Source organism: Puccinia triticina, chromosome 18A (assembly GCF_026914185.1).
Source record: "Puccinia triticina chromosome 18A, complete sequence".
NCBI classification, from domain to species: domain Eukaryota; kingdom Fungi; phylum Basidiomycota; class Pucciniomycetes; order Pucciniales; family Pucciniaceae; genus Puccinia; species Puccinia triticina.
In genome coordinates, this window is record NC_070575.1 from 2,885,754 (window position 1) to 2,956,714 (window position 70,961).

General features: G+C 46.5%; 10 protein-coding genes across 10 annotated transcripts; 5 read left to right on the forward strand and 5 right to left on the reverse strand.

Annotated features, from left to right (window-relative positions):
- Positions 1-3,864: 3,864 nt before the first annotated feature.
- Positions 3,865-4,690, reverse strand: PtA15_18A328 (uncharacterized protein; the record flags this gene model as incomplete). Its single annotated transcript, XM_053164857.1, has 3 exons — positions 3,865-3,902; positions 4,057-4,378; positions 4,448-4,690. The coding sequence occupies 3 exons, from the start codon at positions 4,688-4,690 to the stop codon at positions 3,865-3,867; spliced, it is 603 nt and encodes a 200-aa protein (XP_053028825.1).
- A 6,204-nt stretch (positions 4,691-10,894) lies between these two features.
- Positions 10,895-13,790, forward strand: PtA15_18A329 (uncharacterized protein; the record flags this gene model as incomplete). The annotated part of the gene is made up of 6 exons (XM_053164858.1): positions 10,895-11,051; positions 11,164-11,754; positions 11,843-12,489; positions 12,574-13,073; positions 13,157-13,235; positions 13,329-13,790. 6 exons carry the CDS (start codon positions 10,895-10,897, stop codon positions 13,788-13,790), a joined length of 2,436 nt encoding a protein of 811 aa, XP_053028826.1.
- A 675-nt stretch (positions 13,791-14,465) lies between these two features.
- Positions 14,466-17,975, reverse strand: PtA15_18A330 (uncharacterized protein; the record flags this gene model as incomplete). Its single annotated transcript, XM_053164860.1, has 5 exons — positions 14,466-15,187; positions 15,827-16,086; positions 16,570-17,443; positions 17,525-17,716; positions 17,807-17,975. 5 exons carry the CDS (start codon positions 17,973-17,975, stop codon positions 14,466-14,468), a joined length of 2,217 nt encoding a protein of 738 aa, XP_053028827.1.
- A 252-nt stretch (positions 17,976-18,227) lies between these two features.
- PtA15_18A331 (uncharacterized protein) lies at positions 18,228-18,641 on the reverse strand (the record flags this gene model as incomplete). The annotated part of the gene is made up of 1 exon (XM_053164861.1): positions 18,228-18,641. The coding sequence occupies one exon, from the start codon at positions 18,639-18,641 to the stop codon at positions 18,228-18,230; it is 414 nt and encodes a 137-aa protein (XP_053028828.1).
- Positions 18,642-18,761: 120 nt separating this feature from the next.
- On the reverse strand, positions 18,762-19,253 carry PtA15_18A332 (uncharacterized protein; the record flags this gene model as incomplete). Its single annotated transcript, XM_053164862.1, has 1 exon — positions 18,762-19,253. One exon carries the CDS (start codon positions 19,251-19,253, stop codon positions 18,762-18,764), a length of 492 nt encoding a protein of 163 aa, XP_053028829.1.
- Positions 19,254-20,508: 1,255 nt separating this feature from the next.
- PtA15_18A333 (uncharacterized protein) lies at positions 20,509-22,176 on the forward strand (the record flags this gene model as incomplete). Its single annotated transcript, XM_053164863.1, has 5 exons — positions 20,509-20,569; positions 20,642-20,785; positions 20,850-20,969; positions 21,036-22,070; positions 22,127-22,176. 5 exons carry the CDS (start codon positions 20,509-20,511, stop codon positions 22,174-22,176), a joined length of 1,410 nt encoding a protein of 469 aa, XP_053028830.1.
- A 733-nt stretch (positions 22,177-22,909) lies between these two features.
- Positions 22,910-25,924, reverse strand: PtA15_18A334 (uncharacterized protein; the record flags this gene model as incomplete). Its single annotated transcript, XM_053164864.1, has 7 exons — positions 22,910-23,045; positions 23,135-23,450; positions 23,710-23,850; positions 23,942-24,025; positions 24,990-25,100; positions 25,179-25,268; positions 25,384-25,924. The coding sequence occupies 7 exons, from the start codon at positions 25,922-25,924 to the stop codon at positions 22,910-22,912; spliced, it is 1,419 nt and encodes a 472-aa protein (XP_053028831.1).
- Positions 25,925-42,270: 16,346 nt separating this feature from the next.
- On the forward strand, positions 42,271-42,753 carry PtA15_18A335 (uncharacterized protein; the record flags this gene model as incomplete). The annotated part of the gene is made up of 1 exon (XM_053164865.1): positions 42,271-42,753. One exon carries the CDS (start codon positions 42,271-42,273, stop codon positions 42,751-42,753), a length of 483 nt encoding a protein of 160 aa, XP_053028832.1.
- Positions 42,754-44,248: 1,495 nt separating this feature from the next.
- Positions 44,249-45,493, forward strand: PtA15_18A336 (uncharacterized protein; the record flags this gene model as incomplete). The annotated part of the gene is made up of 2 exons (XM_053164866.1): positions 44,249-44,578; positions 44,666-45,493. The coding sequence occupies 2 exons, from the start codon at positions 44,249-44,251 to the stop codon at positions 45,491-45,493; spliced, it is 1,158 nt and encodes a 385-aa protein (XP_053028833.1).
- A 12,601-nt stretch (positions 45,494-58,094) lies between these two features.
- PtA15_18A337 (uncharacterized protein) lies at positions 58,095-58,905 on the forward strand (the record flags this gene model as incomplete). The annotated part of the gene is made up of 5 exons (XM_053164867.1): positions 58,095-58,106; positions 58,181-58,435; positions 58,502-58,517; positions 58,580-58,811; positions 58,875-58,905. 5 exons carry the CDS (start codon positions 58,095-58,097, stop codon positions 58,903-58,905), a joined length of 546 nt encoding a protein of 181 aa, XP_053028834.1.
- Between the last annotated feature and the right edge of the window lie 12,056 nt (positions 58,906-70,961).

A 70,961-nucleotide genomic window follows, 5' to 3' on the forward strand; every position in this document is an offset into this window, starting at 1 on the left:
CATCCAAGCCTGCGCTGGACTTGGAATCCTGGAGACCTGTCACAGACAAATCATCATCTCCCTACATACATACACATAACAAAGAAAAGAGAGGAAGAAAAAGGAAAAAGAAAATAAAGAAAGGAAAATCAACAAAGACCAACAAGTGAAGAGGACAACAATGAGACTTAGTGAGAAAAATAACCAACAACTAAAAAAAAGAACAGCAGACTAATGGAGATGAAATAAAGACTCAAGACAGAAGGTGAGAGAGGGCAAAGAGGACTGAACAAACCCACATGTAAAATTTGTTAGGACCAAGAAGCTGAAGAGGTAAGGTGAGGAGAAAATTGACATGAGAAAATCAAGAAGGGAGCCGGAGGAAAACAAAATGGGGAGGAGAACTGAGCCTTGAGGTGAATCTTGATGATCTTGATGGTCATGCTTGATCCTAATACGTGCACCGGTGTGGCCACCACAATGGAGGGCCACAACCAGTGTTCAACGGAGTGCCAGAGCCATTTTTGAGATCGGTCACCCTGTTGGTCAATTGGCTGCTGGTGTCTGACTGTGTGATTGCAGCTGATTTTGCATCTTTTGCATCCGTCACATCAGTTTTTGACAGATTGAGAACAATGGTTGCACCTGATTTGGGATCTGTCATGCTGGTGGTTGAGGGAACAAGAAAATTTGGCTGGGTTTGTTTTTTTGGCTGGCATGTTGTTGGTTTTTTGGGTTTTCTTGATGATTGTTGTGGGTCTTAAATATGAACCTAATGCTTTGTGGTTGGTGTGGTTTGAGGACAGGAACACATGAACATGGGAGAAAATCAAGGGGGCACTGTTTGGAGTTTGAGTGTGGGTACTCCAGTTCTCCCTTGGGTGGCCAAGTCCTGTGGGGAATATATCTAAGATGGAGTCCTGGGTGCATGCACTCCATACTTATGTGAGTGCAGCTTGGATGGACTCATGAAATTTACCAGCCGCTGGAGTGCGCGGTGTGGAACTCCGTCTGTGCCAGGCGGCTGCAGTTGTTGGAGGGGAAAGGTGTAGGGGAATGCCCTCCAGGCATTGGTTGCAGGAAGTTTGAGGGATCTTAGAACAATGAGATGAGGGGGGTTTTGATTTATAATGGCGTTGAGCGGGCGTTGGCGGTGTGGGTGTTGTGAAGAGAAAGAACCAAGAAGGAATGCCAATACAAGGCGCTGGCAAGAGATTAAGGAGCAGGGGGAAAGCTGGAGAATTTTTAGAGGATGGGAAAGTTTGGGGAGGCAAGGACTGTTGGAGTGCGCCAGAAGGCGGGATCAGAAGGATCAAGGGTACGCCACGTGCGTGATAACAGAGAGGGCAGACGGGTTGTTGGGATCAATAAGAAAGCTCAGGAAGGGGGGGGGACTCCGAAAACAAGCCCCTGGGCAACAGGCACCAAGTGCACCCCCCACCGCCAGATGAAACAATGGAGGCCGCCTCAGATGCAACCACTGACCCTGATGACAAGCCCCTTATTAACTGCTGCCAAGATCATCCCCCACCGCCTGAAGAAATAAAGCAGGCCCCCTCAGTTGCAATGACTGACTCAGACAACAAGCCCCTGATTAACCGCTGGACAGTGCATCCCCCACCAACAAAACATGCAAGTGAGGCCACCCCGGCTGACTCCGATGACGAGCCCTTGATTAACCGCTGGCCAGTGCATCCAGTGCATCCCTCACCAGCAAAAAGTGCAATGGAGGCCACCCGGGCTGACTCCAACAACAAGCCCCTCATCAATGGGCACCCGGTAGCTCCCAAACATTGTGATTCTCAACATTATTTGGCTTTTGGGAACATTCCTGCTAGGAAAAAACACATGAGGAAAAAAACTGCATATGTATTCACATCCAATGCTGAAATCACAAAAGGTCTAACTTGGAACTTTTGATATTTTTTATTTCCTGCTGCTTTCTTATGATCTTTCCCTGACTGCTCTTATTGGTTCCTTTAATTCATGATCCACACTCTTGGTCTATACTACACATGTGATTGAATTACTGTAATACACCATGGCAAATCAACTGGTGGAAATATAGTACCATGAATGTGTACCAGAATAGAAGGTCCCAACAGGGGCGGCCAGGCAGACGTACCAAAAGAAAGCAGCTTGGTATAAACAGCACGCTCACTACGAACATCTTACATGGAAACTTTTGTAAAACGACTATAACTCCAGTGCCTTGCAACCTTTTCCCCGCAATCACTGCTGAATATTGTCCAATGAAACAAGACAGGCAAATTGCCAAGGATCTATAGGAGCGCCAAAAAGGACCGGAACCATCAAAGAAAACAATTTTCAAAAGAAAACCAACTGTGTCAAAACTTGATTACGCCTACGAGTATGTGAACAACCCATCCTTCAAACCATACAATTACGGCCACATCCAAGGATTTGAAGGCACTAGAAATGACCAGCTTATAGTGGATATCCACTTCACCTACCTCGTGACTTTATCCCAATCTAGAAGGGATGAATTGGATTTTTTATGTTTGTTTCTTCATGAAGCAAAACAATTTGTCAACTCAGTGAAATCACCTGGCCGGTCTTGTGGTGGTGTAGTGAGGGCTATTGGTTAGAGGAAGTCAATGGCGGCACTGGAGATATTGGGGATCTATTGCAATCAGAAGGCCATCAATAAATATCCTGAAGAATATGCTAAGCATATCAACAATTCAAAAAAAGCTGGCCAGATTCTTTGGTCACTTTTCCATCTGATTGCCAACATTGCTTGTCAACATAATCAAGATTTCCTGATTGAGCACAACATCCCAGCATTTTTTGATTCTGCATTCCCCGGTCGAAATTAAGCAAAACCTGAATAAACATCTTCATCAACACCTAAATCAACACCTGAATCAACACCTGAATCTTTTTTCTCTTCCAACTTGAAATTTACTGCCAATGGCTTCTACAACCACTCACATGTTGATGATAAGGATGAGCCATTGCTTCTGTTTGCCTTCCTCCTCTCTCTTCCAACCTGCAGAAAAACTGGGAAACTCACATTCAAGTCTGGGTACGATGTCACCAACGGTCCATTTATTTTTCCAGAATGCAAGTTTAGGATCAAGTTTTAGCCTGATGTTATGTGCCAAGCGACTTTCCAACAACAAGAAAATCTCCACAGGACTCTCCTGCCAAAAGACACTGGAAATAGCAACTTCACTAGAACTAGCATGTCAATGCAAGTTGCAGCCAAGGTAACCACAGTATCTGATAGAGTAACCCATGGTGACTTCAAGGAGAAGACAGATATGCATTTTGGGGACGTTGAATTCCTGACAAGTAACACTTAGAATGCACTTTGCCACTTCTTTCATTCTCTTCAAATGTTCACATGTTTTCCTCCTGATACATCTGTCAAGTAGTAATAAATAGCTTGGTTTGTTTTGATTGGTTTCTCAGTCAAACCAAACCATTTTTCATCTTCTTGGTGGCATTTTTTTATGGTTCAGAGGCGTGTTGATTCCACACATAAAAATACTTATATCATATCCCCCTTGGTGAAACTGCCATTTATCTGCACAAGATCAAAGATTTGTTTATTTCTTTGTTTTTGCATGCGGAGGGCCAAGAAGACAAATGATGGTTATTATAATTGAAACCATAAATGTAGAAAACAATCAGGGCAGGGGGGAACTAAAACAAATGGGCCTGAAGAGCCAGCTGGCCCTGTCTTACAACACTAACAAGCTCAAGCTGATGCAAAGTCATCTGGGGCCTTGCAGACTTTTGGTTGATATTGTTGAGGTTGTATTCTTGATGGAGTTGTAATGACTTGGCTTCCGGAGCCCATTCAATCTTGGCCAAGGGGGTAATTCCCAACACACAACACAACTTGGAAATGTGCCATCATTCTCTTGGTATCTTGGCATTGGTGCCAGTAGGATCTGTGTAAAAGGTTTGGAAACAATCAGAAATTTGATCAACAATTTCTATTTGCTGGATATAGGTATATTTTGGCTGACTTGGGGTTCATATTGATCACCTTTGGCTTTGTGATCAAGGGTGGGTTTCCTTTGAAATTAGTGATTGTCAACTGACCGGCAGTAGTTGCATATACCCAGTGTTGGAAGGAATGCAAGATCTGTTTGATGGGGCTTGAGGTATCCAAGATTCCATAGCTTTCTGTACTTGGCAGCAGGAGTGCCCAGTAGCCTTTGATCTTTTCCTGGGAGAAGAACACGCGCCGGGGCTCTTCATTGGTATACTGATCAAAGATATCAGTCTCATTGTTGGTTGCATTTACCGGAATTCCTTCCTGTTGATCTGGCACATCAATCAAATCATTATCATCTTTAAACTTAAAATAATCGTAAATTTCTCCACGCTCATTGTTGTCATGCACCGGGAAGCCATCAATGATCTTTAGGAATCAGGTCATGATCAGTATCTGTTGCAGGTGTAGGAGGAGACAGTATGATGGACAGCTCACCCGTAATGTTGAGGCCAACTTTTTCTCTTCTGGGGAAGCAGTGGAGGATGCAATGACTTGACAGTACATTTCCATGAATTGCCTCAAAACTGCATAAGTTCTCATGGCGTAATTGGGTTCAGTGAAATAGGTATTGTAGCTGAGCCGTTTTTGAATCAGAGTGTATTCGGCTATCATTGGGTAGATTAATCTGGAGTCCAATATCTCCGCCTCAATAATCTTGCTGGTTGTCTTGGTGCTCATGAGTTTGTTTTAGTAGACACGGTAGGAGCAGATTCCTAGTTTTGCGTATAAGCCATCTGGATCAAGTTTGGTTTGGAGGCCATCTTCCCAGCCTATATCTTCATGGCCATGAAAGGTGCTTGAATGCTCTGGAGTCCCAAAACGGTCCCAAGAAAGACCCTTGGGATCCAGAATGCGCGGTGAAATCCCTGTTGAAAACAAAATATTTCTGTGAGTTCAAAGTTGACTGTATTATTTGAACTATGGTGTCATACACACATGGAGGTGACTGCTGAATGGTAATTAACGTCTTGTGAACATGCTTGCTTGATTTTGTTTGCAATTCCAGGAAACTCCTTCCAGGTCCAGCTGCCAAAGTTTTATTGGACAAATCTTCTCTGGTATGCAAGTCTAAAGCTGGTGGTGCTGGTTTGTTCACAGTCTGCAAGGAAGGCTTTTGAAAGAATACTAGGGGTTTGAACAATTGGGTTTTCCAGTTGTTTCATAGCAATCAAAGGTGTGGCAGCCCGGCTGTTGATGGTTGTGGTTGATCCAGACCTTGAGCTATATTGCTTGGCCTCTAATTCAGTTGCAAGTTGTTCTTCTGTATCCAGCTTGTGGTCCTCAAACTTATTGTAGTCCAAGAGGAGATCAATTGCTTTTTTTTCCTTGAGAAATTGGATAAATCCCTCTTGGTCAACAACCAATCAAACCTTTCCAGGTACCAAGTTGGCAATACTTGAAGTGTTTCTCGGAGAAGAATACGCGACCATCACCATTGTAGTTTTTGAGGTGAAGTTCCATCACTCCTTTGTGCCTCTTGCAAAGTTCAAGAAGGAGGTTCTGATGCAAATTGGGATCACCAGGGAAAACCCAAGCAGAAACACACATTGGTGCCTGGCCAGGCAGCCACTTATTTCTTTGTCTGACTTCAAAACCACATTGGACTGAGACTCTGTACGGAGGATTCTCAAAAGGGATGGCTCCTTTGCAGGAAGCGGATGTCTTTGGTCGGCCAGTTGTGCATGGTTTTTATGCTGCAGTCCTTTGCGCTTGGGCAGAGGCGTATGCAAAATCTGAAATTTGTGGTACAGCTGGGTGGGATGGGGGTACAAGGGTATCTGAGCAAGCCTCTGGTTTATCAAGAATCACGACATTGAAGTCAAACATACCGGCAATGATATTGACTGGTTGGGGTGGTGGGTCCATCAAGCCAGCAGCACTACAAACATTATGTACTTTACATGCATGTATAGCGGTTCAATGTCATGGTATAGCGGTTCGACATATAGCGGTTGCGTTTTTTTTTCAAGAGCTCCAAATGAAAATTAGTGAATTGAAAAATCATTTGACTTGGTATAGTTGTAAATTTACAGATCCTCAATGTCAAAATGCATCTTTGAAAAATTGCCATTAGCAGGATTTTGCCTCATTATCTTCAATCTAAGTAGCTTACAATGGCCCAACCCACATTTTCATACATGCAAAATGAAGCTATTTTAATAAAGAATTCTATTTCTTGTTCATGATTCCTCTTGAAACAGTGAAAATATGATTAATTTTGATAAAACTGCTAAAAAATGCCATTTTGGCTCAATTTTGGCATGTTAACCACAATTGCACAGTTGTCAGTGGCCCAAATGAAATTCCTATGTATTCCGGATGAAGAGAATCAAATGCAGAATCATACTTGTCATTCATAATTCCACTTGCAACAATGAGATTATGAGTAATTTTGGGAAAACTGCTTCAAAAGGCCATTTTTGCAAATTTTTGGCTCGTCAACTGCAATTGCAGCATCATTATTGGCCCAAATGAAAATTCAAAGCATTGAAATTGAAGATATTTGAATGCAGAATCACATTTTACATTTATAATTCCTCTTGCAGTAGTGTGATTTGAGGAATTTTGGGAAAACTGCTTCAAAAGGCCATTTTGGCAATTTTTTTGGCTTGTTAACTGCAATTGCAGCATCATTATTGGCCCCAATGAAAATACCAAGCATTCAAATTGAAGCTATTTTAATAAAGAATTCTATTTCTCGTTCATAATTCCTCTTGAAACAGTGAAAATATGATTAATTTTGATAAAACTGCTAAAAAATGCCATTTTGGCTCAATTTTGGCTTGTTAACCACAATTGCACAGTTGTCAGTGGCCCAAATGAAATTTCCATGTATTCCAAATGAAGAGGATCAAATGCTAGAATCATATTCATCATTCATAATTCCACTTGCAACAATGAAATTACTGCTTTAAAAGCCCATTTTTGCTTAATTTTGGCTTGTTAACCACAATTGTACAGTTGAGAGTGGCCAAAATAAAAATCCTATGCATTCAAAATGATTATAATTAAACAAAGAATCATAATTAACATCCATCATTCCTCTTGAAACAGTGAAATGATGAATAATTTTGAGAAAACCACTTAAAAATGCCATCATGGCTCAATTTTGGCTTGCTCACCACAATGACACAGCCGTAATTGGCTCAACTGAAAAATCAGTACATCCAAAATCAATATAATTGAATGCAGAAACATCTTGAACATTTATAATTCCTCTTGCAATAGTGAAATTATGAGTAATTTTGGCAACACCACTTAAAAGGGGCATTCTGGCCCCATTTCAGCTTTTGAACCACAGTTATATGGTTAATTTGAAGTGGCCCAACTGAAATTACATGCAAAGTGGAAAACATGATGAGATCATTGACCCAAAGATTAAAACACAATTGCATGAATAACACTTTATGGTCACACATCCACATCACTCTCATTTACAAACTTTCTTTGGATTTCATATCAACTTGTGGCTAAACTTGGCTCATTATTATTCATATCATCATCAAAAAAAAAAACATGAGAAAACAAGAAGGAAACCACCAGGGAAAAGAAGTAGTCACTTGATGGCAAGTGACATGACACAGCTTTGTTTTCAGCTCCAACACTGCTCCAATGCTGCTCCTCTCCACCAGCACATCCGGGGCTCACATGATAGGTGTCAGGATCAAAGCACTCAATGTGAAAAAACCAGATGATGCTCAGCTTTGGCCCTGGCCCAGCTGATGCTCAGCTTTGGCCCTGGCCCAGCTGATGCTCAGTTTTTCCCCTGGCCCAGCTGATGCTCAGCTTTGGAACTGGCCACCTGATGAGCATCTTTGACCCTGGCACAGTTGATGCTCAGCCTTGACTGTGGCTCAGCTGATGCTCATCTTTGGCCCTAGCCTAGCTGATTTTCAGCTCTTATCCTGTCCAAGCTGATTCCTATCTTTTTCCCTGGCCTGGCTCAGCTGATACTCAGCAAGCTGAGCATCAGCTGGGACAGGACTAGGAGAAGGCTGAGCAAGGACTGGTACAAAGCTGAGCATCAGCTGTGCCAGAAATAGTAAAAAGCTGAGCATCACCTGGGAAAGGACTGATCAAAAGGCTTTATCCCAATTCTGAGAGTGAGCTGCGTGAAAAAGCTGAGTATGAGCTGGGCAGAAAAGCTGAGTATGAGCTGGGTACCAAAGCTGAGTATCAGCTGGACAGAACTGAGGATCAGTTGGGCTCATCAAAAACTGAACAGGACCTCCTTGGTAAATTCTGGAAGTTGAGGAGATGGTTGGAGATTGGGGTAGATAGTGGATAGATATTGGATAGATGGTGGTTAGCTGGCTTGAGCTGGTGTAATGTCACTTGTCATCAACTGACTATTATATTTTCCTGGTGAACAGTGACAGAAAAAGCACATATGATATTCAATCCCTGTAGGGAAGGAAATCAAACCAAGTGAAGAATTACAAGACAGAAATCTTGTTGTACCAGACAACTTTCAACATGTAGACTATGATTGTATGGGTGTTGAGAAGCAGTGACCAACTAAATTTATGCAGAATAGTTTTAATCAACAATTGACTCAGTCAAAGCATTTGCCAGCTCTTGTTGATTCAAGTTGGAGTTGTCAGTGGCCTTAGCTTTACCTTTACAAGAGGCGGACTGATTCATTTTGATTTTTTCTTTCTTCTTCTTGATGTTTTCGAGCCTCAAACGCCTGGCTTCACCTTTTTTGGCGCTCTTTGGTTGGTCTGAAATGGCAGAAAATTTTTTTGGTTGATACTCTTCGCAGGAAGGCTTGAGTCAAAATCATCCTACCTGTTGCAGCGGAATCAAGCTGTTCTGGGGATTGTTGGCTGGTCAACTCGAGCTTTTCTTCCCCTGGTGTAAAGCTTTGGTCAATCTTACTTGAAGGAAGATTAAGAAGATAATCATCTTACCGGTTTGACTGGAATGGATCAATCCTTTGCTAATTGTTGGCCTTGCTTTTATATCAAGGGGAGGGCTATTGGAGGCAATTTTTTTCATTTTTGTCAGCAACTAGACCTTCCTGGCTGAGTAAGTTACTGGTGGGAGAGGCAGGAGCGGGGTATGGGGTGAGATTGATATTTGTGTTGCTTTCTCCGCCAAGTCGTGTGGGAGATTCAGCAGTTGTCTTGGATTTTGATTCGGACAAGGAGTTCGTGGATTTCGATTCGGACAAGGAGTTAACAAGTGTTTTGCTTTTGCAGCCAGATAAAGATGGCGGATTCTTTCCATTCACCAAAGCTGATCCTTAATAATGGGCATCAGTTTTACTTGTTTGCATCGCCGCAATGCAGTTACCCATACAGATGTCACATATCAGAACTGGTTGTCTGAAAAGGCATCAATGCACTTGCTGAAGTTGAAACCAGTCAAGTCTAAGCTTAATGCTGACAAGCTGGGTTGTGCATCTGAAAAGCTCAAGTTAGAGGGGATTAGTTGGTTCCCTTTTTCCATCCTACCAACTGTGTTGATGAGTCTTACCGTTGGGAGTGAGAGTTGCAGGTCCAGTTGGTTGCGCTGATGAGGGTCTGGCATGCCTTGTTACCCCATACGGATGGCCCCAAGGATGGATGACTGGCCTCTTGTCTGACGGAACCAATGACAGGAACTTTGGAGCAGGATCAGGGCTTGCTTGCATGGGTGAGCTGTCAGACTGAAATGCAGCCTTCGAGGTGAAGAGGCCAGCTGGTCCTGCAGAGTTTTTGAATGACGAGATCAAAGGAGCTCTTGGGACAAATGAGGATATATTAAAGGACAGCGATGTGGGTGCAGATTGCGGGGTAGGTGATGTGATTGTAATCAAAGGTGTTGCGGTAGAGAGCTTCCCACTCGCAAGAGAGCTGCTAGGTTTGGCAAAGAAATTGGGGGAGAAAACAGGTGAGGGCTTTGCTGATCCTGATAAAAAGCTAAGAGTGTCTCGATGCATTGAGATCATTGCGTCAAGAAGGGATTTCATGCTTTGCTCAGTTTGTGGTGGCTTGTCTACGTTGGCGTTGCCGTCAAGAGCGTTCTTAGCTGCTGTTTTGGGGGTCAATGGAACAAATTAAGTACAACAAAGACGCAATCAGCAAAACAAAAGGGCAGAAAAAACTAACCGCTATCTGGGGACTGATTGGGTTCCTTGGGTTGAGGCAAAGGTTTGGTCAAGGAAAGCCATGATCATTGACGTGGTGATTCATAAACTTCAGGCCTGATTTCAGCGTCAGTCACAGGAAGCCAGCAATTCTGGGCAGCGCTGGGTATCAAAGAGTGGATAACTTGCGCTTTTTCATGTTCCATGCAAGCATAAGCTTGCAAAAAAGGAGTTTCACCGTCTGATTTTAACAAGGAAGATGATTGGCCAACTCCCCTTTGGTCGGTAGAGTGATGATAACTGGGGTTGCTGCAGTTAATTTTTTGTCTGCCACGACCTCTACAATGGCAACTCTTGGCTGTGCAAAACCCAGCGCTCACATTCCTTTGCAAGCTCTATGTATGCATCAGTTAGCTTTTCCATTGTTCTGGTGGTGCGTTTTTTTTGCTCCCCTTTGCGTAGCCTTTTTGCCGTTTGATGCTGAAATCCTACCTCCTCAATCATGTGAAATTATCGGCAGCATCTCATCTTCTGGCAACTTCCTGTATGTATTCAAAGGCATCAACTTCCTTAGAGCCTGGAATTCTTGCTCCCGATCGCTAAATATTTGATTTTTCTCCCATGACCCAGTGACCGACCTTCTATGAGTGAGCCATAAGACACCCACTCTCAGGTAATGCATCATGAACGAAGTCTGCCGATCATCGTTTTTTCCGTAATAGTATTGCTATCTATATTTGTTTGCCGCCCAAAGCTTGCCTAATCTACAGCCAACATTAACATCAGCTCTACATAGCCGCAATCTGACTATGACCAAGAGGCCTACCCAAAAGCGCGCAGGTGGAATACCCCCTTCTTCTACTGAGCGCGACCCTCCTCCGATTCTAACTGTGGAGGAGCTGGATTCGAATGTCTCTGAAGTTCGGAAAACTCGTTCGGGCAAAGTTTTGAATGCCCCCGCTAAAGGTATGGATGTTTCTTAATACTTCTTCCGCGAGATTGGAGAACACATCATCAATCATTTCTCACTAATCCTCTGGGCCTTTAATTCTATTTCTTGACACAATGCCCAAATTAGGAGCCGCACGAATATCTCGACAAAAATCTCCACGCGGCAACCTGCCAAGCCCACCCACCTCGCGCGTCAGACCAACCAAGCGTAAAAATACAGCTCTTAGCAGTCCTAGCAGTAGTAGCTATCGGACTCCATCAGAATCAGAAACTCAGACAGAAAGCACTGTTGACGATCCGTCCGACTCCGACTCCGAGCCATCCGAGAGACCGAAGTCCAAGAAAAAACGGGGAGGGCCCCAGAAGAAACGAGGACCGCCACAGAAGAAACGGGGAGGGCCCCAGAAAACCCGGGGAGGGGGAGCAACCAAGAGACCTCGTCGCGGACAAGCACCCGATGTCCTCCAAAATCAGCCTCCGCCCTCTCATCAAACCGAGTTTACATTTCGATGTCCTCCGTTTCCAACAGGGCCTTCGGCAAACTTCCCTTGGAGCTTCAGTTTACCTGCTCCGGGGCAGCCCAATGCTGACCTGACGTCTCATTTCTCCCAAGTGTCTGATTTGCAGCTCGCAGACGTTCTTTTCCGCGTAGGATGTAGTACAGTAGGCAAATCCAGGATTGAAATGATCCAGCTGTGCATCGTGTATGCTGCCTTAAGTAAGATTTCAATTTTCGTCTTTTTTGTCTTATTTAGACATATCTGAATGCATTCATTAACCAGGCCTCCACATATAATATATATTAGTTAAACAACTGTCACGGGTCCCACACGATCCCACCGCCACCTCGGCACCCCCTGGCAACACTCCAACACCCAAATCCCATCATTCGCAAGCTCAACCAAACTCAGACCATGACATTACTCCCACGAATAATGAAAGACGTCCTAGACCTGGAACTTCCCCAGACACTCAACATATCAGCTCAGCCCAGCCACCTCTCGGCCACCCATCTAGCCCCAATGACCTGATTGATCTCCATACACCTTGCAACAACAACCCGACAAATCTGCCCCCTTCCCCTTCCCGCGCTGCAAACCGTTCCAACTTGAACAATCAAAACCCCGCGAGTGTCTTGCGTGCCGACAACAATGAGACACCAACAGCTGGTCATTCGGCCACAAACCGGGAAGAACAATTGCCGGCATTCCAACAAACTCAAATTATTCGGATACTAGCCGCGCATTCCAAAGACTTGAATGCTGTGCGCGAAGGCTTGAATGCTGTATGCGAAGACTTGGCTTCAATTCTTACTCATCAACGAGATCTAAATGAACGGTTCGAGATCCTTTCTGATCAACTCAGCCTCGGCCAATCTGCCAAGCAAGGTGGGAGGCCTTGCCAAAAAAAGTCTGATAAACAGTCTGCGGTGCCTCGAGGAGGAACACTGAAGGTAAGCACATCGCCATCCTGATCACCGTATCAATTTCCTCCCATTCCGCGTAGTGAATTTTATTCCTGTCTTTTATGGACCTAGGATCTCATCATCCATCACTTCCAGGCCCTCTTTGGCATTTGCCCCACCGGTCCCAACAAAGGCCCACCCAGAGTACCACCGTCTCCACCCACTGCCGCAGAGAGTAGACGCTGGCTCGAAAATGTGAATGACACCCAATCGGAGCCTGAAGCCGCTGGAAATGAATCCCAAGATACCGACTTGGCATCTTCTAGCTCTCCCACTGAGCCTCTAGACCCCCAATATCCGTATTGTCACGGCCCGGGTCATCCAGACGCCTCGCAGGAAGAGCTGAAGATTATGCACGACATGATGAAGGCCAAAGGAATGCAACGCTTCCGTCTCGACTTCACGGCCCCGTTAAGCTCCCCTTTGAATACATTTTGCTTGGAATTGGCCCAAGACATATTTGTAGCTCTTGTTGAATGTAAGGAGTACCAAGGACTCCAGCCGCACGAGTGTCAGCCGGACTTCATCTTAAAGGGCCTTCGGGGTTATGCCCAAGACCGCTTGGCGCAAAAGTGAGCGCATCTTTCTACCAGTTCAAAATCCGTACTTGGCAGGTTTTAATTTTCGATTTTCACGGATTGTTTCCTCTTCTTAGTTACCGCGAGTCCAAATGGGACTCAGAGAAACAGACGGTGCAAGCTGCAAAGCAAGCCAGGAATGCCCGAAGGGTTCATGTGAGTTGCGCTCAACCTCACTGTGACAAAAGCGGCATTTTTTCTGATGAGTCGCCTGACCTGGTTTGCATTGAGGGTGTTATGATACCTCAGCTAAAGAATTTGCGTGTTGAAGCAGCTTTAGAAGCCAACCTACATGCACTAATACCAGCCCTTCATGGGTGCTGCAGTGAAGACGAGACGGATGACGAGGTTACTGCCCCAGTAGAAAGTTCGACCGCCAAAAATGTCCAGAAATATTGTAAAGTCCAACGCCTTCCTTGGCGTAGTAAGGATCTCACCACCATCTTCCAGTGGCTTGATGATCAACGAGCAAAACTGCAACATGGAAATCCTAAGAGCCGCCAGGGCAACCTCCCACGGATCCGGCGGCGACTCATCTCACCCATAGACAGCGCTATTGCTCCCCCCCCAGGTCTGTCGAAAGTGCTTTATGATGCTCAGTGGCTCGATTCTCAACAACGGGTTGTCATCGAGGGTCTCAAAATTTGTACAGAACCTAGCTCAATGATGAAGAATGTTTTAGAGCGCATTACTCCCAGGCCTGCCCAGTGAACTCTTCCTCTTGAACCAGGAGTCCGCAATTTCCTTATTGGCTAAATCCATCATTCAATTTCTTTCTGACATAATAAACTTATTCTACTTATGTAAATGTGACTACTTGGCGTACATGTGTTGTATTTTTCACCCTGTTTTCTCATGTTTGGATGTAGAATAGATGAATGTTATAATCTAAGATCTCAAACCAATGATAATTATGAAGACCTAATATATTTTCATCACATTAGTGAAAACATCAGGAACAATATATAAGATCAGATTTTTTTTTAAGTTTAGTTGAGTGCTGAGGGCCCCTGGAAAAATTGCATTTTTTGATGCTCAAAATTGACAAAAAAACCAGGTTTTCACCCATTAAGTGGAACATGTTTGACCCTGGGTGAAATTGGTAATATTTGTAGTGTGCACTACAAATATTACCAATTTCACCCAGGGTCAAACATGTTCCACTTAATGGGTGAAAACCTGGTTTTTTTGTCAATTTTGAGCATCAAAAAATGCACTTTTTTCAGGGGCCCTCAGCACGCAACTAAGCTTAGAAAACACATTGCACTTTTACATCAAATAGTCCGCAGAGCACATTACATATTACTTTTTTTGGTGGTTTGGTGAAGATGAGACAAAGTTTAGGAGCTCAGTAAATCAAACTTTAGATTTTTGGGTTTCAGAAATTTATTCACGATCCATAGATATTAAAGCTAGAGTAGAATACTGCAATTTACTATTAAGTTCACCAGATTTGTATTCGAGCCAGGCACAATGAGACACAACATCCTTAATATTTATAAAGTATTCATCTTCATTTGCTGGAAGGCGAAGGTCTACTTTGAGACCCTGTTCTTTAAGTTGAATGAAGGAAGTGGGAAGGGGATCTGTCAGTGGCGGCAATGGATTAACTTTTAGCCAGGTATCCACAAATCGGTCTTGATTGTTAGCTATTCTCACATGAGTAAATATGTCCTTGATTTGTGCAAAATGAATGAAGCTCGAGAAAGAGCAGTCAACTGATATAATACTGTTTTTGCAGTTGGCAGTCCAGGTAGAAAAGGTTACCCCCCGATGTTCAAAGTGCGAGTGGCTCTCCTTCCGAGAATCTAAAGCCGATTTTTTCTTTTTCTCTGCATTGCTCATACGAGTCCAATCACTCGTCAGCGCCCAGCTAGGTCCAGCGGATTGAGTGTTGAGGTAGTCAATTAGGCCTTGGGCATCTGATGAGCTGAGAGTCTCCGACTTATTGGAAAGATACTTCGAGGTGAAGGGAACCGGTTTGTAAAGGTCCTTAAGCTCAGCAATAGATGGCTTCAGGGTGTCAGGAAAAAAATCGGGCTTGTCAAGCAACCCCCGTAGATTGCCTGCACAACAGAATTCATGCATGAACGTGATCTCAAGCTGGCCTGTTAAGCAAATAAGAGCTGTCAGTTATAAGCATTGGTCATCCTTCCGCTACGGAAAAGCCTGAGAAATAGGCTTACCTATGTGATTATTGTGACATGAATGCAGGACCTGCCCCATAAGCCGTTCCATGGGGAATGACCACCAAGCACGCACAGGCCCAAACCGCTCGAGACAGTCAGCAAGATGTAGTGAAAGATGATGGTTTGGGGCCAAATTTACGTCGGGGAAAAGGATCTCGCAGCTAGACAGATACACATTGATATTGTATCAATATGATTCTATGCGCTCGGTATTCATGTTCCGTCTCAAGGCCAAGTCGACCGCAGAGACTAGATGTCCAAAGTTTTGCAACAAGGATGCCTGGACACGATCAACGTCACCCCATAACTTGACCAGGATGAGTGGCAATTGCATCAAGAATAGATTTCGCCACTCGTCTGCTTTTAGCTTGCCATAAGAGGCTTTCCCAAGGGTGGGAACGGCACGCTTGATCCATGAGGGGTACCGAATTCGGGGCAGTAAACCATTGATTTGCTTCAGCATTCCAGAATCAAAAATACATGTTTCCTCCCCAGCTATCCAGATGCCATCCCATCCATTGCTTGGAGCTGCCCAGTCGTAATCATCGGGTGAGGTACCACTACGTAATTCGAAAGGAGCTTCTTCGGCAGTGAGTTCTTCTTCTGGGAGCTTGAGTGATGCATCCGCATGCTCAATAGGTGTATCCGAAACAGCGGCAGCAGAGACTTGTAACATTTCAGCTACTGGGATGATAGCAAGTGGATGATCTTCCTCGTTATCAAGCTTGTTTGATATGGCCCAAAATCGTATACAATGCCACTTGAGTAAACCTAGCAGCAGATTGTGCATGGAATCTAGAGCTTGATATTCGATGGGCCTCCAGTAAGACAGTTCAGTTAAAACAGAATATTGAACTCCATGTTCCGCGAAGATAGCTGCTCTATCCTTTGCAGTGTGAGCATCTCGAGAAGCATGAGCCCACTTGATGTGGTTTTTGGATGTTCGTGGGCTCCATTCGGCAAGATTTCGAATGTTCTCTTTCAAAATGTTGCAGAAGGAGCACATAAATTCAGCTGATGCATGTCCAGCAAAACCGATGGCACGGCGCAATGCGGGAAGATCAGCAAAAACCGGTAACAGAGCAGCAAATATTTGCCGGCCTTTCGGGTGGAGAGGCGTGCTAGATAAGAAGAGGCCATTGGTCCAAAGAGATTTGAGTTGTTGGACTAGTGGATTGAGGATCCAGTTGGTTTGGGTCAAGCTTGGTTCTTTGGGGCCGGGGGCAATTCCCACAAGGAAGACGTTTTCCGGTAGAAATCGCAGTGAGTAAGGGAGCGTAAGGCAAACGAGCACTACAAACGTGATGGATACATGCTTTCCACCTTGCTTGGAGCCGTAAGGGTTGATGCCATCGATAAAAAGGCCAAAGACTAGATTGCCACTCGTCGCAGTGAAGGGTGAGCCATCAGGCCCCTTGAATTCGTGCCAAATCGCAGAGTCGTGAATGTCGGTGATCATCTCGTGTGATGGGTCGGCCGGAGAGGTAGATAAAGATTGATCAAGAGCATTCTCAATACCGGGTCGTGAAAACAGGCGTCCGAGCCAATCATTTAGGCGTTGAAATGCAAACTTCCGTATCAGGACATTGGTGCCGGGTTGCAAAAGGGGCTCGCCACAAAATTTCGACGAGATTGGTGTCTCAATAGGGACATTGGTTCCGGGTTGCAAAAGGGGCTCACCTCCAAATTTGGATGAGATTGGTGTTTCTTTGGGTGCTTGAGATTGTTGGGGGATTCGTTTGGCAGTTTCTCGTTCTTCAGGAATCTCTGGGATATCTGGGATAGATAAGGGGTCGCCGTCAACTTCTTTATCAATAATGTCTTCTTGGTGAAAACAATTTCTGGGGGTTCGATCGGGTGGATATGTGGCAAAACATCGTGAGCAGCAATTGAGGCACACAATGATTGGGTCAAGCTTGAGCCATTTGATCACCGTGTGTATGTCGACTGGTAGTTTGTTCAGGGCGGCATTTTCCGTAGCAGTAAGAGGGCGAGGCGCTGAGCTGGAATTCAATCCCAGACGTAGAGTCAGTTCAATGAGTTGGCGTTGCTTTCGTAAAAGCCAAGAACTGGACAGATTTGACGCTGAAAGTAGGATTGTGAACATGGATGCCGCAAGGATGGCATAAGTGAAAACGGGACGTGTGTTCAAAAACGGCGATGTCATCCAGCGGGCTAGTCATGGAATAATAATCATGTTATCTGGGTAAGTGCCAATTTGGAGGAAAGGCAAGCAGGGAGGCAGCTGTTACTCACACGTATCATACACCAATCGAAAGAATCCTGGGCCAGCACTGATTCTAGTCAGAGCTAATGAGTCTGTGATTGTAGCGAGGGCAGTATTGTCACGAGCAGCCAAATTGGGAGCTGGATTTTCCGTGGAACCCAAATGTGTTTGTAATTCGGCTGGTGACTCCAGGTCTAAAGTATTGTCATCTGGCGGAAGCACTATATAAAAAGGTTTAGCAAAAAAAAGTTAGACAAAATCCATGTTCAGAAGCTGTGCCGTAATCAGAGAGATGATAACTGATGACTTACCAGTACTTGCAGCCTGATCTGACAACTGGTGACGAAAGACGGTCTGACTGACCAACAGACATCCCGGTTTCCAGACATTCTCATGAGACACCCAGTGAGTCTTCTCCCTACATTTATGACCGAAACACGTGCAAACCAGTTTGTTCTTTTGAGGCTTTCGGGGCGGCATCGGAATTGAAGAGGACAAGGTTCGTTGGTGCTATTGAGCACAAGAGCTTCAAGGGGCCTGACCCGGGACTGCTTGGAGCGGGAGTTAATGTTGTATGTATGTACATACACTAATGGGGAAGATATGTACATTGGAATCATGTTTGGATTACGTATATAAATAAGCCGCGTGTATTTATGTTTAAGTTCCAAAATATCTACATGCACAACTATTCACAAAATCAACTGTAGATAAATACATAAAATATATAATTTAAACTTGACGATAGAAGTAATGCACGCCTTCAAAGATCGACTTGTCAGCAATGTTGTCCAAAACGAACTGCACATAGAGGGCCAGAAGGATTGGCTTGAGGAGATCCGACGGGACAAACATCACAGGGCAATGGCATTGGAGAGCAAAACGAATCTCATCCCGAGTGAGGAGGCGGTGGTATGGTTGAGGTACGGGAGAAGGAGTCGCGGTAAAGGGCATAGGATACCCTCCAGGTGGTGGTCGGCAAACGTATTGATGAAAAAACCCAATTGCTGCGGTCTTGGTCATTGTGAGCGGAAGTTTGATACTTGGGCGTCTCTCGGCTATGATGTCGAGGATGGCATCGGTGGTGATGGAGGCGCTATTTGGATTTAACCCTGAAAGATCAAGTGGTCCGGGATCTTGTGTCATCGCCTTTGCCTCAGCGGCTTCAAGAAGCTCTTGTTGTTCGACCTTCCACTGGAGATAAGGAGCGATTTGTGGGAGCACGCGTTGTTTGTACTCTCTAATTAAAAAGCCTTTTTTGGGTTGTCAAACCGGTGATGTATAGCCAGGGTGGAAGTGTTTGATTACGCCGAGTATCAGGTCTTTGCGGCAGGATCGCTTTTCATAATCGACATTCGGCTCAAGCAAAAAGGCGAGTTTATCGGGGATACTTTCGATTAGGCCAAGAACGTTGGCCGGGAGGACTGCTTGCGTTGGCGCACTTGCTTCATTTGATTCGTCGGCAGCAGGAAGTTGGCCTTGCGCAGAGATGGGCTCGTACATCTTTGAATCGGTTGATGCTGACTCATGGGGGTGATTTGTAACAGCCAAGCGCATTTGTCCTAAGGCTGGATTATCAAGCTGAGGGGCTTCATCGACTAGTATATTCATTGAATTTGTGTCTGACTGGGAGCTCACGTCGCGCATAGATTTTTGAGCGGCCGAAGTGATTTGAAGTTGCTTGGATCCAAGGCGAGGTTTGTTAGTAGGATGAGAAATAAGCGTGGGCAAAGCCGGATGGGGAGCGCGGGAAGTCATCGGGCAGGTAGGTGGCGTGGCTAATTTATCAGCGGTCAATCGATCTTGTGAGGGATCACAACAAGAGCGACCGCTGGAAATGGGCGAGGAGCGGAAGACAGTTAACACTCATGTGGGAGAAAAAGGGGGGATGCAAAGGCGGAAGAGAGCCAACATACGCAAAATGGATGAAGTGCAAGTTCCTAAATGCAAGGCCTAATGTAGGGGATTATCGGTTATGGTGTCAGAAAGCAAAAAGAACTGCCGATGGAAGAAAAATAAAGCTTACCTGAGACCAAGGTGTGGATTCAGCAGGGCGCGCCTGAAATGTAAATAACACAAATTTTCGGACCGCAGAGGAGAATTACTGCAGTCAAAAATGGTGCTGGTAAGTGGATTGAGGCGATGCTGAATGGAACACAGGAGTAGGTGAACATACCCCGAACAAGGCAGACGCCAGTAGTAGAAGTTAATCCGAGTGTTTTGACCGCAACGGCAAATGAAAGTTGTAACGCTAGCTAGCCAAAACAACAAAAGTGTTGGAGGGCTTGGTGTTGGCGAGGCTTGATGGAACACGGTTCAAATGGCTAAGTCGGGTCAAAGGGCTAAATAAAAACAAGGCACACAACACAGGTAGAGCAATGGAAAAGGTGTTGGTCGACAACATGCAAGGATGAGATCAAATGTCCCGGACAAATGTGTGGGGTTTTATACATCCGGAGCAAGGGGAAACCCGTGCCCATACTCAATTCGGCGTGTTCTGGAAGCACAGAGCTTGCAAAAATGAGGTACAAAAATATGCAATCCATGGAGGTCATAGTTCAATATGCATACAAATTTACTATGACCTCACTACATGCTGAAAGGAAGACGGTTTGGGTTGGTGCTATCGAACATTGAGAGCAATGGATATATATATATAAAGATGTTATATATAAGCCACACCACAGAGGTTTGCCTGGATTCAACCTACTTACTTAGGAAGTGGGACTATCTTTGCAAGCCCCTGGCAGGGCCGGTGAAACAAAAATGATGCTAGTATAGCTTTTGCACTAAAGGTAGGGAAAAGCTGGGGGATGTTCTCCAAGCTTGTGTTGGCACTCCGACTAATGAGCTTTGCCGCTGTACTAAATTAAGCTAGGGTTACTTGTGGTGGCACTCCGACTTATGGACTTCGCAGCGTGAGGAACAGCTTTGAGAACCGGATACGGTTCCCGTTCAAAAAGTCCCTAACCCCAAGTCTCATTGCACTGCAACAAATTGCAGCACGCAAACAATGCAATCAGCCAAACTTCAAGAAAGCAGTGATTTGAGTGAATTAGATGATCGTGACCTTGGTCAGTACATACATATGTTCAACGTTACAGCTGATGGTCCAATAATGAACTACAACAAGTTTCACTTTTTAGGCAATGGCGCGAGTGGCGCTCCCCCCCTGAAGAAAACCCGCAAGAAAGAGGTGAGGACGAATTCGCGCTTGGAAGGCCGGTCTTCAAAGGCGTCCAAGACCAAGAAGAAGAGAGCGGGTCACAATTGGGTCGCACAGGGTGAGAGTTGAGATTTTTACCTCTGCATCTCCTGGCCAATCGTGAACTAAGGCAGGTTTTATTTTTTTAGGCAGTGACGCCAGTGGCGCTCCGGCCCTGGAGAAAACGAATGAAGCGACGAATTCGCCCTTGGAAGGCCACCCTTCAATGGCATCCACAAAGAGAGCGGGAGACAATTTGGCCGCACAAGGTAAGCGGATGTTTACCTCTGCATCTCCTGGCCAATCGCGAACTCAGAAAGGTTTCCTTTTTTTAGGCAGTGACGCCAGCGGGGCTCCGAACCTGGAGAAACCAAATAAAGTGACGAGTTCGCACTTGGAAGGCCGTCCTTCAAAGGCATCTACGAAGAAAAGGGTGGGAGACGATCTGGCCGCGGAGCCAACCAAGCGGTCCAACCGGAGCCAAAAAACGCACATGGATTCATCTGACGGCTCTCTAGGTCTTAATCTCCGCGCCGGGAAAACTGCGAGGGTTAGCAGTAAATCCAAAAATGCAGCTGCAAAAACCTGTTCCAGTTCAACTTCTATCCATAACAGCAATCCCAAGGGAATCACGGAAGCTTTGACATTCAATCTGCTTGAGCAATCATTTTTGGTGCAACCGGAGCCGGCTCTGTTGATATCACCCACCGGCATTGATAACTTTGAAAACTTGATGGAGGAGGAGAATTTGATACGCTTCAAGGCCGAAAACTTACTAGACGACGCCATGCAACCCACACAGATGGCTCCAAATTGGCGATCTCTGAGCCCAAAATCCCCGGTTCGGCGTGCGCGAGTGGAGCCAGCCATGATTCCTTCGAATTCTTGGATTTCGCTTCAGTCGTCGGCAAAAGAGGGGTTGGCGATTGGTGCGATAGAACAGATGTCAAACATGCAAACAATGCAGTTGATACAAGACGGGCTTTATCGTTTGCCAGTAGACCGTCCCGAAGACAGTTCGCTCCCCTCGAGTCCGGCGGGATTCGATTCGACCAATAGGACGTTGCCGACGCAAACTCAAGTTTTAGAGCGACTGGTATCGGATGGCCTCTTATCCAAAAGGGTATTGCGTTCACTGGCCCCCTCAAAACAATCCAGTTTGGCTCTTGTCCCTGACCCCCCACGCACGGGGGCGGATTTCATACAAGCCTGCAAATCAATCTCTGCAAACCACTGTCTAGATCCCCCTAGACAATCGGCAGTGGAATCAGGCGGGCGCATAAACAATGAATACATTTGCTTCAGCCCACCTGCCATGGCTCCGACCAACGAAGTTTTGGAGCGAATGGGGACTGAGCCGAGTGGAGCAGGTGAGCCATACATATCTGAGGGTGTATATATATGGGGCGTGATAGTCACTGACCAGGATGGCAGCGGGGTCATGTACAGAATTATTTCAAGACCTCATCGAAATGATTCTCCGTAAGGACGATTGTTGTGGAGATGTCGTCATGCAGCACCCAACTCAGGAGCAGGGATGCACACAGGCCGAAACACAGAGTGAACCAGGTGCCGAGACGAAAGGGGTCATGATACCAATCAAGCCAGAAGCTGCCCACCAACAATCACCGGGGGGAAAAGTTCCTCTTGCTTCAATCTCCTCCAGCTGTAAATATATGTCCGGCGTTGATCCATGGCCTGCTTGGCGTTTTTTTTGTCATGGCCTTTTCTAGAAATGGTTTGGGCCTTCTTTGTCTGTATATATATATATTCAATAAAAGTTTTATTTGGTGCCCACAACATTACAGGCTCACCAAGTCTTTCCGGCCTGGTCGAGTTGGTCGAGTTCACCATTAACAATTGGCATCAATGTACTTATTACTTGACTCCCATGGAAGACACTACACAGCACAAGGTTTTTTAAATAACACAAGACATGGAGACTGGAAATCGTGACAAGGTTCCTCTACATAGGTAAAAACAAGGAAGATTCCAGCCCATGGAAAATCCGCACGTATCTGATCAGTACACGCGGCAAAGTCAAACAAGCTTCCCAAACCATGTAAAAAGAAAGAAACAGCAAGAAACCAGTGAGACACTGAAAATATCTGAGCATAACATAATATTTGTGTAGGTGTATTCTACTCGACTCCTCGAGGTCGCTGAGGAAGTTCTAGTCCTCACGCTATGTAGAATGGGAGCGGCAGGTTTATGAATCGGAGCAATTGGGAGAAGTATCTGGACCAGCAGCTCCTGATTCATCAGAATGATTCGCACGGCTGTCAAGTCGGTACGCGGGACCTGCGTTGTTTGCGCTGAGAGTTGGAAGCGGAATCATGCGCTCCCTGGAAGACCAAGCGGAATGGCAAATTGCAAATCATAAACCATCTTCAATGATTGACCTTGCAAATCGTCCAAGAAAAAAATGCCTTACGCCTGTAAATCGCGGATCTCATGGACTGAGACTGCAAAAGGGGCCCGCGCCAGGGCTCTACAATTTTGGGCATCTATCCCGCGCAAACTCATGATAGCTGACACAACGTTCATATCGTGCTCGTCCCAACCCTGCGTCCCGATAGGCCTGTCCGAACGTTGGGCGTCTCGCGCCGCCCCCAAGCCACGGCCAACCGTGCGGGCCACCGAGGTACGGTTTTGGAAATGCACCCGTCTGCTTCCGACGATGGGCCCAACCCCTGCCCGCGAGTTGTTTTCGAGGGTTCTAATCCTTTCACTCATGGTATTTATTCGAGCTGAAAAGATTAGGTTAATATGCTCAGTTATTTTGTTCACTTTTTCGCAGGTCATCAGAGAACACTTTGTACTTGTATACATTGTATTGGATTCCACCAAGTCCGCACGAGATCGAGCATCCATTCTTCTCATCTCTTTGAGTAATTATGGGCGGATTTCAGAAGGACAATTTTACATGACAAAAGTTCAGACTCATGTAAGTAATTCACAAAAACTTTATACATAACAAGGCAAGATTGGGATTGGAATTGAACTGACTAAAATCCCGTTGACAGCGCTGTAAGCTATTAATTCGACTGGATATGGAAGCTAGGGTTTCAAACGTATTAGCCTGGCCTACAATTGCTCCTAGGCGGTTCTCTATGGCGCCCAACCGTTGCTCGAAATTGACCATCTGATCTGAGTGACCCCAATACACCCAATGCGTAAACAAGAGAAAAGAAGGACGTCAATACACGAAGAAGGAAGATGATGAACCAATGCGGCTGACCAAAGGCCCTCTGATGGCGTGGGATTACCGCTCCTAATCGATTCTCTAAGGTGTCCATACGCTCCTTGCGGGCGGCTCTCACATCTGGGTCACCCAAACGAAATAATAAGTAAAAAAAGCGGATAAATATAGATTATGTATGCATGTATCTTCCATGGCAAGGCAGGTCAGGCTCACTCGGGTTTCCTGAATTCCTATACATTTTTTTTGAAATTGGTAGATCTAGTAGAAAACAGGGATGGATGGATGGGACTAGGAAACCGACAATTCTGAAGTGAGTGATCGTTAAGCACCAGACTGTTGCAAAAATCTGTCTGCTTAAATCATTTGCGCTCATATATATGCATGTTGAAGGGAGTGGGTCACAAATTGGACTACGTATACTCGTCCAAGGGCCTCGGCCAGTTCGCACTACACCGTGGGGATCCAAGCAAGGTACGTTACTGTGTATAATGGATCACTAGCACTAGATCCCGCAACAGTTCCGGTGGGCTGCGGGGCTTTGGCGGATTGCTTCTTTCAAAGACAAGACGAATTGACAGCTCATGGCTTCTTCTCCCGCCAATATTAACACTGTGATTGACTTGTAAGATCCATCCAGCCCACATCAGGTCGTCAAAATTTGCAAGAAAAAAGCCAACTAAATTGGGTCCCTCAGTGAGCCTTTTTGTGCTCACTAAGGGTCCGGGGTTTTGAGGAAGCGGCTATTTCCGATAACCAATTTCGTTGATAAGGCGCTTGAAGGACTGTGTAGACCAAAAAAGGAACAACTATATACACGTCTTGGTTGAGGGAGGAAAACTATATACAATGGTTGGTTGACGCAGGGTAATCTCAAAAACTGATGAAATGGGAAAGTAGTAATCACCCTTTGGGGGAGGAAAACTATATACAATGGTTGGTCGACGGAGGGTAATCTCAAAAACCGATGAAATGGGAGGAAAGTAAAAGTAACCACCAATTGGGACGGTGAACAATCATATGCCATCCTTTTTGGCGCGTTTTGAGGATCCGCTGGCCACAGGTTGATTTTTGGATGTGCGCTTACTTCGGCCTGGGCTGTCTTCCTGGCCCCTGGTACCGGTACGGCGGCCTATGCTTTGCATGATGGAACTGAGGCTTGGCAACGAGGAACCCGGACTAGGATCACTGCGATTTTCTAAGGTGGATAGTATTGTGTGGAGCACAATGTAAGCCTTTTTTGCGCAGTCACTTCCGAAATCTTCAGCTTACATACCATCCTGGCCTGGTTCTTGATCATTTCGCGCCACGTTGACCTCCGCCGGAGTGTCTGCCCGCATGCTCACATTGGGCCCCTGCTCACTCTCTGGGGTGCATTGTTTGAAACAGCAATGAATGTGTTAGCATCCGCCTGACTTGTCAAATACCTAGTATTTTTCATTTCATTTTCCTCAAAAGCAAAACAAAAAATTCACGCTCACCCAAGTCCCCACCTTCTCGAGCCCCATTCACCGCAATAGGCAATCCTTCCTCGGTGATGATTCCGGAATCCTTCATTATCCTCACCAAGGCGTACACACGAGCCAGTTCCAATCGGATGACTTGATAATCTGGGCGCTCACTGAGAACCTGAGAGACTTGCGCCTGAAACTGATCCTCATTGACAAGCATTCTGGCTCCTAAGTCCTCAAACGTCTGGCTGCAGAACAAGATCTCCTTCTTTCGAATTTCCGCAATTTTCTTCAAGCAAGCTGTTGCCATATTGATCCGCTCTTCGCTAGACAAAGTGCCTAGCCTATCCAATACCATCCGAGCGCCATTAGGTCTATGTAGCACTTCGAGAAAGAGATCCAAATCGGATTGTCCTGCTCCGGGATTGGCCTGAGCACCCTTGTTACGACCCATATGGCCCCTGACAAATGCTTCAAACTCCATGAAGCGTTCTGTCACTGTGTTTAAATGTGTGGCCACAGCATTCACGTGTGCGGTCACCTGGTTGGTTCTCTCTGTTGTGAAGTCCATGTTTTTTTATCAGCGCTCAAATTTCTCCTGCAAAGTTATACACACATTTACACCAAACTTACCACCATGTTCTATATAGGACTCCAATTGCGCAACACGAGCGCAAAGAGGCAAATCCACCACCTCAGAGCCTACAAGAAACCGCACCAAATCATGCAAAACATCAATCAGTTCACGGTCACCTACTTTATTGGTACGATGAACACTAACACAATTTGGCTAGACGTTGGCCAAGTCGAGTGATTCGCCCTGCCAAGGTTGGTAGGCCTTCAAAGGCCAAGCCGTCATCAAATCCAACAATGCTCCGGACTTTCCTCTCCAGTGCAACCAAGCGCTCTTCGACAGCATTCTCGGCGGCATCTGACCCATCGCAAGAGGCAAGAAATAAATACAAGTCAGTGGTGTCCTCGCTTACCACCAAATCCAAGTACCCTTGCTTTGGTCATGAATCCTAACTGATAGTAGAAATCCTTGCCTGACTCACTATGTTGGCCCGCAGGAGAGTTAATGGAGACGGGAGGCTGAACGGAAGCAGGAGAGTTAATGGAGACGAGAGACTGAACGGAAGCAGGAGAGTGAACAGGGGTGACCCAGGCACGTTGTGAAGGGTCACTCATTCTCAATGGAATATATGTATAAAAAAGAAGTGTGTGTGAATTTGGACTGGGGTCAAGTGAGGCGGGATCGATATTTTGTTTGGGTTTTAGGTATAGGACAGTGGTAAGTTCAGAGGCGGAATAGTTCATCCTTATATACTTTCTTCAGCAGAACCCCGCCCTCTTGATAGGTTAGGTATGATGCCTTGTCCATCTTGTCGCTCACTCTCCCATTTCCTTGTACGCTTGCTTCCCTCATTCATCCCGTTTGTATGCAAACGCAAAATTGAACACAAGCTTCCCTTTTGCCGTTTTTGGCATCACATGTAGGATAGGCGGATAGGCGCTAACCAATTCGGTGTTCCATCCCACCAGGCGAATGTTACCTAGCGTTTGTGCTTCACCCAACTAGCTAGCTAGCATTGGGACAGGCCGCCACACTCTAAATTGGTACACTCCCAGATTGTTGGCCACCGATGCAGTCATGGGCCCTCTCTGACCAAGCCCCTCTTCTCGCATATACAATTTTGCCCAGTCACCATTTTTTTGCATCGATCCTAAACAAAACCCCCTCAATCGGGGACTCAATCAACTGTGAATATTGACGAGCACCACACTACACTACCAGCTGGTGTATCTTCATACAGGCGTTATGGACAGTCCATGTGAATGAGCTCCTGCCTTAAGCAATGGTAGGGCGCATCAGCTCTTCCTTTCGCAAGAATACTAAGTATCCCCTTTCTGGTCGTTCAGGTTTCTCATCACGATGATTGATTTCCTTTTTTTCCTTTTGAACACTTCCGACATACAAATGCATTTTCAATTTTTGTTTCAATGATCTCCTTGGCTAGCCTCGATTGCCACCACTCACTTGACTAATTCCCGACCAGCAAATATCATTTGGCACTTCTAGTTTGGCATTGCTGCAGAGCGTTCTGTCCGGTTAAAATTCAGCTGCGCAGAGGTGTTGGGCCAAAATGAAGAGCCAGAATTCTCGGTTTGAGATTGACGTTGGACATGTTTCTGTATTGGAGGGTGTATGGAGATAGACATCCCTGTCTAGAGATTGATTGATTGTCAGGGTGCCTCGAATAACTGCGCGTGCTTTCAGTGGAAAGTCTATCATTGTTAGTGTATGCTTGATTTTGGTGTTGCCGGATTTGATCAAGGTTAGCTTTAGTGCTTGAGTGGGTGATAGTATCATCAATGGGAACTTGAAAGCTTGACGTGGATGGATAGACGTTTTGTTTTTGTTGACCTGATGTGGGAATCTGATGAGTGGATATATTGTCGTGGGTTACATTAGAATAAGGATGATGATATGAGGCCGGCTCCACGCTCGTGGGTTTGCTGTTGGAATCTTATGCAATCTGTTGAATCTCCTGGCAGCCTGAATCTGAATCTAGCTCTTCGCTTTCATAATATTCCTGCTCGCTGGCATAGTTTTGAGCACTTTTTCCTTTCCAAACACTTGATCCTGGTAGGACAATATTGGGAATTCCTTGTGCTGGAAGGCTCTGTTGAGTGTTACGGGCTGGATGTGTTGATGATTGGGTTGGTTGGGCCATTGCAGGATCAGTAAAGTGAACAGTAGGTTGTGATGGTCGTGGGCTTGGACGATTTTGAGTTGGCCGAAATTGATGAAATGGCGGATTATTGTCAAGGGAAGGCTCGTGACGACGGCAGACAGGTGGAGGCTGATCAGAGACTAGATTATCCATGGTAGGCACCTGACGAGGGGCTGCTGGAGCACGGCGGACAGGTGGGGGCTGAGGGACTGGATCATTGACAGGAGGCGCCTGACAAGGGGCTGTTGGAGCACGGCTGACAAGTGGGGGCTGAGGGACTGGATCATTGACGGGAGGTGCCTGACAAGGGGCTGTTGGAGCACGGCAGGCAGGTGGGGGCTGAGGGACTGGATCATCTACGGGAGGCGCCTGACAAGGGGCTGTTGGAGCACGGCGGACAGATGGGGGCTGAGTGACTGGATCATCCACGGGAGGCGCCTGACAAGGGGCAGCTTGAGCACGGCGGGCGGGTGGAGGCGGAGGGACTGGATCATCTACGGGAGGGGCCTGACGAGGGGCTGCTCAAGCACGGTAGGCAGGTGGAGGCGGAGGGACTGGATCATCCACGGGTGGCACATTGCAAGCGGTATTTAGAGGCCTACCAATTCGGGGTGGTGGAGGCGGATCATCTGGGGGTGGATCGTCTATGGGGTCTGGTGAGTAGTGACCAAGATCAGCTTTAAAAGTCGGGTGCTCCAAGTAGTGATGGATAATGAATACTTACCATGATTAACGCCGAGTGACTCACGATGCCCTGGGGAATTTTTGGATTAGCTTGGAAAGGTGAGCAGTTCAAGTATTCAAGAGGCCAAGCTCACTGCAAACGAGTCCATCTACTAAATTACGTAGCTCTGGCAAATTGGTTGCAACAGGTACGGGGATTTCAGGAAAATTTTGCCAAATAAAATCTTTTAAGTCAGCTTTGCAAACATGCCGGGCAAACGCATTGAATCTGGAGATATGGTCCGTCATGACAATTGCTGTGAGATCAACTCCAGAAATTTGACCAGATGGCTGCCGTAGAGTTGAAAACAGAAATAGGACCAAGGAGAAAAAAGAGAAGAAGCGGTATAAAGTATCCAAGCAAATTTTGAGATGATATTTTGTATCCAAATTCAATCAAGGGGGGGTCTGAGTGTCAGGGTGTGCCTCTATAGTGGCAACGCACTGAATGAAACCTTCGATATAATCAAGGTTTGACGGCTGATCTCAGCTGTCACGACTGTCTGTCGGTGCTTGACTTGGCCGTAGCACAAGGAGAAAAGCCGCGCCTCCCTCTGGAGGGGCTGGTTGAGCAAATACAACCGGAATCTAAGAGATTTGAGAGAGAGTCCTTTCTAGGACAGAGAGAGAGAAAAGGAAGAAAACCTAGACTTACTTAATTTGGGTAAGTCGAGGTCAAGAGCGGAGTCGGAAGTGTAAAGGTGGGGGAAGGTGGATCAGAAAGTAAGCGCCCCAATTGTTGTATCTTCAATGCAACAAATAAGCGGGCCTGGTAACTAATAATGATCTGGGGGACCATCCTATGTGCGGAGATCCCTCATGCTTTATACCCAGCCTTTAGCTGGTTGGCTTGTGGTTCGCGGACCACGGGTCGTCATTCAGAGAACTTTGTGAGAAGTTCCTTAGAACCTACCCAGTGGGTATGTTCACTCGCGACATTGGCTCAGGTACAGTGTTCATGAGAGTCATCCTCCACGGCTTCTGTTCCCAGCCGGATCCTAAACCCCAGTAGCTACAGAGCCGCCGGTGGCAGGGTCGCCATCTTCTGTGGCGGCCCGCAGTTTGTCAGTCTCTGTGCTGACTGCGTTAGCAGATGGCTGACACTCGCCCCCCCAAAAAAGCACGGCTCTGATAGGAGTTGTGCCCGGGTTGCGGCGCTTAGAAGTGCAAAACTTGCGCAACAGAACTTCAGTGTTCTGGATAGCCTCCTTTGGTAGCCATTTATCATGGTTGGCGCAAAGCCCCTTGAACCAAGTCAGATAGAGGCAAGATTCCTGCCCTTGGACACGCATAAGTTTTTCGTCCAGAATGCGGAACGCCACCTTGTCATTGGTGTGCTCCGGCGTCAAGTCCGGCACCACCAGGGGAGGGGGCAAAGGTTGATGATCGTCAACGACATACTTCTTGAGCAGGCTCACCAGAAAGGTGGGGTGATTAAGGTCAAAACCCTCCGTTAATATCACCTTGACTGCGTTCCTCCCATGCAAGGCTTTCACAAAAAATGGCCCCACAAACGCGTCCTTTAGTTTCCTATTTCCGCCCAAATTCTGGAAATTCACAGTGGAAACCAGCACCCGATCGTCAACTCTAATTTCGTGGTCCCGGTGCGTCTTATCCCACCGCTCCTTATTATATGCGACCGCATCCGCCAGGCAAGCGCTTGCTTGCGCCTCCGCCCGCACCATCATATCTTGAAACCGTTCGGCTGACGGGTGTAGGGTTACAGCCTTGCTCAGCACCAGATCACGTGGCATGTGAGGGATCCAGCCCCGTTCAAGTTCAAACGGGGTCTTCCCAGTGCTTGAATGAACGCTGGAGTTGTAGGCATGCTCCAGCGCTGGCAAAAGGGAAACCCAGTCATGGGTATAGCCTTTGTTATCTTTGAACCGCAAGCCAAAAGCGCAATAGCGGCACACCATATCCTCGAGCGTCTTGATCATACGCTCGGCCAGACCGTCAGTCTGGGGATGATATGCAGTAGAGAACAAAAGTTTTGTCCCCATCAGCTGGAATAAACTCTGCCAAAACTCAGAGGTAAACTTAGGGTCACGATCCGTGATAATGACCCTAGGGCAACCAACGTTGTGAACAATAGAATTCCAGAAGATCAGCGCAATATCCAACGCCGTATTGCCTTTATAGCAAGGGAGGAAACGGGCGCGTTTGGAGAAGCGATCCACCACCACTAGAACAGCATTAAAGCTTTCTTTTCCCCCCGGTGGGAGCGCGGTGACAAAGTCCATATTGATCACCTCCCAACGCTGTTTGGGCTCCTCAATAGCTTGCAAAAGTCCAAACCGCTTTCCAGTCGCGCGGTTGGCTTTTTGGCATTGGTCGCAACTGGAGCAGTATTGCTCCACCCCAGCGGTCCACCCAGGCCACCAAGCCAGTACCCGGAGCCGCTCGACCGTACGGTCCTTAGAGAAATGTCCCGCGGCCACGTTATCATGACACTCATGGAGCATAGTACTAATATGATCCTTGTCAACGAGCACGAGCGCGCAGTGATTACCCGTACGGTGATACAGCAGACCATCCAAAAGCAGGAAACGGCCTTCCAAAAAATTGTCTGCCCACGGTTCCTCCAGCCGCACCACCAGGTCGGGTTGAGAGTGCTTGGATCTGAGAATACCCACTAAGGCAGCCATGTTGGGGTTACTGTCATAGCTCCGCTCCACCAAATCCCAGAACTCCGTTGCCAAACCGCTGACACTGATTGCCATTATGGGCACCTCTCGCGGAGTGTCTTCCTTGTCGGCGGCCGGGTTATCTTCGTTGTTTGGCAGGGCCCAACGGGACAAGCCATCCACATTCTTGTGGATCAAGCCGTCCCGGTGGACAATTGTCATGGAGCCACGCCACTCCTGGATTGATATCTGCCAGCGCATCATATGCCTGCTTGGCGTCTTCATATTTAACAAGAACTTTAGCGCCACACAGTCTGTAATGACGGTGAACACGCAGCCATCCAAGTAGTAGTACAGCTTTTCCAACGCCCAAACAAGGCAGAGGCACTCCAGTTGGGAAGCCCCGTACTTCTTTTCGGAATCCTTCAGCTGCCGCGAAATGAAACAAATGGGGCCCTCCTGCTCTTTGTCCCCAACGATCTGAATCTAATGCAGCGCAGCCCCGATGCCTTCCATGCACGCATCAACATAAAGCAAAAATGGACGGGACAGGTCCGGGTGAAAGAGCAATGGAGCCGTAGTAAGTGCTACCCAAAGAGCTTTATAGGCCTCAATGCGCTCCAGCGTCATTTCAAACGCAACGTTCGGGCTACATATCTTATACAGGCAAGACACCATGAGGTTAAAATCCTTAATATGTAGCCGATAATAGCCGGCAAAACCAAGGAACAATTGTAATTCCTTTACCGTTACTGGGATAGGCTTCAGGAGCACCGCGGCAACCCGGTGCTGGTCAATGCCAAGAGACAGACCATTAACAATGTGGCCCAAGGCCTTCAGTTCCAAAAAGCCAAAGGAACATTTAGTAAGAGAGATCTTCATCCCCATCTTGCGGACCTTTTGAAGGATAATACAAAGTTTCAGGACATGTTCCTCCCACGTTTCCGTGAAGATGATGATGTTGTCGATATAAATGATCAACCATAGCTCGCTGAGCTCCAAACGGAACTCCGAATCCATCATCCGCTGAAAATGTGACGGAGCGTTCTTGATGCCGAATGGCATCCTCAGATACTCATGGACCCCCATATGGGAAATGATCCGTAAGAATTGGCGACTGTCTTTACCTACAGTATTCTGATGAAAACCCTTCAGCACGTCCATGCAAGTGATGAACTTTGCACCGTGCAGTTTGGTCAGGGACTCCGTGATCTTTGGCATGGGGTACCGGTCCGGAGTTGTGTAAGTATTCAGGGCCCGAAAATCGCCTACCAGACGTGATTTGTCCTTATTCCAGACAATGATCACCGGTGTGGTGATAGAAACTCCTTCGTTGGATCCCACCTTTCGCAGAATACCCATGCAAATAAGGAGCGCTATATGTTCTTCAATAGCCGCTCTAGTCCGCGGGCTCGCCGGGTATGGAGACTTCCTAAGCGCCAGAGGGCAAGGCTTATCCACCGTCAGGGTGATTTCAACTTTGTGGCCATGAATAGAACCGAAAGGCTGGTCTGGAGTGGCAAAGGCCTCCTTATTCTCCGACAAAGCCAGTACGAGTTCCGCCCGCTGAGAAGGTGTGATTTCCCCGCTAATCCTAGAGTCACGGAGGACCTCACCTTCAAACCCCACCTTGGTATCCATCCCCGTGGCGACGTTGTTAATTGTCTCATTGAAATCAAACACCTTCTTGCCAATAGTGAATTGGCGCTTTTCAGTATTCAGCAAGGAGATCTTGTAGTGTACCAAATAGTCATTGCCAACAATAAAGTACCTGGAGGTCATATTCTCCATGACCACAAATTTCATAACCATCTTAACGCCTTGCAGAACAAGGCGAATATTCACAACTCCTAACAGGACTAGCGCCCCGGACGCACTGTGGAATTTCCCCGGCTGTATCGGTAGGATGAACTTTTCCCAGCCAGGGCAAAACCGAGCTAGGTACGTTTTCCCCACAACGGAGCGTACAGCCCCGCTATCCAGCAAGACCAGACATTCCCTGTTGCAGCACGTCATTTGTACAAGGTTGTTTTTGCCGCGCGTCGTGCCCACAGCCGCTGTGCCGGTGGATATAACACCAATAATCGGCCCATCATCCTCCGGATCACTGCTTGCTCAGCGGCCGCCTCGGCCCCATCCCCGTAGTTGACCGCGTTGACATTCTTTGGGCACTTACGAGCGGTGTGCCCTGTTTCCTTGCAGGTGAAACACTTCATATCGGAGGTTGGAGTCTTGGTTTTCTCCACAGCCTGGCCTGCAGGCTTGGAAACAAGAGGAGGCGCTACCTTTGGAGTAAAGCGTCTCCGAACAAGTCGAGTCTTATCACAAATTTCCTCAAGAACATTAATGAAACTACTGAGGTCGGCATCTGGCCGCTTCATAGCGTTTTTGGCAGCATACTCCACCTCGTTGTCCATGAGGTTCAAAAGTTTAAAGTTCAGAGACTCCTGATCAATGTTAGGCTCAAAACACTTCAGCCTATTGTACTGTCGTGTCACCCATTGCGCTGGCTTGGACTCGCCCGGGACAAATCGGTCAGCAGTGAAAGCATTCTGCTTCTTTCGCTTCCACGCGGAATGCCCGAACTTTTTACAAATCTCGTCTTTCCAAAAGGACCATGAATTGTTGTGATGCGTGAGCCGCATAGTCTCATACCAAGAGAGTGCTGTGCCCGTGAGCATAGTTAAAAGTTTGAGGATAATAACCTCATCGTCCACATGGCTATCGCAATGCGCGGTATCGATCCACTGTACAAACCAAAGATGATCGTACTTGCCTTCACCGGAAAAGCTCGGTGTGGTAGAGGGAGGGGGTCTGGGGGGTTTAATTTCACGAAGAAGAGAAGAAAACATTTTTTTGGTTTTTTTTATGTTTTTACCCCAAACGGACAGTGACAACAGCCTCTACGACAAAGAAAGACAAGAAACCTTAGTATAAATAAATACATAGAAGAAAAAGAACGAAAGAAGGAATTAGCTCACTGTAGTAGTTTACGCATCCCGAACAACCTGGCGTATGGAAGAGCGGTACTCCTCCGAGACTGCTTGGAACACGTGGATTCGCTGAATACGACCTCCCTCGTTCTTGGTCGGGGTGCGTTGACAGTAGGAAATGAAAACGCGGGCAAAAGTCTGATACAACCGAGTATAAGCTTCCGGGTCGAGGCCGGGAAGTGGAGCAGTTTGAGTCGGAACCGATTGCTGGCGTGGCTCCAGGAGAACCTGAACCTGGGTGTCACTCAAGAATGGGAGATCGCCATGGGGAAAGAAAGGAGTATGGGCGGGACCGGAAGCCTGAGAGGCGTTTTCGGAATCCGTTATGCCTTCCGCATCGGCATCGGAACCGAGCATGGGCGGGCAATATAAAGCCTCGACCTCTGGCAACGCGGGTCGGAACATCCACCCGGGAAGAGTCGACCAAGTAGAATCCCACTCGGGAGTTGGAGGGACCTGACCATAAGCTTTATTAGCAACAAGAATAACCTTAATACAAAACAAAGGAAAAGAGACTTACCCCACCCAACCACTCGAAGAGTTGGTCCAACTCGTCTTCGGTCTCACCAACCTGAGATTGATTGGCGTCTGAGCCACCAGAACGATCGGAGCGCCTCTCCAACGCAGCAGATCCAACGGACGAGCTACGGCAACTCGTAGCCGGGGTTGTAAGCGGGGAAGGTTGGGGGGCAGGAGGGACAAGCCAGTCGTCCCCGATAAGGACCCGATTGGACTGGAAAAACTGTGTAGACTCAAGAGCTTAGCAAATGGAAAAAAAAAAAAAAAAGAGAACAGCGAAAGGATACTCACCGGGTTCTTGGTTGGCTCAGTAGCGGGAGAATAGGCTGGGGAGTCTGTCCCAGACCTCCAGCCCGGGCTGCGAGGGCGGTAAACGGGAGAGGGGAAGAGAGCATGCGAACCCGCAACCGGGGACCGAAGGCGCGGGTGGAGTCCCACCAAACCAGGTGGAACCCGCGATAGGGAAGGCAATGGTGTGCGGGGGACATTCGGGGACCCTGGACGGTCATCTGGGGCGATAATCTTGACAATATTGGATTATCAATACAATACCTACAATACCGATACCGATAAGAGTAAAAATATAAAAAGGACTTACCGCTGCTACTTCAGCTATCGCATCTTCATCGACAGTGAAGGGGCGCTCGGGAATTGCAGCCCCATCCTTGCAAGTTTGCCTAACGCGGGCCCGAAGGCCGTGAGATTGTTCAAAAGACTCCATTCGCTGCCTGGTCCATTGAAACCAGGATGGGGTGATAACATCACCTCAGTAGATCGGTCCGTCCATAATGATGATAGGATTATGGACAGATGAGCCCGGCTGGAATGAAGCAAAAAGGTTCAGAGCAGGAGTAAGCAAACGATCTAAAAACGAGCAAAATTAGGAAAACGCACACGGCTCGGGGCCTCTGAAGAGACGCCTCGGCTTCTCAAAGGATAAGGCGACGAATGAAAATAAGTTCTGTAATAAGTACGGCGGGGCATGGTTTCTAGCTGGGGTAAGGAAAGCAAGATTCTAACAAAGGTGGAAGCGACCTGGGCGAGGAAGTGGTTGATGGTAGAAAAGTCAGGAGGGGAGGGAGCTCTTTTATACTCGGCCGGGGGGAGCAGCGGGCACTCACCGGATTATATGTACTTTCCTCTGACCCACTCCCTGACTTACAAAAAGAACTGGTCCACCCCCATCTCAAGTCGGAAGCGTCGTTCGATGCAACCCGTTGTGAAGCCAGATAGAACCGAAGCCGAGAAATGGGGGCCACTGTTTGACTATGGACGCACGTACACATACGGGCCCACGAAGAGATGACAAAAAAGAAGAGAGAAAGACGACGTGGTCGTCAGTCTCGCCATCTTAGCGCCGGCGAAAAAGAAAGAGAAGAAAGCTGGTCTGTACTCACCGCAGAGTATGGGCTATTGAGTCCAGAATGCGAAGCTGTCCGCGGCGGTGGTACGAGAAGCGCTGTGGAAGTGAAAACAGGGCTGTCAGCTGTCAGATCTGGGATACACAAATGAATCTTTTTTCTTTTTCGCATTCTTGGAACTAGTAAGGAATGGGCCCCAAGTCAAAGAACCCCGAGCAGAAAAGAAAAAGAACCTACGTCAAATAATGAAAGTGGTCCGAGGTTCAAGCAATCGACCTGAGGAAATTGAGTTGGCCAGCGGCACCGGTGACGTAGTTGAAGGAGCCGGAAGATCGGTGAAGTCGGATTGAGAAGCATCTGCTGGCGGAGGTCGAGTCGATATATCGATACCCCCCCCAAGGGGTAGGGCCGATATACATACACATACCCCGTGGCGGGGTGGGAGTAAACACTTGAGACCCAAACGCAAGGTTGAACGTTTGCAGCACCGCAGTCCTCTTGTCGGATTACGCGTAATCTGACAAGACAACTGCGGCGCATTGGATGAACTCCCGCGGGACCCTAATAACTTCGGGCGGGTATGATCAGCACTGTGTACCCGGGCCCCAAGCCCGACCAACCAATCATCAGGAGGCGGGGTCGAGTCCCCGATCACTACTCGTACACCGAGGCGCGCGGCCTCAATAGCGCGCACCCTAGGGCGCTAGAGCAACAGCTGCGGCCATCACCACAGCACAAGCATCACCCCTGCGCAGCTGCGCAGCTGCGCAACTGCGGACTGCGGACTGCGCGCAGCACTTCGACTCCCAGAACCAACAAAAAGTTATTGTCAAGAAAAACCCCAAAATTGACAAAAATCAAAAATTTGGCCAATTTTCACCCTGCGCAGCCTCTCAAGCCACGTGGCCCAGAAGACGTCAAAATGACCAATTCTCCAAGAATTCTGCAAATCACCACCTAAATTCACCATGTCACAGGTTCAAAAGTTGACAGAAAGCACTTTTCACGTCGAAATTGTCTGGGGACAGACAATAAGTTGGGGGAGGATGTGGTAGACGGAAAAGTGGAAAAATAAAAAGTTTTTTTTCTATGCCACATAATTACTCATACTAGGCCTCAAGATACCATCAAATGGACCCCAGAAATGGATTCTACGGCCAATTTTACCCTTAGTCACCACTGGAAGCACCCCTGGACCCCCTCTAGTGTGGAAGTTACACCTCATGGACACATATCACACGGCCAGCCCCAGTAACCCAGCTGTCATCTGCCCCAACCCAAGTTTCACAGTAGTACACTTATACATATCACAGGATACAAACATACATCTCCCTGTCAGGATACACTCATTACATATTAACTACATACACTCCTTTATATACATAGTATGACATCATTTACACTGTTTCTGCAGCCTCAGACTTTGTGTATACACTAATTCCCCCTGTATGACAGCTCATGCAGTCTACTGTTACCTCATGCATGCATTAGAATGTTCTGTTGTATATTCTGACACCATTCATGTGCCCCTGAGGGGTTATGACATCATTTGTATCTACTCCCACCAGCTAAAATCCCTCACCCTGTTGTCTAGATTAGCTGAAACCCTAACCCACAAGCCCCTCAGGGGCTCCCCTTTTGTCTATAAAAGGAGCTCTCTCCACCCCCAGTGGCCTGCTCCCCAGTTCCTCACCCAGAACTCACAAGTCACCCAACACTCATCCACACTCAAATCCTAAAACCCTTATAACAATAAATCAACCCTTATAACAAAATTTCAACCCTTATAACAAAGTAATTGAAACACTTACACGTTGCCAGTCAAACAGATTTCATCTGGAACAGACCAGACCTATCACTTAATAAAACTTGCCAAGCTGAGCTTGGTGGGTCTTGTTGACTGATAACAGAAGGGCAGAGCTTGCAACTCCATCATACCCTTCACCATTCAGCAAAAGGGTTTCATTACCACTTTTGAGTCTTACATCGGCCAGTCGCATTTCGAGATAGCCATATTTAGACGTTTTTTAAGTTCGGGGTCTACGCCGTCATCATCTCGTCGCGGTTGCCTGTGGGAAGCTCCGGTCAGATGTGGAGGAGGCTCTCGGCCAGAGTTGGCACTTGGCAAAGATTGCAAAGATTGGATGACACTGGTGAGCCCCGCTACCTCCTCCCGAAGCCGGGCCCCTTCAGCACGGTACTGACTCATCATCCAATCAATTTTGCCATTTAAATCCAAAAAATCAACTCGTTGATTCTCGCTTTGTTCCTCAAGTTTCTGCTCAACATCAGCGCTACTACTTGACTCAGCCGTGGCCCGTTGTTCCCTGCCCAGGTGATCAACCAGGGCGGTCTGCAACCAATGAAAACCTTTGTCAAGTTTTTGTGCAAAAAGGGCATCGAAGTTTTCAGGAGCAGTGGTAGTAGACTTTAAAATGCGGTTCTCAAGCTCAAACATTCGCGCACTTAAACCCTGTATCTCATGTATAAGCTTTGGATCGCGGGAGTTGGGGCTTACCAGGTCTGAAACAGTGATATCCAGAGCGTTCTGGACAAATTCCTTAATATTACGCTCAACTGTCTTAAGCTCACCATTTTTGTTCCCAATGGAGATCTTTCTTAAGGCCTCCTCCACCTCATCAACCCGGGAGTTTAGAGACTTAACAGTCTCAATAATCGGGGCAACAGACGTAGAGATAGAGTTACTTAAAGTAGCAAGACCAGACAGAGAAAATTTAACAGCTTTAAAATTATCGGAAATTATATCTTTTAACAGATGAACATTATTAGAGACGGGGGTGGAAACATCCTTGTGTACGGATTTGACTAAGGAAGAGAGAGAAGAATTTGTATGAGAAATGATTTGTCGAGAGTTACCATCCACAATCTTCTCGATTTTGCCGAACATCTGACGGAGCATCCCACTTGCCTCAACAAGGGTTAGTGGCGCTGATTCCCTTGGTTGCGGTTGCGGGACTGGTCAATCGACTGGTAACCGCCCTGAATTGTGCGACTCATGCAAAACAGTTCGTTGTAGATCAACGCCTGGTAGCCGCGGCGCCCCCTCATGCGGCTGGATTGGGCCGGTTGGGGTCGAGCCTCTCCCAGAACTTGTTCCGGTTGGTGGTTTACCTGAGGTGGTGGCGGGGGTGCTCCTTGGCGTGCAGAGACTGCTGGGCGGTTTTGGCCCCTCGGGCGGTTGTTTCAAGCGTTCGCCGGGTTGTTTGCGGGGTGATTTGGGTGCGTGACGTGAGGATTCCAACCCTTGGTCAGAAACAACAGGATGTCCCGGCTGATCAGTCTTTTGAGACTGTTGTGGGTTGTGATTGCTTGGTCGTGGAGAAGAATCATTGATTCCTGGTTGTTGCCCGCCCAAGCCTCCAGGAACGCTTGCTTGAAGCGTAGATGCGTCTGGAGTAGGAGCTCCGTCGTGGGGTTCCAACCTCGCCTTGCCGCCGCTTCTGCCACATTGAAACTCGCCGGCTGGGACGAGGGGGGGTTTGGCGAATCTGGTTGAGGAAGAATGCGAACCGGTGTTACTGTTGGTTTTCTTAGGCGGAGCCATGGTATGTAGAGTGAGAGGGATACGTACTAATTGGTTTGGTGACGACAACTATAGATTCAATGCTGTCTGGAGACCCTCCTCTGACGGTGCTGTTGAGACAGATGGGTTCCCCGAGGAGCTGTCGTTCGACGGCTGCGGTTGATCCTCTAGCCACGGAAGTTTCACGAGAGCGTATTTCCGCGATCAATCCGGTGATGGCCGGGTGTGGACGTTGTTCAGAAGTGACGGACAACGCGGGATTGATTGGAACAGTTCCGGCCTGCATCCCTTGAGATATAATTGGGTCAAAATGATTAGCTTGAGCTGTCGCGGTAGCTGCGTCGGCAGTATTACCCGTTTGTCTGAAAAGTTGGTCAAAAAGGTCCGCGACTTCAGTAGTACCTGTTGGGGGAGCTGAATTTTGAGTCGCAGGATTCCCGCTGGCAGCAGCCGTTTGACGAGGTCTATTGGATTGAAAGAAACTATGGAGAGACGTCTGCCTTGATGACACTGGTAAAGGAGCGGCCTCTCAGCTCAAACATTGAACCTTCCAAATACAATGGCAAACGCTTACTTACTGTTGGATACCGTAGGGCAAGAAACGTTTGAGCGAATGAAATTTGAGTTGTTGAATTGAGTTCTAGAAAAAATGAAGTCGCACTGGTAAGTGCTTCTGAAAAACACAGGCTCAGGAAAAAAAATTCCCAATGAGGCCCCCAAATGTCAGGGCGTGCCTCTATAGTGGCAACGCACTGAATGAAACCTTTGATATAATCAAGGTTTGATGGCTGATCTCAGCTGTCACGACTGTCTGTTGGTGCTCGACTTGGCCGTAGCACAAGGAGAAAAGCCGCGCCTCCGTCTGGAGGGGCTGGTTGAGCGAATACAACCGGAATCTAAGAGATTTGAGAGAGAGTCCTTTCTAGGACAGAGAGAGAGAAAAGGAAGAAAACCTAGACTTACTTAATTTGGGTAAGTCGAGGTCAAGAGCGGAGTCGGAAGTGTAAAGGTGGGGGAAGGTGGATCAGAAAGTAAGCGCCCCAATTGTTGTATCTTCGATGCAACAAATAAGCGGGCCTGGTAACTAATAATGATCTGGGGGACCATCCTATGTGCGGAGATCCCTCATGCTTTATACCCAGCCTTTAGCTGGTTGGCTTGTGGTTCGCGGACCACGGGTCGTCATTCAGAGAACTTTGTGAGAAGTTCCTTAGAACCTACCCAGTGGGTATGTTCACTTGCGACATTGGCTCAGGTACAGTGTTCATGAGAGTCATCCTCCACGGCTTCTGTTCCCAGCCGGATCCTAAACCCCGGTAGCTACAGAGCCGCCGGTGGCAGGGTCGCCATCTTCTGTGGCGGCCCGCAGTTTGTCAGTCTCTGTGCTGACTGCGTTAGCAGATGGCTGACACTGAGGTTGGAGGTGGTTTGAACGGGTGAGACGCTGCGATAGGTAGGAAGACTGGATGTAAACTCCCACAAGGAGTAGCAAGAATACAAGTACTCTACGGATTGAGACAGGGGGAAAGCTGATGGATAAGCTGAAAGTCAGCACTGGGAAAAGGAATAGGGCGGATTCAAATGAAGTGAAAGCTAGCAGGCAAACAGGGAAAAAAATAAGAATACGCTCAAATAAGGGAATCAGCCAGCTAGCAAGACAGAGTAAGACAGTCGCGGAGATTTGAGCAATCATGGAAAACCTGTTGATGAGTGGGGGTCACGGCAAGGAGGGATGTGGTATTAATATAAATCAATATCGCTGGTAAGGCTTGATTACGGTCCACGGATATGTAAAAACTTTAGATACCAGCATATAAATGCATAACGGCCAAAGGAGGCAGAAGGCTGCACATATGTACCTCTGAACAACTTGTGAATGAGCAAGTCACCAAGGATTGCGGCATGCCGTTGCTGTCCTAAGGTGTTGCATACAGAAGAGTAGAAAAGGCGGAAAGGATACATACATGCATAATATTCTGGTCCGTCACCTTGAAGATATACATTGTACATGTATGTTGTTGATCTAGCAATGTCATCAAAATTGGAATGATTGTGTGATTTTAGTTGTGAGAAGTATTGTATCTACCTGTAAAAAAACATATTATTGACTTACGAAATCTGAAAAAGTCTTCTTGATACATAGGGGTTTACGTGAGCGCTTGACAATGTCCTATGTAGTCAAGATTGGTAGATTGAGGATGAATGGCTTGACGCAGAAGAGGAAAAAGAAAAAGAAGAAATCGTGACTAGATTTCTCGGGTTATATGTATCAGCAAGTCACCGGAGAGGGTGGATAGATTTTGGGTACTGATTTAACCTGCCCGCTTGAGAAGCAACACGTTCTTGACCTTCTCAAATGAATCGCCTATGTTTTATTTTTGAATTGCCTAGTGCTACCTAAATATACAGTCCGACATGGAAGAACATAAATTAGCATTTGAAAAAATACACCAAGCTATCCGAGAAGACGACTTGTGGTTGGCCGCATGGTGGATGTCGAAATTTGTGAAGAAAGGATACCGACTCACCCACGAACAGCTTGAGCGTCTAGAACTTGAACGGAAGTATTGTAACAACAACGCTATAGATTTGGCGATGGCCCTGGATAGACTTGCTGGGAGGAATGCTGGTTTCGATTTTGATGAATGGTTGAAGAAAGGCACCCCGTTCCAAACCATCGCCAACGCTAGCTTGAAGAATTGGCAGAACGGACCCAAGGCTAAGCGACTACAAACGGAGATTGATACTTATTCTTGTGCGGCTGGCTACATTGAAGCAATTATATCAATGGGAACAATCAATCAAGCGGACAAATTGAAGGTGGATAGCGAGTGGGTGGAGGTCATTGAGATGGAGGCTATGGGTGCAACACCATCAGTGGAAAATTCTAACTCATGAGCATGCTCTATGTAACTGATTATTGACTTGTTATTGATGAGATATCTAAGTGCTTATGTCACCATTTCACATGTTTTCAAACCTTACATAGCATAAATCTTGAGGATGAGGATTGGGTCATAATACGAAGAGAGGAAGCTCAGCGGGGAAACTTTGTTGGAATGCAGTGGTCGGTGCCAATACCTTGATTGTCAAGAAAAAGTACCAGATCAGACTATCAGTTGTTCCAACACAAAACCCAAGTACAGCGACTCGAGTGACCCTTCATTGGATTCGACGGGCCCGCTTGTAACCAGCTTTTGACGCGTGATCATGTTTCTGCCGCGTGCTCCCTTATTTTCTTGCTATTTCACTTTGTGATGTCCTGAGGGGTCAGCACATGAAGTTTTTTTAAGATTCACATTTGTCTTTCCCAAGATTAAGGTTGGAAGAAATTTAGGCTCCGTTTGGCCGGCCCCAAAATTGCAGGAGCGTAATATGTATAACTTGAGCAGATATGCAGATTATTTTTGGGGGGACAGGGGAAATGACGATATCCCATGTCCCTGTTTGGCGTCCCACTAAGCGTCATAAACTTGACAACCGGAGTTGACACTCCATTATTCCCCCCGCCAAAAGGGATATTTTGGTTCAACCCCAGATTTCCCTGTAATTTCCGCTGCCCACCAGCCTTGAGCCACAGCCTCAGCGCTCATGAAGGTGGCCGTCCCAAACGACCATTTGAAGGCTGGTAATAATCCCAATAAGGTTTATAAACCTTGCTTGGGATTATTACGCAGCAGCTTATTCCCACATATGACGCTGGGCCCAGCCAAACGGGGCCTTACATATCCGAGTTTTGAAAAATCTATGTATATACTCTCAGTCCTGAGCCCGGAAAATAGTCTTGGATGTGTTTATGTAATATTTATGTATGTACATCAACTTCGCAATGGCAAGATGCACACCAGCTGCCCTCTTGGCCAGAAGTTAAGAGCTTAATGCAAAAAAAAAAACAATATAAATATGTATGTAACCTTATGTAGGAAGCAAAGCCTAGCAAAGCGGCGCAATTACTTATTTATGTATTTATATTTGCGCATCCTCTGTAGTCCTCTGCATCACATTTCAGATGTTGTGATACATACCAGCTGACTCGGTGACAGCATGTACATAAGGTTGACTTCTGTCAATCCTTTGGGCCTTCACACACTCCTCAGACTTTGTACATTCCCCTCCCAAGCTTCCGGATTTATAATTTGCTACTTTGCTATGCCCAAAGCACCTAAGGTTCGTCAAAGCACTCATCACCTCGGATCCAGCGCCCAGAATGTCACCGACACCACCGCTTTTGTATCCTCCACACAAGATGTCTTGCGCAGAGGCTCGGGTAAAAAGACCAATGACTTGTTGCGGGTTATAGAGGATTGCAAATCTGGAATTTGGAAATGTAAGTATCTCAAGTCTGATGTGCTGGAAATCCCTGGGCTATTCTGATATTTTCTACCATTCCATCATGTTGATATCTGTCAATGATTTGACGGTGGTCGATTTGCGCAAGATCTTGAAAGAGTTTGCAGTTACCAGTATGTCCCGGGCTACTCGTGAGCAAATCGCACTCCAATATACACAATTGGTTGCTTATCAGAAAGCACCAACTACTGAACAACTCTATTGGGATAATGTCACTATTCCCATCCTCAATGTTATCAAAAACGCTCCAACCCCACCATCCAGAGAGCCGGCCAATTGCAATAGTACCCACAATGCCCCAAGCCCACCTTCAAGGCAGCCAGCCAATTGCAACATCACCCACAACGTCCCAACCCCACCATCAAGACAGCCTGTCAATTGTGGCCCTCAACCCAAGCGCAAAAGATCAAGCAAGCTAAGTGATGAAAATACCGACCGTCCTCCACTTTGATTGTCAAAGCGGCTCAAAGTGCTCAAAAATTGGCAACAAGAAAACAACGCTGGTCTCAATCAAAATGATAGCTTGAGCGAGGACATCCCTTTGGCTAGCCTACCAAAGCAAACACCAACAATCCAAAATGGTCGTGCCAGCAAAGATATCCCGGACACAGCCAATGAGGGCTCCAGCAAAGATATACCCTTGGCCAACTTACCAAGCCCGGCCCACATTGAACGTACTCCCCCTACCAATTCCCCTGCTTCAAATCCCCTGCCAGTTTCCCAGAAGAATCCACCGCTTGGCCATCTTCAATCAACCCCAGCCGCCAATGACACGCCTTCAACTCTTGGCACATCCCAATCATCCCCAATCAAAAACAATGTGCCTTCCACGCTTGGCCAGCCTCAATCAACCCCAGCTGCTGCTGACGTGCCCTTGACGCTTGACCAACCCCAATTAACCCCAGCCGCCAATAATGTGCCCTCAACGCCCGACCAACCCCAATTAGCCCCAGCCGCCAATAACTTGCCCTTGACCCTTGGTCAACCCCAATCAACCTCAGTCCACAATGATGTGCCATTCACGCTTGCAAAGCCCCAATCAACCTTGGTCAACACTGTGACAGCTGAACCACCTCTAGATCTACCAGCCTCTGGTGTCGCACCCAACACTTCAAAACATGCCAATCTTGACCCTCCTTGTAGCCAGCACCAACCTAGCAGTTCCGTGCCTAATCACCACATTTCTCCAAAACAGATGCATAGCAGAGCCAATGATTGGTCTCAAGAATGGTTATCCATACCCTGTAAGCTTAGTCACGACTTCATCAAAACACTCTTCAGCAGCTAATCTGTTTGCAAAAGCTGGAAGTGTACTAGGCAAGCGTAAAAGGTTGATTTCTCGGTTGAACGTTAAAGGTGCGTTAAATCAATAGTTACTTTCTTTGAGAGCTAAATCTAACAAGTTTGAATTGCAGGCATTAGGTCTGCTCAGAATATAAAAGCTTTTCTCACGGAACACAGAATTGGGTACAGCTTTTACCATGACAAGAGGGACCTTGTCCAACTGTGCATCAGTTTGTGCGCAAGATATATGGCAAAATTCCCCACAAGGTTCCCCGAAAGCATGGCCCAGTAAGTAAACCCCATAACACTTGAATTCAGCCGCCTACGCAACAGTATGTTCCAAATGTAAGCTGCTTTGCAATCATTAAGCTTCATACTCGGAATCTGCAGCTCCACTGATTGCGGATTCAATTGGATCATAACAGTCCTTGCTTCACAGCAGCAAAAAACTCGAGGCCAGTCCGCATCAAGTACATGCAGTTGCTCAGAAACGTCCACAGTCACCACCAGACACCCTTTTGAATAATCAACTACATCAGAAGCCAAGCCTGTCGGGCTTACATGGTAAGTCCAAGCAATGTATATATACGGTGAATCCTCATATTTTTTGACATGTGGTTGCAGCTAGTGAACTATCCAGATCACAATTACACCAAGTTTTGACGGAACACGGGATAACTTGCAATCCTCAAGACGCCCGGAATAGATTGGAAAACAGATACAAAGAACTGTGTGCCTCTCATGAGCTCACAATTGTCCAAAAAGTACGCCGTAAGCCAGATCATTCAACACCAAAGTCTTGTCAAAACCAAAAATCATGGAACGGCCTGGCGGAGCCCCGTAACTCAAAAATTATGTCCAATACCCACTCAATATTCAACAACACCGTTGTTGAAAGCAGCTTGCAACCTTGTTTGGGCAACAATCATCAAGCAAGCTCAAGTTATGGCGCTGATTTCAACATGGATACCATCAATCCCCTGAGTCCCCATATGCCTCGGCAAGTGGAGTGTATGCTTCCCGGTTTCTCAAATACAACACACACTCATCATTTGTCTTTCCCCCCAGAGCAACTCTCCGATGTGGAAGATACCAGATATCACTTCTCATCACCCATTGAGTCCCAACAATCAACTCCGTCAAAAAGCCTTTGATGTTGCGGTGACAACCCTTTTATGTGTACTGAGGATATCCAACGCTGTAATAAAGAGTCAGCTTGCCCTGAAGATTTTGCTACTCAACATGAAACTTTTGTCAACGTCAACCATAGCAACAACAACAATACATTTGCTTGCAATGAAGATTTGTCCAGTGGCAATCAAGGAGGTCTCGGGAAGGATAGGCGGCATCGCAAGCATTCCCCCTTACAATTATCTCGCGATTTGCCTGAATGTCATCGTGTTTCTCCAGCTCGTGGCACAGGACCTCATTTGGAATATCTTCCTCAAGAGGATATGCTGAATCAAACCAATTTTACGTCTTAGGCCGTCTTCCCATCATGAAAACCAAGAATTTGCTTATCATTTATGCATTGCTTTGTCTGTCACTAACTCCTTGAAGATGTTGAGCAATGTGACAAAGACTGTGCGTGATTTTATACTTTCTTGCATTTGACCAATTGCTGACTCTCCTCTCCTCTCTTGAAGCTTCTTCACCAAGCTTGCATAATAGCTTTAAATCTCATGATACTCAGAGCGAACCAATTAATAAAAGATATTTTGCCAACAACGACCTGACGCCTGTTAACGGCGAATTAATCCCCGGTCATGCTTTGCCTGATTGCAATAGTCACTTGCCCGCTGTGGTGCTCTATTCCAAACCATAAGTAGTATTTTATTGCTTTCTTTTACATATATTCATCATTACATTGAACATTTCCCCATAACCCTTCACAAATACCTCATTATTATTGCATATTCAGATTCTACATCAAATTTCACATATAGTCCCTCATACATAGTATACCCTAATCTTCAATGGTTCAATAGTTATAGAGGATATAAGACTTACAGATAATCTACAGTCTTCATTAGTTACAATACTCAATTCATTAGTAACTTACTGGAATCATTACAGCACATCCCTTTTACATAATTACTTTCACATACTAAACCCTTTACATACATTCCTCATTATGTACTATGGCTATTGTACACATTACATCATTAGATCTGTGCTTACCTCTTTCAGTAGTGCTCATCATTACAAGTAGTTACTATGTTCTCATCACTTTTCCCCATTAGTACATTCTTTTATTCCCATAACCAGCATTCCCTTTTCAGCATTGCTCATCATTACATACTGTTACTATGTTCACATCACTCTTCCTCATTTGTACAACCTTCATTCTCATAGCCAGAACTCTTCATTGTCTGTGCTCATCCCTCCTTACTATAAGAATTGTCTTCCCCCCCCTCACTTGTACCTCATGCAGAGAAATATATACAGAATTTATAGATAATTTTGGATACAGAAATTATAAGTTCCCCACTCTCATCAATCCTCCATCTCTCTTACCCTCAGTAGTCAGTAGTCAAAGCTCATAGTACTAGCTCCTAAGATCAAGCAGAAATCAGCCACACCTTTTCTTCTTTTTTCTTAGTGTTACTCTCATCCCCTCAGCATTAGTCAGGAAGGCAGCCTCATCAGCACCCTTGCATAGCTTACATTAGTACTAGTGTTGCTATCCATTTACCTTCCAAGCTCTATTCTCCCCTTCGAGTAGTTCCACAAGTGGTGTCCCAACAGTGGCTTTTCTATACTTCAGATATCTTCAGCCTTAGTAACACTTTTACCATCAGCTACATACTACTTCACCTACAATCCTCACACTCCTTTCTTTACAAATCAACTCCCTGCTTTTAGAATCAACTTCAGCCAACAGTAACACTATCAGCATCTCCACTATCAACCTTCAACAACCTTCAGATTCAGATTCAACTTACCTGCTTCAATCATGTCTGCCCAAGGATCTCCCAACGCCAATGTTGCCCCCAGTCTTTACCCTCCAGTGGATCCTTCCAGTAATGCTACAGTTCAGGACTCCACCACTTCCAACACTGGTCAGACTCAGGTTCCTCTCAATGGTCCAGGTCACCAATCTTCTTCTACTGGTCCAGGTCCTCAGGCTCCTTCCAATGCTCCAGATCCACAGGGTTCTTCTATTCCACAGGCCAACTCCAGTTCTTGCAGACCTCCTCCTAGACCTCAGACTTCCAGTGCTCCTAGATTCACAGGATACAGGGATACCAATCAGCCATCAGATGATTCAGAGGATTTAAATGTTCCACCACCCCGCTTTTCCAGATTCCAGTGCCAAAGGGATCATTCAACTCACTCTACCAGGTCCAACACCCACTTCTTGAACAGAGAACCAGCCATGCCAAGGTACCAGGATCCAGTCAGCAGAGGAGTTAAGATCAAACCCATGGACAAAGAGCTCTTCTTTGATGGAACCAACATGCCTGTGGAGAAATTCATTAGAAGGTATGAAAGTGCTGGAAGAGATGATGGTGCTAACTCTAAGGAACTGGCTGGACAAATCATTGCTTTTATCAAAGGATTGGACCTAAAGGATGAAGTGGAAGACATGTCAGGCCATGAAAACTTGGATTGGGAAACCCTGAAGAAACAGCTACTCACCAGGTTTGGAACTTCTCAGCCATTGGTCAGATATACCAGGGAGGATCTCAGGAAACTAGTCTACAAATCTGCCCAGGATGGAGGAATCAGCACCTTGGAAACCTTCAACACATTCAGAAACAAGTTTGAAACCATCACTCACTACTTGGTAAGGATGGGGTACAGTACTAGCCTGGAGGAATTCAGACACCTACTTTTGGAAACTCTTCACAAGGACCTGGATCAAAGAGTTACTAGGAGCTTGATGAGGGACAATCAAATGCTAGCCTCAAAGGATGGAGGTGATATCTTGCCAGACACTGAAACTCTTCTTACCTATATTCACCAGGAAGTTTACTCAAGATCAGTGGTCAACAGAAGGACTGAATGGAGGGCAGAAGAGAAATTCACTTTGGACAACTCACCTAGGATCTCCAAACCCACACCTGCTACTCAGGGAACTGCTCCTACTGCTTCTACTTCTCTGGACAAACAAGTGGAACTCCTTACCAAACAACTTGCATCTCTCACTGCTGGCAAAGGACTACCTCCCCACATGGACAAACCTGCTAGGACCTGGCCATTCAAATGCTATTATTGTCATCAGGAAACCCATGGAACCAACAGCTGCTCTCAACTTGCCCAGGACATGTCTAGTGGTGCTGTTATCAAGGATGGAAGAGATTACAGACTTCCAGACAAATCAGTTATTCCCTGGATTCCAAGCAGACCAATCAGAACCCCAGTGGAAGAGTACTCTAAAACTAAGCTCACATCTTCTTTTGGCCAACTAGAGGAGGACTCAGTCTATTATCAAGCCCATAGTTATGAAGCAGACCTTGGAAAGAGGACTAGAAACAACTCTAAGGATCAGGATGAAGAGGAATCAGCCAAGGCAGACAAAAGGATCAGGAAGGAGAAACAGGACCTAATGGACATGGATACAGAGGACTTACTTCACATGACACAGCCCCCTACTCCTAGTGCTTCCAAATCCCCTACTTCAAAAGGCTCCCCTCAAGTCAGATTCCAGGATAAGGACAAGGATTCAACTACTGCACCTAAGGACAAACCAATTAAAACCTATTTGGAGAAGACTTTGGCCAAGGAGTACCCAGGAATTGAAGAGGAAGTGGCTAGTAGGATGTTGACTGCAGGAAAGATGGAGTTGGCTTTTGGAGAAATCTTTGCTATATCACCAGGAGTTACTGACTGTATTAGGAAGAAGATAACCAACAGAAGGGTCCCATTGGATGGTGTCAAATCAGCAAACTTCACAGACATGGAGGATGGAGAAGAACCAGCACAGGAGCAACCCACTACTCACTACTCCTGCCCCCTTGGATACATCACCATCACTATTGGAGGAGAGAAACATCAAGCACTCTTGGATACTGGCTCTATGGTCAACATTATTCCTGAAACTCTTGCTCATAAACTTGGATTAGTACTCACTGCCAAATCTATGAAGCTCAAAGGAATTGGAGGTCACCTTACTGATATACCTGGAATTGCTGAAGATGTGGAGGTAACCATTGGGAAAGTAGTCAGGACAGTTCATTTCTGGGTAGCCAAAGGACCAGTTCAGATGATTATTGGAAAGCCTTTCTTGATGGATGTCTCAGCTAACATCAACTACAATGGAGCCAGAGGAGAAGCACTTTCAATCATGGATTCAGCTGGTCAGACTTTTTTGGTTCCAATCATACTCCCCAGTAATCAGAAGTGGGAAACCAGCATACCTATCAATTCTGGACTGTTAAATTTTTTAGATTGAGACCAGGTTTTCAGTTCCCCTCTCTTACAACTGCAACCCTGGAAAACAACCAAAAGCAACAAACTGTAGTCACTCATTCAGCAAAATATAAATCAACTCTAAAAAAAATAAAACCAGTAAACCAACCAATGCCATTATCTCTCAATCCCCCATTGTCAAGGCCACCACTCTCAAGAGATCCTTACCTCACTCCTTTAAGCCCTTTTCCTCCACCATTCACTCCTACCTCCAAGATTACTCAAGAAAGGCTGGACCTCATCAATTTTGGACCTCCTGGATGGCTTTCTCCTCAAGAATATCTCCTGCTGGTATGGGTAATTGTGATTAGACAAGGTGCTTTGGCTTTTGTAGAAACAGAAAGAGGCCTTCTTAAACACACCTATGGACAGCCTTATATTATTCCAGTCATTTCTCATGAACCTTGGCAACAGAAACCAATTCCAATCCCTGCACCCATCAAAGACCAGGTTATAGAATTGGTAAGGGAAAGACTCAGCACTGGCCTCTATGAACAATCCTTTTCCAGTTATTCCAGCCCTATATTTTGTGTAAAGAAGCAGGATGGTAAGCTCAGAATTGTACATGACCTTCAGAAACTCAACAAAGTCACCATTAAGGACGCTGGACTACCACCAAAGACAGAGGAACTCATTGAATCATTCACTGGAAGGGCTTGCTATGGACTAGGTGATATTATGGGAGGATATGATGAAAGAGAATTAGCTCCAGAATCCAGACCTTTGACCACCTTTGAAACACCCCTTGGAAGATTTCAACTTACCAGATTACCCCAAGGAGCCACCAATTCAGTTGCAGTTTACCAGGCCCAAATGATGTGGATACTCCAGGATGAATTACCTCAACATATGGGAATCTTTGTGGATGATGGAGGTATAAAAGGACCAACCTCTGACTACAATGAAGAAACTCTAAAGGACAACCCCCAGATCAGAAGATTTATCTATGAATATGCCATTACTCTGGAAAGGATTCTTTTCAGGATTGAAGAAGCTGGACTCACCATCTCTGGGAAGAAATTTGCTTGCTGTGTACCTGCTCTGGATCTGGTTGGCCATGTGGTTTGTAAGGAAGGCAGAAGGATATCCATCAAGAAGCTCAACAAAATTGAAACCTGGCCAACTCCCACCACTCCTTCAGATGTCAGAGGATTCCTAGGTATCTGTGTATATGTTAGAATGTTCATTAAAAATTACTCAACCATTACTGCTCCACTCAGAAGACTCACCAGGAAGGACTCCTCTTGGGATTGGACTGAAGATTGCCAGGATGCCTTTGAGGACCTTAAAAGGATTGTTGGAACTGATATCACCCTGAAGAAATTGGACTATGGACCTAATGCTGGCTTAATCAAACTCTCAGTGGACTCCAGTGTTATTGCTGCAGGTGCTGTTCTTACTCAACAGGATTCTGATGGATTGGATAGGCCTGTGTTATATGAGTCAGTAGTCTTTTCACCCAGGGAATCAAAGTACTCACAATCCAAATTAGAACTCTGTGGTGTTGCCAAGATCCTCAAGAAACTTCAAACCAAACTGTGGGGCCAACATTTTCAACTCAGAGTGGATGCCCAGTGCCTTATTGGAATGATCAACAACCCTTCACTTCCCAATGCCCCTATGAACAGATGGATTGGATTTATTCAGTTATTCTCCTATGACCTTGTTCACACTCCTGGAAAAACTTTCACCTTACCTGATGGACTTTCAAGAAGACCTCCTGATTCTGATGAAGATGACTGTCCTAGCTTTGATGAAGATGAAACCTGGATCAAACCTCACCCTGGATTTGGAACTAAACATTCTACTTTTGGCCTGCTTCTGGGGACATCAGCTAAGTTGGGGGAGGGGGTAAGTAACTTGCAGCAAGGAATTTGGAAGCACCTCCAGGAATACCTTTCAACCATGAACAAACCTCCAGGATGCAGCAGCCTGGAATTCAAGAAAATTTTGCACAAATCAGCCAACTTCTTCCTTTCCAATGGAGTCTTGCACAGGATCAACAAACCATTCTCCCAGAAAGTAGTCACCTCCTCTTCAGCTCAGAATTCCATCCTCAATTCCCTTCATGAATCCTTAGGCCACAGAGGTATTGCTGAAACCTACAGAAGAATTAAACTCAGATTTTGGTGGCCAGGTCTCAAGAGAGGTGTTACCAAGTGGGTCCAGTCTTGTGAAGCTTGCCAGAAGAGGAGTTCAAAATTGCCAATGGAACCCAAGAAACCTACAGGAGCAGCAACCATCTTTGGAAGAGTCAGTTTGGATACAGTTCACATCAAAGCTGGCAAATGGAAATACCTGGTAATTGCAAGAGATGACCTTTCTGGATGGGTAGAGGCAGTTGGACTAGAAAAGATTCAAGCAAAGAAAATCTCTCAGTGGTTCTTGGACAACTGGATCTACAGATATGGAGCCCCTTGGTCAGTCACAGTGGATGGAGGATCTGAATTTGGACAACAATTTCAAAAATCCCTCCTGGAATCTGGAATCAAAATCAAAGTCACCACCCCTTATTATCCTGAAGCAAATGGTATGGTAGAAAGAGGACATCAGGCAATTAAGGATACCTTTGTCAAGCTCTGTGGAAAAGAAGGCAAGAAGTGGAGGAATTATTTACCTTTAGTTTTATTTGCAGACAGAATTTCCACCAAAAGATCAACTGGTTACTCACCTTATGAATTAGTTCTTGGACAGCCCCCCATCTTACCCATTGACCTAGAATTGGAAACCTTCTTTGGAGTGGATTGGTCAAAGGTAGAATCAACTCAGGATCTTTTATTGGCTAGGACTCAGCAGCTTGAAAACAGGGATACCATCTTGCAGCAAGCACACCAGCAGCTTATGGATTCCAGGAAGAACTCTGTGGACTATTGGAACAAGAAGAAAACATCAAGGCAGCCACTAAAGAAAGGTCAATTAGTAGTAGTGTATAACAAATCTTTGGACTCTCAGTTTGGCAAGCTCTTTGAAAATAAATGGAATGGCCCTTACAGAATCAAAGCTCAAAACCCAGGAGGATCTTACATCTTGGAAGAATTGGATGGCACAGAATTAGCCAGAAGGTTTGCTGCAACTCATGTCAAGGAATACCACTCCAGACATCAAAAGAAAAATTAAAGCATAACATTAGTAAAAATCCTCAATAAAGAATAAAAATAGAACTTACCCTCAGCTCTTATCCTCTCCATTTCTGCTTCTACCCTCCAACCATCTTCCTCCTCTTCCACTTGGTCCCTCACCCTTAACAACTCCAGGGCATTCTTTTCCTCAGTTTCCTCTATCATGGCATCTATTATGGAATGAGTATCCATCTAAAAATCAAAATAGAAACAGGGAAAAATATCAGTATTATAATCAATCTTCTTTCTTTTCAAATTCTTATTCATCTACATACAGAATCCACTCGACATACATGTGCAAAGGCGTTGTGAAATCGGCTATACAACCTCAGACGTGCGTTTCGTGCGGCAACCGGGTCGTCGAGGTCCTCACGAGCAAAGGCAAGGAGTCCTTGCTGGATAAAGTGGCGCAAGGCGTAGATTTCTTTGGGTTTGAAACTGTGCCGCATGCCGGAGTTATATGCGTGGACGTTGTCTACGGCCGAGTGCGCTCGACGAATGGAAAACGGGATATCGTAAGAGGGGCTAATAACGGCTGCTTTGTCAAGTTGAGATGAAGTTATGGACGTGTTTGAAGAATAATCTAAGGAGTTATCGAGGTTTTCTTTTGGCGATGAGGGCGTGGAAGTGGCGCTGGAGGCAAACATTACGGATATTGAATGCGATAACGGAACTTTTCCGTTGGCCGACGACCTGGACCTTATAGATACTCATTTTTCTTCATTTTATGACGTCACTATGGACGCCTTTACCTTTCAGAAACGTGTGGCGCGGATTCTCTTTCATTTTCTTAATGTTGACTCTGGTGTTCGACCCAGTTTAATTAAATTCTTGGAACGCTTTCACGTCATTCTTTTCGCCTATAACTTTTTTCAATCAATTGGCCAGCTTCAGGAGTCTAATTGGACAGCTACTTGGCGTTACCTTAAGAGTATTTCATCATGTATTCATCTCCCTTCAACTCCTATACGATGGAAACCGCGAAAAATCATAATAAAGCTTTAATCGCTCGAATAATCGGTCGGCCGGCTTCAAATTTAATATTGATCATTACAGTCTTCATAAATGCGATCTTGCCTTTCATTTGAACTCAGTTCTGGACGATTCTATCGAGCCGATTAGAATTTATAACCCCTCAAAGTTTCCCTAGGATTTACGCGGCCCCGCGGGTGCCATTCATTAAACGTTTACAGCGACCTATCGGCCGAAAGGAATCTCAATATCAATCTATTCTAGTTTCATCTCCTCCTTCTTGCCTTTCAAATGAGCTCCTAATTAGGAAATTTCATCGACGGGTTTTTGGAGTTATATGCAAAGGAAGATGGTCTCTTAATTTGCACGGCTTTACTACTACGCGCGCACGCGGGTCTTGCTTGGATCTTTAACCGGCCCTACACAATCAATACTCAACCCTTAAAAATAAACATTATATACCATTTTAATCTACGGAATCGCCTCTTTTGAATGAACTCGGTTTCAAGAATTTTCATCGAGCCGTTCCGGAGATACGGGTTGACCATTTTCTAGTTTTTCTTTTCGTCATTCCGCAAGCACGCCTCCCGCTTGGAGCCCCCGCTCAGACAACAGGACCCCTCTTTTGACAGCACGCGCGCATGGACACATGTTCCATTCCTCATCTGTACAAAATTTAACGCTTTTTTCGTGGTGGACATGGGGAAATTAAAAGGAGTGAAGTACTCAAGAATAATTCAGGGAGAGGGGGGGAGAAGAAAACAATCATCATGGAAAAGGAATTCATTCTGGAATCATCACTCATTTTTATCCATCCATCAATCCATCCATCCATCATTATTCCTTACCATCTAATATCAATTATGGATCATCAATCAATTCAATCATCCATCAATCAATCCATCCATCCAACATTATTCCTTACCATCCCATAGCAATTACTGGACATCCAACCACCACAATATTGGAACTTCATCATCTTCACCCTATATTCTAGGAATTATTCAACCAACAAATCAATCACTCATTCATTCATCATTATAATCAATTTCTTCCAACACATTGCAGCTCAGAAACCACCCAACTTGAGCAAGAATATTCTTTGGACAGCTTATCAACCTCTCTGGACTTCAAATTCTCTTCACTGAACTTTACATTATATACTCAGAAACTCAGAAATCCAGTCATTCAATTCCAAATCATTCACACCCTTCAGAAATTACAATTATCAACCTCATCAATCAATCAATCAATCATCATCAATCATTGCATTCTTCCTTAGCCTCAGTTAGGCGGGAAAATTATTCTCCAGAGTGGAAATTAGTCTAATATGTGTCTGTCTCAAGGATATTGCCTTCAGCAGAGTTAGATCTTCTTAAACATTCAACCCTCATTGATAATTGGACCTTCTTTTGGATACTGGACTCTTTGGATTGGATACTGGACTATGGATACTCTGGATACATAGGACTATTGGACTTTGGATTGGACTTGGATACCTTGGACGCAGATATACTGGACTTGGTTTATACTTGGATTCTAATTGGCTTTGGACACTGGACTCTGGATTTGGACTGCTACTCAGGACTTTGGATTTCACCTTTTGGAGGAAGAACACTGGACTTTGGACTTTGGACTCTTGGACTCAACATTCTTCAACTCTTTCTGGATCACTCTTCTCTTTGGTGCATTGCCTGGGGACAGACAATAAGTTGGGGGAGGATGTGGTGCTCCATTCCAAACCATAAGTAGTATTTTATTGCTTTCTTTTACATATATTCATCATTACATTGAACATTTCCCCATAACCCTTCACAAATACCTCATTATTATTGCATATTCAGATTCTACATCAAATTTCACATATAGTCCCTCATACATAGTATACCCTAATCTTCAATGGTTCAATAGTTATAGAGGATATAAGACTTACAGATAATCTACAGTCTTCATTAGTTACAATACTCAATTCATTAGTAACTTACTGGAATCATTACAGCACATCCCTTTTACATAATTACTTTCACATACTAAACCCTTTACATACATTCCTCATTATGTACTATGGCTATTGTACACATTACATCATTAGATCTGTGCTTACCTCTTTCAGTAGTGCTCATCATTACAAGTAGTTACTATGTTCTCATCACTTTTCCCCATTAGTACATTCTTTTATTCCCATAACCAGCATTCCCTTTTCAGCATTGCTCATCATTACATACTGTTACTATGTTCACATCACTCTTCCTCATTTGTACAACCTTCATTCTCATAGCCAGAACTCTTCATTGTCTGTGCTCATCCCTCCTTACTATAAGAATTGTCTTCCCCCCCCTCACTTGTACCTCATGCAGAGAAATCTATACAGAATTTATAGATAATTTTGGATACAGAAATTATAAGTTCCCCACTCTCATCAATCCTCCATCTCTCTTACCCTCAGTAGTCAGTAGTTAAAGCTCATAGTACTAGCTCCTAAGATCAAGCAGAAATCAGCCACACCTTTTCTTCTTTTTTCTTAGTGTTACTCTCATCCCCTCAGCATTAGTCAGGAAGGCAGCCTCATCAGCACCCTTGCATAGCTTACATTAGTACTAGTGTTGCTATCCATTTACCTTCCAAGCTCTATTCTCCCCTTTGAGTAGTTCCACACCGCTTGTGATTTGCAATCAGATTTGCAATTTCATGATGATGAGGATGACAAGGATGAATGTGAAGTGGACTGTGGGTCATTGAGGTTATATTACATTTGGGCAGCTGCTTGTCCCTTTCCCAGTTTCTCATGACGATCTGATATACTGCCATAATCATTTACCAGCTCATCATTTGGAATCAGGTTTGGAAGGTCTTATTGTATCTCACCCGCGACGTATCTTCCCCTGTTCATTGTGGCCATTCCAATCATTTTTCAGCTCATGACTTGGGACATCATTCTGAAGATAATGAGGAACATGAATTGGACCGTACGTTTTATCACATCTTAGTAACTGCCTGTGCGTTGTCGGGTTTCTTATTACGATTTGCACCACTGCCATCATTTCCCAGCTTGTGATTTGGAGTCCAATTTGGAATATCACCCTGAGGAAAATGCGCAATATGAAGACGACCGTACGTCTTTGAGACTTTCTCACAACCCACACGCTACTTGTTTCAATAATATCTCATTCAATTTCCCCTTTCAGAAGATGACAATCAATCCAAGGCTGTTGACTTCGCTCCAGACTCCCAAATTCACGATAACTTGGACTGTCCTGAAGGAGCTGAAGGAGCTGTGTCGACTTCCCCAAGAACTCAAAACGCAACTCAATTATCACATTTGGGAGATCAGGATGTTGACTCTAACCGCCAAGATCATACAGGGCATTCAACAACCAACATCCATACCAACCAGACAAGCAAAAGGCACAGCGTTTCTCAAGATGCACCTTGGATTCCAGGTATGTTTCTTCATGCCGCAAACTGACTTAATCTTTGTTTTTGAAGAGCTAAATCATTGCTTCTAGGGTCCCTACCAACAAAGTAAGCCCTTTCAACATTCCTCCGCAGTCACAAAGTTACTTTCAAAACTTGCGATTGTAAAGATAAGCTGGTTGAACTCTACAAAGCGTGGCAAACTTCTCAGAGCAATCTACCTGCTCAGGAAGATGTACCCAACCCTCAAGAATCCACCGATAATCAAAAAATACAATCAGAAAATTACAACAATTGCGATAAGAATCAACTTGAGAAATTGCTGGCTCCTTTCCCGGTGTCAACGTCTGGCTTGTCAAAAAAAAAAACTGGTGTTGCTGTGCAAAGCATATGCCAAAATGGGTATATATGTTGGTATTCAATAGCATACTGACTGGAAGCTCACATCATTCCTCTATTATTCAGGCCAGCCAATGAAACTTTGCCGCTCAAATAAATCTCATGACCCATCTCGGCCGGACTTGCCCAATCAGCTGTCTATGGAAATAGACCCACTTGAAGTCATAGCAGAGGAACCTTGTAGCAATACGGCGGAAGGACTTGATGATGAAGTTATGCAGTCCCCACCACCTCCTCAAGCTCTGTTCCAACACCCAAAGCAAGTTTTCAGCCCTCCACTTCACACAACACCTTTGTTTCATCGTTGGAGATGGATTCCATTGCAGGGTATCTCAAAGTTCTTACTGACCTTCAGCTAAAAAACAAAAATTTGCTAATGATGCAATCATCAATTTCTGAGTGGTTCAACTGGGAGTTATTGTCAAGAATCAAAAACTTGACCCCTGGATTCAAGTCTCTGGTTGAGTGGGCGGAAACCAATATTCAAGGCGGCAATTCTAGTGTTCAGAATGCCAGTTTTCCTCAGCGCGCTACCCCAGGCAAAGTATCAAGGGCCCAAACTCCTCGGGGAGGTTGCCTAGCTGCAAGTCAATTTATTTCTTGCTCTTTTCTTCCACAAGTAATGATACGTGTTGGTTTGTAGGACATGATTTGGACACACGTGGCGACGTTGTTTGGCCTAAGGTCTGGCCAGAAAATTCCACCGCCGGCAAGCCAAGCCAAGCGCCAGCAATGGGAGACCCCCATCAATGAAGATGCAGAGATGGATGTATCGTATCATGACTCTAGAATCAATCTCAAGTCAGCGGACGGGTTCCCTTATCCTGAAGGGCCCGGTAATCCAAATGCCACACCCGAAACGCTGAAGATAATTTGGCTAGAAATGGATTGCTGTGGGATTTCAGCATTTTGTCCCGATCTAGACAAGCCATACAACAATCCTGAAAATATCTATCTGTGGAAGTTGGCAGTTGACACCTTTGTCAAACTAATCAAGTGCGGAGAATATTCCAGCATCAGTCTAGAGCAGTATGACCGCCCAACAATTGAAGCCGCAATGAATCGACATGTTGTGGATTCTTGGCAAAGGAGGTTATTTACCTTTTTTCCATGCTCATTTTGTGCCATAGAGCCAAATTTCATGTCTCTTCTGATGTTGTACTAAATTTTTCTTGTAGGTATTGCAAACAATGTCGCCAAACACCAGATGCCATCAGATCAGAAGCCAAATGTGCCAGGCAGGTAACTCGAGTAAACAAAGTGAGTCTTTGTTATGACTGATCTGTGGGAGAGAAGGACCGGGCTCTGGTACTTGACCTAGGATGATGTAGATTGCTAGATGGGGAGAGTGAGAGGATCTCTCCCCTGCTCCCCCTTATGGAAGGGAGCTGTGACATGTATGTACAAGAGTGACATGTCCCCCAGAGTAGGCTATGGCGCGCGGTGCAGCTCATAACACTACTCCGCCCTTAACGCCCAAGCCCCCGGCTCTGCGCTCTCGTCCCCAGGCAGCATTAAAAAACCCATTGGGTAAAAAAGCTTAGCCTTCATTTAAACCTCCTGGACCTCCTGTGTCTTGCCGCCGCCGTCGGGAATCTTGTGTTGAAATCCTCGAGTAGTTCTCTTGAATGCGCCAAATGATCCTCCGGTTCCCAAGAGTTCTCTTCTGGTCCGTAACCTTTCCAGCCAATTAGGTATTCACGCCTTTTCCCTCTCTTTCTGCAGTCTAAAATCTGCTCCACCTCCCATTCCTCGTCCCCCTTGATTACCACTGGTCCTGGTCCATCCGCTTTCCGGCCCGGTATTGTGTCTGTTTCGTGTTTTCTAAGCTTTGACACATGGAACACGGGGTGCACGCCGCGCATGGAAACGGGAAGAGTTAGTTTATAAACAGACGGCGAAATTTTTGAAGATACGGAAAAAGGTCCTAGCCATCTATGCGCCAGTTTGGCGCTCGGTCTTGTTGTTGAGATGTGGCGACTATCCAGCCACACCGCGTCTCCGGCCTTCCACTCCGGGGTCTTTCTGACTTTGCGGTCAAATTGCTTCTTCATGTATTCCTGTGCCGCTTCCAGACTGGCCTTCAGTTCGTCCTGCGTTTCCGTTAGATTCTTCATACGCGCCTCCACCATCGGCAGACACTGGTCGGGGTTTGGCACATCGCTAAAGGTAGGATCGAACCCATAGTTGGCTTTAAACGGCGACATCCCTATGGATTGGTGTTCATTGTTATTGTACGCGAATTCAGCTGTCGCCAGCAGAGGCTCCCAGTCGTCCTGTCGGTACCCAATGAAATGCCGCAAGTACTGTTCGATGGCTTTATTCACTATTTCCGATTGGCCATCGGTGCGTGGGTGATAAGCCGTTGACGGGCACAGGCGGATCCCCATACGCTTGCTCAATTCTCTCGTGATTTGCGATATGAACACGCTTCCCCGGTCTGATATGATTGTTTTGGGCGTCCCGTGAAGCTTCCAGACGTGACGCGTCATCAAATCCGCTAGTCCCTCCGCGTTAGTTGACTTGTTGCAGGCAATGAAGTGGGACATTTTTGTCAGTCGGTCTACCACCGTAAGAATGCAATACGCGCCGTTGGATTCAGGTAGATCCGTTATTAAATCATAAGAGATGTCGGTCCAGGGCCCCGCTGGTATTGGAAGGGGCTCCAACGTCCCAAAAGGCCGTTGGAGCGATGGTTTCACTCGCTGGCATGAGTCGCAGCCGTCAACGTATCGGTTAATGAATTTCTTCATTGACGGCCATGAGAAGCAGCGCCTAACTAGCGCTAAGGTCTTAGCTCTCCCGGGGTGTCCAGCTAGGCGACTGTTGTGACGGCTTTGGAGGATTGCCGTCTTTAAGTTGTCATTGGCTGGCACCTCGATCCGGCCCTGTTGGTAGATCATCCCCTCGTGTACCGTGTAATCCTGTATGTGCTGTTGTCCTGCGTCCTTCGCATAGTCACTTATTAAACTCATCAGTCTGGGGTCCTTAGGTGTAGCTTCACGAATTAGATTCAGCAACTCTGTATCTAAGATGACTTCCCCTGTCTCTGCGACTGCCTCGTCCGCCTGTTCCTCTTGCACCCCCAGCACGTCCACTTGGAACCATCGGTCGGCGTCGTCCAGGTTTATTGATTCGTCGAGGAACCACTCGTCAATTTCCGCCGCCTCCGCGACCTCTGCGAATGTCCGCGGCGTTATATTCTCCGGTCGCAGCAACCGCCCAAAACTGAGCCGGTCCTCACGCCTTGGGGCCAAATCCGGGCGTCTTGATAAAGCATCAGGTTTGCCGGCCTGTTGACCCGGCCGGAACACAATCTCAAAGTCGAAGCAACCGAGGGTCTCCGCCCATCGCGCCTGGCGGCGCGTCAGCTTCTTAGTCGTCATAAAACTTTCCAGGTTGCGGTGGTCGGTGTAGACTATGGCCTCTAACCTATTAGGGTTTCCCTCGAGGTAATGTCGCCATTCTTTGAAAGACGCGACGATGGCGAGCAGTTCTTTATCGAAGATCTCGTAATTCCGCTCGGCTTGGATCAGGGACCTAGACAGGAATGCTACCGGGTGAAGCTCCCCGTCTCGTTCACAGATCTGGGACAAAACCGCTCCTAGAGCAAAATCAGAGCAGTCGCACTCTAGGATGAACAGGCGGTACGGGTCCGCTATCTTAAGCACCGGTGCCGTCGTGAATGCCGTCTTCAGGGTATCAAAAGCCTTCTGGCACCGCGCATCCCACCTGAACTGTTGGTTGTCCTTCGTCAGGTCATGCAAGGGCCGTGTAGTCCCAGAAAAATGGTCGATGAATCTCCGGTAGAAGTTCGCGAACCCAATGAAGCGTTGTAACTCCGTAGTATTTGTGGGGTTCGGCCAGTCGGACACTGCCTTGACCTTCCCTGGGTCCATTCGCACTCGGTTACAAGAGATCAGCAGGCCCAAATATTCCACTTCGTCCCGCGAGAACTCGCATTTTTCTGGTTTGAGCCACAATGTGTGTTTACTGAGAATGTTGAGTAAACTGCAGACCGCCGCTTCGTGGTCTGAGCCCTTCTGGGTGTAGATCATTATGTCGTCGAGATACGCCGCTGTGTCTTTGCCGATGCGTCCCAGTAGAATGTCCTGGATAAAGAACTGAAAGAATCCGGGGGCCCCCGTAGGGCCGAACGGCATGGTCAACGGCGCAAACTGGCCGGCCCTACACACGAATGCCAGCTTCTCTTTGTCCCCTTCTGCTACTCGTAGGTTGCCGTACGCGTTGCGGAGATCAAGTTTAGTGAACGTGTCGGCATTAAGTAGGCTATCCACTAAATCCATTGTTAGTGGGAGAGGGTACTTATTTTTGACCGTAACCGCATTTAACTTTCTGTAGTCGAAACAAGGCCTAAGGTTGCCGTCCTTTTTTCCTGTGAACAGGACTGGTGCTGCCCATGGGGAAGTCGTCCTCCTAATGGTCCCGTGCTCCAGGCCTTCCTGGATCAGCACGTCAAGTGCCGCGTTTTCGGCCGGTGACAACGGGATAATTCGACTGGCCTGCGGCAGTGCACCTGGAACCAGGTCCACGCGGAAGTCGTACTTCCTTCTGGGGGGCAGTCTCTGGGCTTCGGATTTGCGGAACATATTCAAGTACCGGTGATACCGTTGGGGAACTAGCTCTTTGGTCGAAATTTCCGGGTCGCCCTTTCTTGCCTCTGCGGCTATTCTTGCGGATGTAGACCATGCCACCTTTGCGGCGTCAACGGACGGCTGGGATCCTGCACTTTCTAGAAGAGATAACCGCTTGCCAGATGTCCCTAACAAGTTCAGATGACAAGGGAGGGTCCTGGACTCACATCGCGGGGGTGTTATCTCACACAAAGTGTGCACCCCCTCGTCATTTAACCTAGCGTGCCTCACGGGCTCCTCCCCGTCCTTTGAGGCTTATTGCGGTAAAGACGAAACCACCGCGGTGGCTGCGACGTGGTCCCTATTGTCGCCGCTGCGCGTAGAACTCGGCATCTGTAGTGGAAGTTCTAGAAGGGATGCCCGCTTGCCAGCGGTTCCTAATAAATCTGGGTGAGGGTGGATGATCCTGGACTCACATCGCGGGGGTGTTATCTCACACAAAGTGTGCACCCCCTCGTCGTTTAACCTAGTGTGCCTCACGGGCTCCTCCCCGTCCTCCGAGGCTTGTTGCGGCAAAGACGAATTCACCACGGCGTCCGCGACAGCGTCCGGTACCTGTTGTAGGAGTTCCAGAAAGTGTACCCGCTTGCCAGCGGTTCTTAGGATTTCTTTGGGAGAATGGGGGGTTCTGGACTCACATCGCGGGGGTGTTATCTCACACATAGTGTGCACCCCCTCGTCATGTTGCCTCGCGTGCCTCACGGGCCGGTCCCCGTCTGTTGAGGCTCTTGTCGGCAAAGACAAAACTGCGTCTGCAGCCGCGATGGGGTCCTCCCTATTGGCTGTGGGGTCGTGAACCAGGCGTCGGTCCCGCCAGTCGATTAAGTGGCCATGATGCCGGATCCAGGGCATTCCGAGGATGCCATCGTAGGAGTCCTTGAGTTTGGTAATGATGAAAGTCAAAGGGGTGGGGTCGCTGTCCAGGAGTAGTTTGATCTCTCGAGAGGCTTGGCTCCTCGAGCCATCAAAGCCCGATACGGTCCTCTCAGAATGGGTGGTGCTGTCCTGCAGCCCCATCCCGTCAATAAAACGGTCGCTCATGACATCGTGGGTAGCCCCCGAGTCAACGAGGAAAATGGCGCTAATGGGTGTGGCTAGAGGATGATGTGTAGGTTTGATTGCTAGTGATAAGAACAAACGGGGGTCGAGTTTGTTGGGGTGAATAACACTTGCCCCTATATCGGCTACTACAACATCATCGTTGCTCAGGTGCGGCACAACCGTCACGCCTGAGCGTCGCCATTTTTTGACCTCTCCGCTCTGCCGGCCCCATCACTCGTCCCCTCCCCTAACGTGAGTCGGCAAAGCTGTTCTTCTAACTCGGCGATCCGGGTTGCTTCCTTGGTCTTCCCCTTCTTCGGTTTGGTCGGGCACTCCCTTGCCAAATGGCCTTTCTCGCCACACCGGAAGCATTGGCCCGCGCGCATCATCTGCGCCTTCTCCGCCGCCGTAAGCTGTCCGCGCACCGCCGAGATGTCCATGCTGTCCGGGTCGCGGGGCTTGGGGGTGATTGGGTTCCCAATGTAGTCGAAGCCCCCAATCTTGTTGTTGATCCGCAAGGCGAGGTTGGAGACGTCGGCTAGGGTCGCGAACTGGGTCCGAGCAAGGACGAGCGCAAGGCGGACGTCCTTCTTGAGGCCTTGCGTGTAATGGCTGACGAGGGTTGCGGCCTCCCATCCCGTGTTGTGGGCGTGGATGGTGAACTGTTGAGTGTACTCCGAGACTGATTTGGTCTGCTTGAGCTGCCTGATTGCCCTCTCCGCCGTCGTCTTCTTCTCGGTGTCATAGTACATCGCCTCGAACGCCTTCGTAAATTCCTGATACACAACCGGTGGGGCGTTGGGGCTGGTGTTGCAGGCCTTGAACATTGTTGGTTGGGCCCAGCTGCTCGCCTGGCCGGTCAGATACAACAGGGCGAACACGACCTTGGTCCTGTCGTCCGGGAAAGCGGTCGGGTTGGCGGCGATATAGAGGCTGACTTGACTGGCGTAAACCTCGGCCTTCACGCCTCGGGTCCCGTCGAACTTGTCGGGAACGCCAATCTTCGGGCCTCGGGTTGGTGGATGTCCTCCTCCAGGCTGGGCTGCAGGTGCCGGCGCCTGTGCGGGGTCCTGGGCCTGGGCTTGACGGTGGGCTTCCTCGGCCTGTTGACGGGCGGCTTCGGCGACCGCACGGGCGGCCTCCGCTTGGCGACGTAGTTCGCGTTCTTCTTTCACGACTGCCATGAGGTCGGCGAGTTGGGTTTGGAGGGCCGCGGCGTCCATTATCAGGCGGCGACTTGGGGTTTCTGGCTTGGGTCTGTTCGGGGTGGGTTCTGTTTGGTTCTGGCGTGTGGTTTCGTCGGGGTTTCTTGATTCGGGTTCTGTTCGTTGTTCTTTCTGTCCTCGTCTCCGCGCTAAAAGAAAGATCTAGCAATATGTTATGACTGATCTGTGGGAGAGAAGGACCGGGCTCTGGTACTTGACCTAGGATGATGTAGATTGCTAGATGGGGAGAGTGAGAGGATCTCTCCCCTGCTCCCCCTTATGGAAGGGAGCTGTGACATGTATGTACAAGAGTGACATGTCCCCCAGAGTAGGCTATGGCGCGCGGTGCAGCTCATAACAGTCTTGATACAATCTATGTAACAGGGTAAGTAGCTTGGCTGATTTGTGTACATTCGGATAGCTACGCAACACCCAAATCACGACAATCTTTGGCAAGCCCAAGTTAAGGCACCTACTGCCAATTGTTCAGGTTTGCTGCAGCAAGGATGAAACCGATGACAATGATGACTCCATGTCCATTTGTTCCAAAAGTTTGACAAGTGATGTCCTCTCTGGTGAATCAGTGAGTACTGATAGCATTCCGCCACAGAACCCAGGGAATTTCACACATGCATTGTTGAAGCCTATCTTCACAAACAAAAATCCCAAGCGCTGCCAAGTGCTGAAGTATTATTGGTGCACTACTGCCGTAGACAATCTTATGATCATGTTAGATGACCTCTGCTTTCAAAAGAATGTCCCCAAAAGACGTAGTGGTCCTTCTCCTGCTACGCGGACTCAACCTGAAAACCCAGTTATTAGTACCACCGCGCCGCAACCCGGCCTACCGGCAAATTTTTACAATCAAGAATGGCTGGCAACCTTATCTCATGTTGAGGTGACAGCCTTGAAAATTGCTTCTCCAGCTATACCTATTTAAACCACGTTGCCTCTGCAGAAGTCCAGATATCATGTGGAAGCACTCACCTCGGGATCTCTGCTGATTTCCTTATCCTATTTGCTTTGATGCGGGCCAACGACAGCGCAAAGAATAAGTTTTCCTACCACCTAAAAATACTGCCCTTTTCTATTCTACAACCAATCCCATTTCACGTTTAATTCTGCTGCATTACGAGGTACATGGGCAAAGCTTTCCTCACTGTCATTTTAACCGTGGTCTTCGCATGCTGAAAATCCCCAGGATGTCACCAACCAAACCCAAAACCCCCCAAAGGTAAATCTGACCACAACAAATGTGTTGCGCTATGGGAGCGCGCGGCAGTTGTGAGTCTGATCTCTAGAATGAATATATACATACAACAAACATACAAATGTAAAGGCATATTGAATATGTATTTATGTGAAAGTATTTACATAATTATGCATATGTTGTTTGTACCCTACCGGAATTCCGCAGCTATGCTACGTATGGGACGCGGGCCGCCACCAGTTGTTACTCCTATCTTTTTTGGTCAACTCTATCAATTCTTCAGGACTCTTCACTCCTCCAGGTTTCCGATCAATACCAACCATCAGGAAGAGGTATTGTTGACATGCCCCCGAAGAAATTTTCTCAACTCAAAGAAGTCTGTGTTTGTGTTACGCATGGCTGCTCATGTTTCACCCACCTAGAGGATGGTGTCATTCAGCCTGGCGTCAAGCTGACCCTAAATGTTGTCAAAATGCATTGTCTTGATGATGAAATGGCCAAGATTCCTGCTTCTTCATCCTACGCAACCGCTGATCAGAGTTCTCCCTTGGTCGACCACTTGGACTGCCTTTCCCTTGAATCACACCAATCTAGTATTCCTATCCGGGACCTGAGTAGCGCTGCTTTTACTCCTCCGGTTGTCAATGCGTGTAAGTTCAGAATATCATTTTTTGGGTTTGTTAAGGATAATCTTGTCTGAAGAAATATAATTGCTACACTTTTCATTAGCTCCCAGGCACCGCCCGCATATTGCTTCATCATCTACCTCTCTTTGCTGCAAGACGCCCTTGCTAGATGTTGCAAGTGATGCGATGACCTATGACTGCAGTGCGCACTATTTCTTCCTGTGACATGCATATGATATTCACGTCATTCCTTTTACAACAGGTTCTTTATACTCTTTTTTGCTTCAAACGGCCAGCTCAGCCACTGTTCATACTGCCCTTGTTGCAGCCATCTTATCTATTGTTAAACACCTATTGAATGCCTCAACCACGTGGTTCCTGAAATCTCAAAAAGATCTTTACCATATCTTACTTAGCTCTCTAAATACTCCAGTAACCGAACTGCCCTTTCTTAAACAAGCTCTGGTCAACAAAGTACCAAACCAAATTGATACTATCATCAATTGGATGCAGCTGGACCCAGCAATAACCAAGGTTGTTTGTTGCCAGCAGTGCTTTGCAATGTATGCTATCTCGGCAAATGTTCCACGCTGTTGTGCTCATTGTACTTTCCCAGCCATTTTGGAGCCTGCTGATCCAATACAAAGATCAGAAACTTTACCCGGTGGCTCCAAAAACTTCACAAAGGAACACTTCCCAGAAGCTTTGGGTTCTGTCATCTCCAAAAGTTCCTCGAATGATCTGGATGTATGCGGTGCCCATCTATACAAGACTCGCGGCGTCAACAAACTTCCCACACAAACATACGGATTTCAAAATCTTCACAATTGGCTCGCTAAACTGTTCTCTTGTCCTCACATAGAGGAGACTTTGGATCGGACGTCCACTCGCTCAAGATTGCCTTACAATCCTAGTGGCAAAATCAAAGACATTCACAATTCAAAAGCCTGGAAGGAGTTTCTTGGACTCAACGGCCAACAATTCACCGCATGCAGTGATAACTTGACTTTCTGTCTCTACATCAATGCCATCAACCCGTATGGTCAAAGCGGAAAGAAAGCTTCAATCACGTTCCTCGTTTTGATTTGCTTGAGTCTTCCTTTTGAGTTGAGATCCTTACCTGAAAACGTCTTTCTAGCAGGGATTGCACCCGGGCCTCATGAACCCTCCCTCAAGCAAATAAATTGGATCCTTAGACCCCTGGTTCAGCAACTCAACACACTTTGGGACCCCGGCCTATGCCTCTCTAGAACACATCAGTACACCAACGGTCGCCACATTTGTGGCGCGCTTCTCACTTTCCTTGGGGATTTGCCTGCCGTTTGTTGTGCATTGGGGTTCTTGTCTGCTACTTCCACTTTCATGTTCTCATACTGCTTATTGACAAAAGATGAAATCGCCAATTTCAACGCAGCAAGTTGGCCTTGGCGCAACACACCCGCTCATTGAATAGTGGCTTGCAAGTCTTGTGATGCCACGTCCGCCGCCGAGAAAGATGAGATATTTGAAAACCATGGCGTTCGCTATTCAGCCCTCTTGGAACTCAAATATTGGGACATTATCTCTTTTCATACTGTTGACTCAATGCATAATCTTCTACTTGGACTGCAGAAGTAGCACTGCAAGAGATTCTGGGCAATGTCGGATGAGAAAGATTTGCCTGAGCCTGAAGCTGTCAGTACTTGAGAACTCGTAGACCTTCTGGTTGGTGCCACCAAAAGTTGCCTCAAGCCAAGTGGACCCAACCCTCATTCCGAAGAAAATGACGCATTGGGTCTGGATTCTTTGTTTGGTGCTGGAGCGCAGGAGGATGATGTTCACTCTACTGATGATGAGTTTACTTTGACTGCAGAAGGAGGATGGACTGGAGATTGGACGCCACTATCTACCGCGCAGATTGCTATTGACTCAGATGCATTAGCCTTTATCAACAAACATCTTCCTTGGATTCACATTCCATCTTGGATCAAGCAGGCATTGCCCGTGCTGGGTAAGGCTTTGCATGGCAAAATTAAAGCAGACAAATGGCAAATCTTGTTCACTATTCAATTACCACTTATACTTCCCATGTACTGGCAAGCTCCAGATTCTCAACAGCTTTCTCTCCTGCACAACTTTGCTCATCTTGTTTCTCTGGTCAACGTTGGATTGAAACGACAAACAGATTCAGAACTCATTGCCAAGTATTGACACCATCTTCAGTCGTACCTCCAAACTAGTGTTTTTATTTTTGACAAACAACTTGCCCCCAACCATCACATGGCTATTCATCTTGCCGAATGTCTCGAGAAGTTTGGGCCTGTCAGATCCTGGTGGGCATTTCCACTCAAACGGCTCATGGGCCGAATCCTCCGAGGTTGTCATAACAATCACATTGGTTAGTAGACTCACTCAGATGTGCTGCTTCAGAAAAGTTGCTCACACATCCTCTTAACCTGCGCAGGCAAATTGGAAGTCACGTTTCTAAATTCATTTTGCCGGCTTGGAAATCTCAGGGTTCTATTAAATTCCGACCGCCTGCCAGAAGACCTGAAACCATTTGTTGCCCAACTACAAACTTGTTCCAAACCTGCACCCAGATGTATTCCTAAATCAGTTAATCCCCGTTGACAGGCTCAGATTCTATCGCCAAAATTGTTCTCTCAATTGATCGCACAAATCAATAGTATCAGGAGCTCGGGCGACAATTGCGTCTATGTTGCTTTGAGCAAGTGGAAGCCTACAGACAAGCTCAAGAGGATTGCTCCTTTCAATTGTTGAGTGGAATTTCTTCAATCCGTACATGTCAAACCTGACTTAACTTATGATTCACATGCAGTCAGCCTCAACAACTGTATTATTTAATTCAGAGTTGCTGCTTCAACAGCTGAAACATCCTTTGGTGGGATCAAACAGATTTTGAAGCACAAGAGAATCACCCTTGAGAAGCAAACACACACCGACACCTGGCTTGTAGTCAGTCAATTTTGAGCCATACCACCCAATGTTGCCCATCCTTTTGCAAGTCTCAACCACTACCACCTTCAATCGGCTCTCTGCTACCTTAAAACTGAGGAGCCGTGAGTCATTCATATAGAGGACGTCACCGCTCATTGCGCTTGGATCCAGTACCAAGCCAAAGAAATCTTGACCACATTTGATCAAGACTGTATTGCACTTGTTTCTTTGGATCAATAAGACATACTAGCGCCCAGAATCCTAAACATCAATCAGCCAATTCATGTTCCTCCTTTTTTCATTGCTTGTCTTAAGAAACATATAACACTATCTCCAGCTCAATTTCCGATATGGTTTCAATTACAAATCTGAATGGTTACCTTCTCCCAGGCAGCTCACTTTGCCTACATTCAATTCTTGGAAGCGGCGCATACGCTGATGTGTATTGAGCATATTCAAGTAAGTATTGTCTCTTGATT